The 72,089-nt window shown below is 40.7% G+C and overlaps 2 protein-coding genes across 6 annotated transcripts in view; both read right to left on the bottom strand.

Moving 5' to 3' along the window:
• Positions 1-1,203, bottom strand: part of WEE1 (WEE1 G2 checkpoint kinase) — a gene marked incomplete at its 5' end in the record, with an annotated part of 14,264 nt that extends 13,061 nt beyond the window's left edge. For both annotated transcript variants that reach the window (XM_082660874.1, XM_082660875.1), the window contains one exon: positions 628-1,203. In XM_082660874.1, coding sequence (XP_082517000.1) covers positions 628-1,203 — 576 coding nt within the window. The remainder of the gene's footprint in view (positions 1-627) is intronic.
• Positions 1,204-13,619: 12,416 nt separating this feature from the next.
• Positions 13,620-68,436, bottom strand: ZNF143 (zinc finger protein 143). Of its 4 annotated transcripts, none has more exons than XM_082660662.1 (16): positions 68,341-68,436; positions 52,900-53,014; positions 52,485-52,577; positions 51,555-51,638; positions 50,958-51,041; positions 49,094-49,290; positions 48,211-48,285; positions 42,898-43,017; positions 41,267-41,342; positions 39,564-39,689; positions 37,961-38,140; positions 31,227-31,454; positions 28,575-28,723; positions 26,242-26,403; positions 15,431-15,577; positions 13,620-14,585 (listed from the first exon to the last, which is right to left on the bottom strand). In XM_082660662.1, exons 1-16 carry the CDS (start codon positions 68,380-68,382, stop codon positions 14,502-14,504), a joined length of 1,962 nt encoding a protein of 653 aa, XP_082516788.1. In that variant the 5' UTR covers positions 68,383-68,436; the 3' UTR covers positions 13,620-14,501. The 4 variants fall into 4 exon arrangements, with proteins under 4 accessions (XP_082516788.1, XP_082516790.1, XP_082516789.1 ...); XM_082660664.1 differs by having other exon boundaries at positions 52,900-53,018; positions 68,341-68,421; XM_082660663.1 differs by having other exon boundaries at positions 50,958-51,038; positions 68,341-68,413.
• Between the last annotated feature and the right edge of the window lie 3,653 nt (positions 68,437-72,089).

Below are 72,089 nucleotides of genomic sequence, written 5' to 3'. Positions count from 1 at the left end.
GCTACCCCTTAGTTATTTACGAATCTTTTTAAGACTGTAAATGCTTGAAGGCCAGCCTTTTCTCCCAAGTCGAAGCGCAGTCTCCCTCCGTATCTCAAACTTTCCCCCATAAGGCCACCTGATACGAAACGATAAGCGCATGAATTTTTTTTTTTAATCGAACTCCTGCGTGCGCCGCCCAAATTACAGGACAGAACACTGCGTTTAAAAGCCACCTGATGGCTGCGGCGCTCGGGAGTGTCAGGTGGTCGGGCCAGGACCACTCGAGCATCATTCCAAACCACGTTATCGGTGCCACACTCCCCGCTGCCACGCTCGGGGAGGCCCCGACTCGGCGGGCGTTAAATCGTCAGCCACCTGGACTGCGCCGATCAGCCCCCTTGAAAGATGAAGTTCCAGACGAGGCCCATTGTTCAGTTACATAATCTTAACGGACAACTTCTGGGCAGGGCCCAAAAGAGGGACTGCCAACTTTTTTGTTGCGGCGCAGAAGAGCGAGCGCGGGTGCGGCCCGGCGGTTATGTAACCGAACCCGGGCAGCGCCGCGCTCGGCTCCCGGCGCCACTGCCTTTTTAAAAGGCTAGGCCGGCGCGGGCTCGGGGCGCCCCAGCAGCTGCGTCCTCTCACCTTGGGGGTGTGCGGCGTGTCGAAGAGCCGCAGCTTGCGGAAGGTCTTGTGGGGCGGGGTGCCCGGGTGGTCGGGCAGCGGCGAGCAGGGGCCCTCGCCAGCCCCGCGCGCTCCGCAGCCCCGCGGGGACGCATCCCCCGGGCCGCCGCAGCGCACAGGCGAGAACGAGCTGCCCAGAAAGTAAGCGGCTGCAGGCGACTTGACCGGCGACGAGGAGCCGAAGCCCTCTTCCTCCCACGAGTCGCCCTCGGCCCCGCCGCCCGCCGCGTCCGCGCCTGGGCAGGCGCCCCGCAGCAGCATGTCCTCCTCCAGCTCTCCGGGGCTGCCGGGGGCCGGGCCGGGTGAGCGGCGGCGCTCGGGCCCGGGCTCTGTGGGGCTCCGCGCGGGCGGTAGCGGCGAGTCAGGCTCCTGAAAGGCCGAGTCCTCCCCGGTGCTGTGGCCACTGCCTTCCTCCTCCTCTTCCTCCTCCTCCTCCTCACAGTCGCTGCTGGGCGAGAAGATCAGCTTCTGGCGCAAGGTGCACGAGGCCCCGGCGCGGAGGGGCGGCGGCGGCTGCTGCCGGCTCAGGAAGCTCATCGCGCCCACGGGGCCGGGGCGGAGGACCGGAGAACCTGGGCCCGCGGAGTCCAGGGCACGGCCGGCCCAGGGGGCGGGTCCGCCACGTGCGACTGGGCGCGCCTGGTGGCCGCGGCGGCGGGCCTGCGCGGCGGCTCCGGGACTCTCGGGGCGGCGGCCGGCGGGGGCGGCGGCGGCGGCGGCGCGGACTCTTCTGCAGAGGCGGGGGGGCCCGGGCGCCGAGGCTGGGGTCTCCGCAGGTCCAGCAGCAAGTTCGGGCTCCGCGGCTTCCCGCGACCGTTAACCACGTGAGTGCCCAGTCCACCAATCCCCGCCCAGCCCGGGGTTTGAAAAAAAAGGAGGGCGCGACTCAGCCCGCGGGGGAGGGATCAACTACGCGATTTTGGCGCGAACCTGCTGGCTCCGCCCCCACGCCCCCGCCCCGCCCCCCCGCTCCGCGCGGATCCAGGCCTGGGCGGGCGCAGTGCTCCGGTCCTATGAGCGAGCTGGATGGCTGGGAGCTGGGTCCGCCGCCGCCCGGACAGGGCCGGGCCGGGGAACAGAGGCAGCCCTCTGGGAGGAGCGAAGGGTGCGGACTGGACTAGGCCGAGCCGAGCGCCGGCCTGGACACGACTTCCTCGCCGCCCCTCCGGCTCCCCGGAGTCAGGAGCGGGACTTGCGACGGCGTAGCCCTCGGGATCCCTGCGGGTCGCGGGGAGAGGGGGACCGCCGTGGCCCTTGGGCGCTGCCCAGGGAGACCGACATCCTGTCCCGCATCCCTTTGGTGCCGGGCCCTGGGGCTCAGTGGGCGTGGCTGTGGGGAGTCTGGTTGCAGGGTCGAGGTCTGAATCGGGAATGGTGCCTCCGGCCTCTGGACCCTTGCGACCGTGTGCAAATGGGTTAGGCCGATACCGAAGTCAGCCGGAAGACGGACGCTCGAGTTCTCGAGGCGAGGTCACTGGATGCGGGGCGACCTCTGAGCCTCAGTTTTCCCCCAGAGAGTGTTAGGGGCCGGTGTGTCCGCCGCGAGGGGAGCGCTCGCAGGCCATAGTCCCCTCTGCCGTCCCCGCTCTCCACCGCCCGCCCCCCACTTGCCCACAGTAAATAAAGCAGCACCACACTGGGCCCTAAGCACAAAACCAAGTGCCCACCACGCGGCCACGGTGTTTATATTTGTTTGCCAGCACGTGGGCAAGTGTTGGCAAAACAGATTGGCTCAGCTCGCTGCAGGTTTCAAAGCAACTTGAGAAAAAATTTCTCTAGTACTACGTCAAATTGTGATTTAATCCGTCTCTTACTGTCGCACATAGAAGCTTCTGACAATTTTTCAGTTGTGAGTAACCCCGTAATGAATATTGTTCCTTCTCGTGTTGTTTTTCCTCTGTGTTTTGTTTTTTATTCTTTAGGATACATTCACAGAAGTGAGAATTACTGGCTCAAAGTATATATAAACTGTCAAACTGCCTTCCAGAAAAAAAAATTTACGTTCTCACAAGCGGTGGATTAGAGTACACCGTTGGTGGATTCTGGACATCATTGGGTACTTAATGTTTGTAGATGTAGTTTTGTTTTGATTCATATCACTGGACAGTTTTCATGGGCTTAATGGCCATTTGCATTTATCTCTCTTGTCTGTTTTTCTTATTGTGGCACTTTATGGATATTAACACCCGACCATATATGTTCTAACACTTTTCAAAGGTTAAACTCAAGGTGGTTTTTAACAATGGAAACACATGGGAAATTCCCTGAGATCACATAACTGAAGAAGCAGTGAAGGGTAAACAGTTGTCTTCTCCAAATATCTGCTAACTGATGTATAAATGTGTCTTTTTTGTGTGTTAGTCCAAACTTAATTTTAAGCTCTCAGAAGACTGGAACTTAACCCTTTTGTATATATCAGAGAGAGGTGTTCTCTGATAATCCGTGGCCAAAGCCAAGGAGTGGTTTTTAGCACCCTCCCTCCAACACTTCTCTCCTAGTGAGAAATATAAATTCTTTGATACGGATAGTTAACATTTTCTCAATTTCATGTGAAGTGTAAATAAAAATAACTTTAGAAAACTTCTACTCTTTATTGATCTGTAACATGAGTTGTATGTAAAAATAGTGTGCTTCCTAGGTAAACAGAAACTTTAAAGCTGAGTAAACACCTCTCCAGAGCGAGGTTTTTGCCCCTAAGCCTCTCCCATATAGGAATCCTATATCCTCTATCGTTTCGCACGCAAGCTCATGCTGCCGCCCCCCCCCACTCTTTCACAACACGCTGCTTTATTTCCTTTACAGGCTTATATCTATTTCAAAGTGTGTTGATTGTTTATTCCTATTCCCTTCTAGAAAATGAGGTCCTTGAGTATAGGGACATTTTCCATTTGTTTATTGCAGTATTCTGATGTGAGTTAGGTGCTCAATATCTTCTGAGTGAATAATAGAGCCCTTACTTAAATATTTGTTGATTGGTTTATTTTTCTCTCTATGTTATTAATTCAAATGGTATAGAAGTCTCCGACTTACCCCTGCAACCCCCAGCCCAAGTCCCCTTCCTGGAGGTAAACAATCTTCTAACATTTTTTGGGTTTTGTCACCTCTTAACTTTTCCACCTCTCTGCTTCCCTGAACTAGGAGGTTCTTGAAATTGGCTGGGGCAAAGGGGCCTGGTTCCGGATGGGAAGGGAAGAGTTCTTGGTTCACACCCAGGTCCTCACACAGAATATGAAAGGTAAATTCCCAACAAATGTATAAAATTACTGGGGGAAAGAAGGAATTTTTTTTTTAAGTATTGTTAAAAGCAGTAATCAGAGCAAGAACCATTTGACTTTCACCACTTCCATGTAAAATAGATATTCCCGGCTCCAGACTTTCCACTGCACCCGGCATGGACTATGTAACACTCTTTGTTTACATGTCTGGCTTCTCTCCCACCCAGCGCTGAGATCGAGTTTTATTAGTCTTTAGAGCTCCAGCAACCAGCAATGTGCCTTGGCCCCAAAGAAGGTTCTTAATAAATGTTTCTGGAATAATTAAAATGTAGTGTTCTTTAAAACAAAAGTGCCAAAATGAGTAAGAAACCCAGGCCCTGCCTCCTCCAACTGAGAACAGGCACAGTGTTATGGTTTAACTGCAGCAATGTCCTAACTGAAATTCTAAATGATTGTTCCGATTTTTAAAATTTCATGCTCCTCAGAGTACAACACTCACTGTACGGGTCACGCCCACCTGCCCCAGGGCATATCTAATTCAAATTTCCTGTTCTTTCCCTACCCTGTGTTGTTTCTAACTGTAATGTTGCTAGGCAACTTTTGCAGAATCCACAGGCTTGTGGTAATGTTGTAATAACTGAGTGAAAATTTTGCCTCTGGGTATTGGGAGAACAAACTTAACCTGTTTATCTCCTTTAGACTGATGATTTAACAAGTAAAAGGCTTTTTCATGCCACTGTTGTCAGCCTATTCACCTTCCTTAGCAGCAAAATAAGCAAGATTCCTGCCCTGAAAATTTATAATTGAGTCCTAAATCACCTTCTCAAATACTTTTTTTTAAATAAATTTATTTATTTTATTTATTTTTGGCTGCGTTGGGTATTTGTTGCTGCATGTGGGCTTTCTCTAGTTGTAGGGAACGGGGGCTACTCTTCATTGCGGTGGGTGTGCTTCTCATTGCGGTGGCTTCTCTTGTTGCGGAGCACAGGCTCTAGGTGCGCAGGCTTCAGGAGCTGTGGCACGAGGGCTCAGTAGTTGTGGCACATGGGGTTAGTTGCTCCACAGCATGTGGGATCTTCCCAGACCAGGGATCAAACCCGTGTCCCCCGGCAGGCGATTCTTAACCACTGTGCCACCAGGGAAGTCCTCAAATACTTATAATATATGCAGCACATAAATATATGTGCATATTCTCATTAACATAAGCCATGAACTTTTGAATGAAAAGTCCTTCAGAACTAGGACCTAATTTTTCACAGTGATGTAAAGTCTCTAGGAATGTTTGTTAAGACTAGCCAGATTTTACCCAAAGCTGAATCATTTCCAGATTATGTTTTTGATTCTGGAGAAATAATAACTTTTTCTAAAGAAGAGCCTACTCTGATAGATATCTAATTTTTTTAAAAATCCATGTTGGTCAAATCTGTTTTTCACTTAAAAACCAAATAATATACTAAAAAAGTTAAACTGTCTTTCTTCATCTTGCTTAATATCTTTACCTATCTCCTTCTGCTGGTTCTCTCAGCAAACCTCATCTCACTTCAACCCAGCTCTGTTACGAACTGCTGGTTGGCCCCAGGAATCCAGTTCTCAGGCTAGAATGTGGTAACTCCTACCACTGCTCCTGTTTGACTTCTCACGTATAGATTAGATTTCTCTCCTTTGTCACTTGCCTTAATACCCTCTGATGGATGACACTGTTTGACCATTTCACCACATGTTCATCAGCTTACTCTGATACAGAATAATCAAATCCAGTTCCTCCTTAGTTGTTCAATGGATTAAATGTGAGATTAGCATTGTCCCTTACGAATAGTGTTCAATAAATGTTATGTGTGCTTTTACTTATAACAGTGTTATTCGAGAATATTCATACTTGTTAATGGCTTTATACTCAGTAAATGCAACATGTGATTCCTGGTGTCACCAAAATAAGTTTGCTTAACGTGGATCAACAGTTAAAGGCTGTGTACAACCAGCAAGGATAATCAAATCAGAACAGAGATAGTATTGATAAGAACTTGAGAAGTATAGCTAGGGAAGAGTGACCAGTTGAAAGCTTGTATTTTAATGAAATGAGCATAATTTATTTTCATGCCTAATGACTCTTTAAGGATTACTAACATACTATTTTCATTTATCCTTCTGACATTTATATAAGATCAAGGGAAGATTCCATTACATGCAATTATATAGATTATGTACAAAAACTTTGAGGATCTAAGATTCTCATTCAGTTTTGTTTTTTTTTTTTTTTTTTTTTTTTTGCTGTACGCAGGCCTCTCACTGTTGTGGCCTCTCCCGTTACAGAGCACAGGCTCCGGACGCGCAGGCTCAGCCGCTCCGCGGCATGTGGGATCTTCCCGGACCAGGGCACGAACCCACGTCCCCTGCATCGGCAGGCAGACTCTCAACCACTGTGCCACCGGGGAAGCCCTCTCATTCAGTTTTTTCTTGAGGGCTTCAACACTGAGAGACCGTGCCGGGGTGCTTGACAGTTGCGTCTGTACATACACAAAACCTTGGCTATAACCAGTTTTGTTAGTGAAAGAAGCCTTCAGGCCTGCCCCCAGTTATCTCAGCCTTTACACAGGCCCCCCTAATCTTCAACGACTTGATAGTCCACTGCAATCAGTAAGGCCTGTGGCAAGAATACTACTTTAAGACTTTTCCCAAGAGAAAATACTGACCACTGGCCATATTATTTCTAGATAAGAGAGGAGTTCTCAACCCACATTTAAAATTACAGCTCTGTGAGGCAGTTAGCCAAAACATCATGCTTCCTATTTGCTATTTTAGAACTTCTTTTTACTGGAATGGAACGAAGTAGCCCCATTTTCTCCAATATTTCTTGCAAAGGGCTGCTTTTCTCTCTATTCTTCATGAGTTTCAATAACTGAAAAGGTCACTTCACAGAAATGTTATAAACAGGAGGAATCAGTAAGTGAGTGCCCAACAGAATGCCGGTGCTAAATACACAATTGGGTAATTGATTAATTGCCTCTCCTGGGTTAGTGACATACACAGGAAATGACCCGGATGACCACGAGTTGTCTGCTGGCCACACTGTGATTATCTAAACCAGCTTTGTTCAGATTACTGCCGCACAAAAGATGTGATGACTCCTCTCCAGTGAGACAAGGGGCCCAGTCTCAGTAGGAGAGGGAAAGGAGATAAGGCAGACATCCCATGCTGGTCTTTTGTGAAGCAACAGGAGTGTGTTTGGGTATTGCTATGTTTTGATGACTCAGTGGTGAGTCAGTTTTAAAGTTCTGTAAAAGGCCTTGTTCAGCTCAGACAGGATTGAGAGATGAGCTCATCCAGTAGCTAGTTGGGTAGAGAGTACGCAGCAGTGTGGGATACGATCAGCTGATTGGTGGTATAAATATGTACGTGGAAAAAAACATAACAGTGAGGATGGACTAGTTCCTGAATGCAAAAATCAACTCTACCTGGCATCTTCTATTGAGTGCGTGCCATGTTCAAGCACCATCCATATCCTACCCACTGCCCCTACTTTTTATACAGGTCAGCATATGGGAAATGTCCTAAGTGCCACAAAAAGCTGGAGTGCTTTAAAGGGAGCTGGGAAGGCTATAGTGCCAGCTGTATGGTAGGCACCGAGCCAGATGCTTTACATATTTATCTTACTTAATCTTTATAGGAACCCTCCAAGAGGTATTTTTATTCACATTTTACGGATGAAGAAAATGAAACCCAGATACGTTAAATGCCTGTATCACACAGTCATAGAGCCAGCATTACTGAGACTGTATTACTACTGACTTAAAGAATAGCTCTTTCTACCCTGTCAGGAATGGGGTAAGGTGAGGGTGAGAACTCACTGGGAGACTTGATGAAGACAGTGTCACAGGAACCAGCCATGGGCCAGGCTAGTCGTGCAGTGTGCTGCTAGAGTCTGGACTGCAGGGCACACTTCCTGTACGGCGTGATTGAGGGGAGTGGGAATCAGAGACAGTCAGACTTGGCACCTCTACCTTTTTGTTATACCATAAAATCCACATGTATTTTAAATTCTAAAATCAAGAGGAAAGATTATAGGGGCTTCCCTGGTGGCGCAGTGGTTGAGAGTCCGCCTGCCGATGCAGGGGACGCGGGTTCGTGCCCCGGTCCGGGAGGATCCCACATGCCGCGGAGCGGCTGGGCCCGTGAGCCATGGCCGCTGAGCCTGCGCGTCCGGAGCCTGTGCTGCGCGACGGGAGAGGCCACAACAGTGAGAGGCCCGCGTACCGCAAAAAAAAAAAAAAAAAAAAAAAAAAAAGAGGAAAGATTATAAAGACTGATACTATGCTGTGTTGCAGAGGGTTTGGAGAAATGCATTCTTGTCTGCTATGGGGGTGGGTGTAAATTGGTACCACTTTTAAGAGATTGTTTTGTTATTATTTTTTAAAAATTAATTATTTTTGGCTGGGTTGGGTCTTCGTTGCTGTGCGTGGGCTTTCTCTAGTTGTGGCAAGGGGGGGCTACTCTTGGTTGCGTTGTGTGGGCTTCTCATTGCGGTGGCTTCTCTTGTTGCGGAGCACAGGCTCTAGGCACGCGGGCTTCAGTAGTTGTGGCACACGGGCTCAGCAGTTGTGGCTCGCGGGCTCTAGAGCGCAGGCTCAGTAGTTGTGGCACACAGGTTTAGTCCCTCCGTGGCATGTGGGATCTTCCTGGACTAGGGCTCGAACCCGTGTCCCCTGCATTGCTAGGTGGATTTTTAACCACTGCACCACCAGGGAAGTCCCTAAAAGATTGTTTTGAATATTTCTGTTACAATTTAAATATTTATAATTTTTGACTCAGCAATGCTAGTAAACATTTCTACAGGTTTGCAAACATATATAAAAGAATGTTTATCGTTGTATTAATTCATTCAGTAAATACTTAATGAGATTCCCCTGTGGGCTTGGCACCCTTCTGGGCACTAGGAACACAGCAGTGAAACAAACCAAAGTCCTTACTTTCATAAAACTTTGAGGCCTCTGGTGGAGACAGACAATATATAATTAAACAAAGGTACAAAAAATATCAAGTAGTGATAAGTGCTATAAAAGAAAAAGGGAGGTGTCAGGGATTAAGAAGTGGTAGAGGGTTGGAGGGAGGTGCTATTTTAAATAGGATGATCTAGGAAGGCCTTTCTGAGGAGGTGGCATTTGAGCAGGAATCTGAATGAAGTGAGGGAATCAGCCAAATGGAGATTTGGAGGAATTGTGTTGTAGGCATTGTTTAAAATACCAAAAATTGGAAGCCACCCGAATGTCCATTAAATAATAAGTAACCACAGTTTGCATAATAATGAGATAGAGCTATATGTACAAAATGAAAAGATATCTAAGATACGAAAAAAAGGTTGCAAAACTGTATAATGATTCAATTTTTAAAAATTAACCTAGAGTAAATATATTTACCACAGCGAAGACATTTGGAGAAATATACAAAATTATCAAAAAATCTCACTTCCAAAATGCCTAGGTACCAACTAAAGAGAGAGCCAAGAGAAAGGCCGAATCATTGCTCTAAAACAGGATGGGGAAGGTGGAATATGGCACAAGTCCTAGAGACCCATACCCTGCCTTTTCTGACACACTAGAGCTCTCCTCTCTTTCTGGTCACTGATGCCCTATCCCTCCTTCCCTTTCCTCGCTTCCCCACCTCCCTATCTCCCTCCCCTGGCTTTGCTCTTGGGAAAGGAGCCTGTGCTTCTGTTTTCTTAGCCTGGTTACTTCATCTGGACTGGTCTTCCTGCAGGTCTGTTCTCTGGCTGCAGTCTGTGGTGAGGTGCTGATAAGGAAGGGGCTTCCAGGAGCCCTCTGATTTATTACAGTCTCACTTTTAAACACAGAATAAGAGGCTTTGTCCCTGGTTACCAGCGTCAGAATCTTAACTGAGCCAGGAGCTCAGTTTGGGACGTAGGATTGCTCACACACGCTCCTGACAATTCTGACTGGATCACCTGCCTTGCCTTCAAGGCTCTTGAAGCAGCCCAGCTTTCTGTTTGATGCCTACCCCAACTCCCACCCACCACTACCAAGCTCTGCTGATTTCCAGGGCCCTGTGTGTCTGTGTGCTTGTAAACCAGTGGTTAGAAACAACAAGAGCACAGAAAAATGGCGAGGATGAAATAAAGACACAAAACATGTTCTGTGCTCCTGGATTACTTCTAACAATTTTTCAGTTGATTATTTTGGATTTCTACGTAGGCAATCATATAATTGATAATTCTGTCCTTCTTCCTGGTATTTATGACTCTTACTTTGTTCTGTTGTCTAATTGCATTAGCTAGCACTTCCAGAACAACATTAAATAAGAGGAGAGGTGTTCAATGGCTGGTTAGCTCAGTTGGTTAGAACATGGTGCTAATTATAGGAGAGGTAGAGGCATTCCTGTCTTGCTCCTGACTTCAATGGGGATATTAAGAATAATATTGGAGGGCTTCCCTGGTGGCGCAGTGGTTGAGAATCTGCCTGCCAATGCAGGGGACACAGGTTCGAGCCCTGATCTGGGAAGATCCCTACATGCCGCGGAGCAACTGGGCCCGTGAGCCACAACTACTGAGCCTGCGCATCTGGAGCCTGTGCTCCGCAGCAGGAGAGGCTGTGACAGTGAGAGGCCCGTGCACCGCGATGAAGAGTGGCTCCCGCTCGCCGCAACTAGAGAAAGCCCTTGCACAGAAACGAAGACCCAACGCAGCCAAATAAATAAATAAATAAATTTTATTAAAAAAACATAATAATAATATTGGAAAAAAAAGAATAATATTGGTTAATAAGATGCGATTATGTGTATGTGTGCATGTGGACATGATTTATATCTGTTATATTAGGGAAGTATTCTTTTCCTTTTGTCAGAATATTTATGAGGAATGAATATTCAATTCTATCACATTTTAGCATTTCTCTTCATTATTCTGCTTTTTCCTCTTTTTAATTATTTATGTGGTGAATTAGATGATAGATTTTCCTTCTATTATGCCACTCTATTCTTCCTGAAATAAACTGTAGTCATTTTCAGAACATACTGCAAAATTATGTTCATGTATTTCATTTAGTCATTTTGCATCTATATTTATAAATGGAACTGGTCCATAGTTTTTCTGTTGTACAATCTTTATAGGACTTTGGTTTCACGAAACACTGGAATGTTTGCTTCTTTCTCTGTGCTTTAGAGCAGCTTTAATAGTATGAGAATGATTGATTATGTGAAAGTCTGAAAGATGTTGCTCTTAATGTGTCTAGGTTCAGATTTTTTTTTTGAGGTATTGCTTTTGATAGCTTTTGTCCATGGTTATTTATCTGTTTAGATTTTCTTCTGTCTTTGAGTCCCTGTTGGTAATTTATATTTCCTTGAGTATTATCCATTTCATTCAGATTTTAAATTGTAATAGCATAGGACTGAGCAAAGTTTTCACTTGTATTTCTCATCATTTCCTCTGTACCCATAGTTATAAGCCCTTTCTCATTGTATATTTGTTTTGTCTTTTTTTTTTATCATGTTAGCTAGTGGTTTATCAGTTTTACTGTTTGCTTTCCTCCCACCCCAAAGAACTAGATCTTAGATTTATTAATCAGTTGTTTTCTGATATTGAAATAATTCATTTTGCTTTTATCTCTATTAATTCCTTCCTTTTGCTTTCTTTAAATTTTGCTTTGCTGTGACTTTTTTTTCCCCTTCTAATTTCCTGCATTGTCTGCTTTGTTAATGAACTTTTATTTTTTCTTATTCAGCAGTAAAAGTGTTTAAGGTCATGAATTCTCTTGTGAATACAACTTTGGCTGCATTCCATAAGTAATGTTTCATTGACTTTTTTTTTTTTTTTTTTTTTTGCGTTACGCGGGCCTCTCACTGTTGTGGCCTCTCCCGCTGCGGAGCACAGGCTCCGGACGCTCAGGCTCAGAGGCCATGGCTCATGGGCCCAGCCGCTCCACGGCACGTGGGATCCTCCCGGACTGGGGCACGAACCCGTGTCCCCTGCATTGGCAGGCGGACTCCCAACCACTGCGCCACCAGGGAAGCCCAATTGACTTATTTTTAAAATAATCTATAATTCAACTTTTTTAAACTTCATGTTGAGGTATATACATACAGAAGAGCAAACATATCAAAATATGTACACTTTGGTGAATATTCACAAATTCAACACTCAGATTAAGATATAGAACATTACAGCTACATAGTTTACAGGGTCCAATGAGAAATGAAAATGCAATGTTCCAGTTTTATTAAGAACTTTAAGATGGTGACAGCAGAGCATTAAACCACCAGTGGGGCCTTTCTAAGTGCAGGGCCCTATGGACATGCCCATGATGCTAGTGCTTCAACTTCCCTCTGGGCTTTCTTCTCACCCCCAGCTCCCCTCCCTACCAATAGTATCCACTGTCCTGACTTCAGATAATGAGAGTAGTTTGGCCCGCACTCTTAGGTCCAGCTTCCTTTGCTGAACATTATATTTATGAGGATCATTCATACTTTTACATGCAGTTGAAGATCATACATTCTCATTGCTGTGTACTTAAAACTAGTCTATAATTTAGTTTTGGTCTGTCACCGATTGAAGAGTTGTTTAGGAAAACTTCAAATTTTTCCTAGTGATTGAGTGCATTAGACTAAGTTCTAACTTCCTAGTCTCAGAGGTGGAGCTAGAAACGGGCTCTTCTTCCTCCGAATGAGCAAGTCCTTAGTCAGAAAACATATAGTATGAATAAGGAACAGTCAGCTTCGGAATAAAAAGCTCCTCCTCGGGCTTCCCTGGTGGTGCAGTGGTTGAGAGTCCGCCTGCCGATGCAGGGGACACGGGTTCGTGCCCCGGTCCGGGAGGATCCCACATGCTGCGAAGCGGCTGGGCCCGTGAGCCATGGCCGCTGAGCCTGCGAGGCCACAACAGTGAGAGGCCCGCGTACCGCAAAAAAAAAAAAAGAAAGAATGGAGACTGAGACGGTGGGTGACTGAGACCTTTTCTAATGTTATCTATCTATGAAGAGCTTTGAAGGGAAAGCAGCCAATCCCCCCGCCCAACCCTGAAGGGTTTCCCATTTCAAATGACTAAATCATGACCCTTTTTAGCAAGACTTCAAAGAACCTGATCAAAGATAACATTTATATTAAATAAAACGGCACATTTTTTCCTTTTTACTGTAAGGCTTGAAATGAAAAACAGCCACGTTTCAGCTCCCTGGCAAACAAAGCATGGTGAACAACAGCAAAGAAGTGATTGTTGCAGGACAACCCTCACACACCCTCCCCCCCTTTTTTTGGACCTTGGTAGACCCCACACTGATTTTCCAACATTAGAGATGGTTTTTCAGGTGCTCAGGTCATTGGGCAATCGAGATCACCAAAGCTCATCTTGAAAATCTCTGCCACAGGTTATCATCTGAGAAGGCCGTTGTGGTGTGGTGAAAAAACACCCTGGACTTGGGAGTCAGAAAGTCTGGATTCTTAAGTCTTTGCCCTGCCTCACCACAGCTGTAAGGCCTGGGTAGACACTTAACCTCTTTGGACCTTCAGCTTCCTATGTACAAACAGGAGTAGTAAATCCCACATAGCTCACAAAATTGTTATGAGTAGATAAAAATGTATGGAAAAGTACTTATTTTGTGCTTGATACACAATATACTCTCAATATATGTGTTGTATTTTATTATGTTCGTGATATTTTCTACAACACTTCCCCCCACCTCCATACCAATTTAATGAAACAAATATAAAGGTAACATTTAAAAAATTGCTGTATTCAAAATTAATAATAAACTTTAGGGTAAATAAGCTTTAAAATAAAAGTACATAAGCAAAAATAAATAATTTACACCAACCCACTAACCTAATTTTCAGAGTAAAGCCATTTCCAATTACAGCACTATTATCCCGGGCTCCAGCCTGTGGTCAAACTTTGATAGTTTATTATTTTTAAAAAACAGTAACAAGAAACTGAACGCTAAGGAAAATCTTTTAACAAAACCAAAGTACTGGATTTAACTTTTTAATTTTAAATAACCAAACTTTGTAATTTTATATATAATCCAATGTAATGCTAATACAATTAGCACTTCAGCTTGAAGAGCTGTTAGTTAACAGGGATGGAAAACTATAATGAATAGTCTTCAAACCGTAAGATACAAATAAAAATGGACAAGTATACAGTAGAACAAAAACTGCAGACACTCTACTAGCTGAGGGAAATATGTGAAGGCTTTACATCCTTTATTATCCATGATGGCTTTTGGAATTATGATTGTTTGATGTATAGAACCTTTGACATTTTAGATACAGCCTTTCATTTTTCACAGTAAGTTAAAAATCCATCATAAGTCTCCATAAGACTTCACTGGTCTTGCATGTAGACTCTAGGATTTTGCAATCTGATAAAAGAGTAACATAAAAATTTACTGTATTACCCTAACTTCATACTTCCTTGTACACAATGAATCAGTTTGGGAAATCTTTTCCAAGGGTTATATACACAAAAGTGTCAAGAATAAATTGTTCTCCACTCTTGCATAAAAATGTGTACAGTGTTTCAGGAATGAAAAATTTCTAATTTTCCTGGGCCCGGGCTTCATGGATCTCTGCTGCCTGAAGATGATAGGCTCCTCTTCCTTTATTGCTCCATTGTTCTGAGGATTAATCATCCAACCCTGGCGTTTCTCCTTGTTGGATCCTGGATGCTATTCTGATGGCTTCTTCCAGAGATGGCTGTTCTCCAAGCTGAAACAGGAACATACACAAAACCACAGTCAAGATGCCAAAGAAATATAACATACCAGAAGTAAAATTTCTCTCTGTAACTCTGACACCTGGGCTTGTTAAGGTACTACTGCTGATCCACAAAACATAAAAACAAATTCCTGCTGGGGATGCAGTTTCTTTATTTAGGATTTTGATAAACCTTCACGCATGCAAGGAACAAAAGATGCTCATCTTTTCCAGTGGAGATAGAGAGCTTCCTGAGCCTTTAGCTTTTATGCCCATAAACTAAATTAAAACCAATAGCTGACATTTTCCTGAGTATGTTCTAACCCTTTTCCAAGTAAATACATTTAAAAAAAATCTTCCCAAGGAAAGGTAATCTACACCTAGCATTCTAGATTCTCTGCCTGAATGCAGTGACTTCCCAGAGAATATGTTCTTCACAGTCTTCTGACATTTCCCACCATAAAATACAGCTGTGCAGTGATTCTCAGAGGACTAACTTGGGGTCTATGTTTACAGGAGGTTCATTTTCAAGGAATAACTCTTAAGTGCTTTATAGAATCCTGCCTAATTAGACTTTTATTCTGAGAGTAAAGATAGCTGGCCAGGTACACACAGGTATATATATATACCAGGAGCTTTATTTTTCTTGTTATAAATTCCCCTAGAATATACAAGGATGGTAGAAAACAAAGTTTTAGTCTGAGTCTACTTCAAATGCAGCAATTTCCTTAATGTGGCTAAGTAATACAGATGATTCTGTGCCCTGCCTCTGTGAAGGTTACGCATAAAGCAGAGAGTACAAGGCTGAGAGCTGAGCAGCACTGCTGTCAATGGAGGACAGTTGCCATTGTACCCACCTGAACTGCAATCTGGGTGCCGTTGGATGTTGCCACTAAGGTCAAAGGTCTGGTTTCTGTGGTTACTAAGTGATGGCTATGCTGTTGGTGCCCCATTTCTGATGATGCAGTATGGAATGCTGCCAAGTCCTGAGCCACAATTGCAACCTTAAAAAATACACAGAAAAATTAAAACTATGATTTAAATAGGTTAAAATCCATTTAACACAGGGACTGTCTTCAAATTCAAAAGGAAAACCTCCCTTCTGACCATACACTTGTAGAAGCCTAAAGCTGGAAAAGACCTTACATATTGTCTATTCTGGACTCTTTTTTTTTTTTGGCTGTGCCACGCAGCTTGTGGGATTTTAGTTCCCTGACCGGGGATTGAACTCGGGCCCTTGGCAGTGAGAAGCAGCAGTCCTAACCACTGGACCACAAGGGAATTCCCATGGACTCCTCTTTTTTATTTGAACAAGTTGAGGCTCAGATAGACGGGACGTATCTAAGGTTATAAAGTGAGCCAATGGCAAAACAGGGTAGAGGACACTGAAAAAGTGGATTCGCTATGTCAGGCTCCATTAACCAGGAGAGACATGACTGTGCATAGATTCTATTATCCCTAAGAGGCTGCCTGGGAGATTACACATGTGGACTAATTCACACCTCATATGTCTATTTATTCCCGAGTTTGGATCATTGGTAGATATACTATTTTCTCCTGTTTATCTGTTGCATTTAAAATTAGATTTCCATAAAAAAATTAAAAATTAAAAAAATAAAAAGCAATTAAAAATTTTAAAAATAAAAAATAAGACAAAAGAATTAAAAATAAAGTTAGATTTCCATTGGGAATTCCCTGGCGGTCCAGTGGTTAGGACTCGGTGCTTTCACTGCCAAGGGCCCAGTTTCGATCCCTGGTCAGGGAACTAAGATCCCAGCAAGCTGCATGGTGCTGCCAAAAAAAACAACAAAAAAAAGATTTCCATTAACTAGGAAAACAAAGTACCAGTACCATTACTGACAAAATAGCAACTATCTTTTTTTGGGGGGCGGGGCTCACCATGGCCTGAGGGATCTTAGTTCTGACCAGGGATCGAACCCATGACCCCTGCAGTGGAAGCACAGAGTCCTAACCACTGGACCGCCAGGGAATTTGAAGCAACACATCTTGTTATACTCACTTCCTCTTTTAGATTCCATGGAATCTTTCCATCTTGTTCCTGAAGCATCTAGTCAAAGTGGTTAAAAGTGCTTTTGTGGCTCTTAAACCACAAATATAGATTTTGCTATGTGGATAACAAAGAAAATGGCATCAATTACTTCTGTTATATATTTAAGAATTTCGTCCAGCCAAACTCAGAGAAAGAATAAGTTAAAAACTGAAACTACTATTTTACTTGGCCATTAATCCATTAAAAATGCTAGATTTTAGAGCTAATAGATATTCAGCTTGGATCAATTCCAGTAATGTTCCATAGTCCAGCAACAAATTTCAGTATGGCAGTGGGGGAATAGCTTATATTGGACTAACCCTTCCTGCAGATAACAATCATAAAGTGTGGAAAAAAATATAAAAAAGCAACCATTTGAAGGCCGTGGTGAATGATGAAAAGCAGGCAGGAAATGGAGGGGATTCTTAAAAGAAGAGAACCACACTGGGTCACATCTATGTTTAAATAGCTTTTCCACTGAGGGCACTCACCAGTCTGAGCAGCACAGGGCAACTTAAGCTATCAGAGATAATGGAGTCTATGGCTGCCAGAATGGCTATGTATTGAGAGGGATATCCTAGAAAGGAGAAAACCAGAGGGAAAGGGGCTCCCAAACCTGTGTATAAACTCCCCTCAATTCTTTAAGACCTCAGAACTGCAAACATGTTGGGGGGGTTCCAATAAATCTGGTAGAAAGCAGCAGCTAGAAGGCTGAAAAGCTGAGAAGAGATTTCAGCGATACCACGGGACAGACAGGATTTAGAACTTCAATCCCACCAAGTTAGAAGGGTTTGGAAAATACCTCAGGCTTTCCATTGAAACCCTAAGAGCCACACTTTAGGAGTAAAGATTGTATCCCAGGACTGAAGATTCACCCTGAGACTAAATGGCAAAACTAAAACAGAACTACTTTAATAAAGTATAAAACCCAGCCTCTACAAGTAACTTAACTACCTGACAAAGCAAAATGAACATTCTTCAGAGAAAGATAACAAAATTAAGAATCTCTATAATGTATCATCCATAATGTTCAGAATACAATAAAAAAATTACAACACATAAGAAGAGGAAAATGTAACCCAGAGTCAAGAGAAAATGAAGTCAGTAGAAACAGACCACGAGATGACCAAAACGTTAGAATTAGTAAACAGGGACTTTAACACAGTTATTATAAATATGTTAAAAGGTTTATGGAATGCATACAAGAGGAAATCTCAGTAAATAAATGAAAACTATAAAAAAAAAGTAAATTCTACAATCAAAAATGAGAATATCTAAAATTATCTGAATGGGCCTAATAGAAGATGATGATGTCAAAAGAAAAGGTCAGTGAACTCTAAGATCAATAGGAATTATCCATCTGAAGAACCAAGAAAAAAAGATTAAAGAAAAAAAGAATGGCTCCCCAGCAACTTGTGGGACAATACCAAGTTAATATACATATAATTAGAGACCGAGAAGGAAAAGAGAAACAGAATGAGGCAGAATAAAATCTTTTGATGAAATTATGGCCAGACTTTTCCTAAATCTGGTAAAAAACAAATACCCTACAAAATATTATATAATGTTTTATAATATTATATATATTGTCTTATAATTATATAAAAGAAACCTAGTAGATAAATACAAAGAAAATCACACCATAATCACATTGCTAAAAAAATCTAGAAAATAGCCAGAGAAAAACTGATATATTATATACAGGGGAACAATGATATGAAGATGGCAGATTTCTCATCAGAAACAATGAAGGACAGAGACAATTTAAAGTGCTGAAAGAAAAAAATTAACTGCCAACCAAAAATTCCATATCTAGCAAAAATATCCTTCAAAACAAAAATGTTTCAAAAAGAAGGGTGAAATAATATATTTTCAAATAAACAAAAACAGAATTTGTCACTGTAGATCTGCACTACAAATAATGCTGAAGCATATCCTTCAGGCCAAAGGGATGATTCCATATGGAAACTCAAATGTACAGAAAGGAATAAAAGGCACTGGAAATGATAAATTAGTGGGTAAGTATAAAATATTATGTTTCCTGTCGTCCTATAACTTACTTAAAAGATTAACTGTTTAATGCTAAAATATAATGTTGCATTGCCGGGGTTATAACATGTAAATGTAAAATATATTACAGCAGCACAAAAAGTAGGGGCATGAATGAAAATATACTGTTGCAAGGTTCTTAGATTTTATGTAAAGTAGTACAATGTTAAGTCTAAGTAGACTTCAATACCTTAAGGATGCACATTTTAATCCCTGGAGCAACCACAAAAAAGTAACACAGAAGGGTATAATTAGGAAGTTATTTGAGGAATTAAAATGAAATATGTATGCACCTAATAACAGAGATTTAAAATACTGGAAGTAAAAAAACCCCTAACAACTAAAAGGGAAATACAAATCCACAATCATAGTTGGAGGTATTAATTCCTTTTTCTTAGTAACTAGAACAAATACAGAAATGATTAATAAGGTTATAGAATATTTGAACAACACTATCAACCACCTTAACCTAATGTGTAGTATGCTACACCCAACAAGTGCAGAACACACATTCTTTTCAAATACATATGGAATATAATGGGAAATCAATGAAAGACACAGGGAAAACAAGTCTCAAATTTCAAAATAATGAAATCTTACAGAATATGTTCTCTGACCGTAACAGATTTAAATTAAAAATCAAGAACAACAGGTATCTTGGACTTCTCTGGTGGCACAGTGGTTAGGAATCCACCTGCCAAAGCAAGGGACATGGGTTTGAGCCCTGATCTGGGAAGATCCCACGTGCCGCAGTGCAACTAAGCCCGCTAGCCACAACTACTAAGCCTGCGTGCCACAACTACTGAAGCCTGCGTGCCTAGAGCCTGTGCTCCGCAACAAGAAAAGCCACCACAATGAGAAGCCTGCGCTCTCCACAACTAAAGAGCCCGTGTACAGCAATGAAGACCCAATGCAGCCAAAAATAAAATAAATTTATTTAAAAAAAAAAGAAAACACATTTCCTTATTAAAAAAAAAAGAACAGGTATCTAGAGAAGTACCAGATATTAAGAAATTAAGCAACCTACATGCAAATTAAAACCACAATGATATATCATTTCACATCCACTAGAATGGCTAAAATTTTTTAAAGTAACAACACAAAATGTTGATGCTGTGAAACAAACAGAAGTCTTATACATTGCTAGTGGGAGTGTATGATGGTCAAACCACTTTGGAGGACTGTTTGGCACTTTCACATGAAGTTAAATATACCTCTACTCCATGGCCCAGCAATTCCACTAACAGGTATTTAGCTAAGAGAATGAGACCATATGTGTACAAATATACTTGTACTAGAATTTTCACCGCCACCTTATTCACAATAATCAACGATTGGAAGCATCCCAAATGTTCATCAAGGGGAGAATCTATCAACAAATTGTGATATATTCCTACCACAGAATACTGCTCAGCAATAAAAAACAATGAACTGATGTTATAAACAAGAACATGGATAAATCTCCAAAATATTATGTTAAAAGAAAAAACCCCAAAACAGAAGAGTTCATACTCTGGCTCCACTATGCAAAGTTTAAGAACAAACAAAATAATACAATCAGAATAACTAGGTGGAGACTGACTGGAAGGGGTCTCAAGAGAACTTTCTGGGGTGATAGAAATGTTCTAGATCCTGTTTGGGATGGGATGGGTGTGTATGTTTAATAACTCACTGAACTGTAAATTTAAGATCTGTGCAGGGAATTCCCTGGCAGTCCAGTGGTTAGGACTCTGTGCTTCCACTGTCAGGCGCCCGGATTTAATCCTTGGTTGGGGAACTAAGATCGCACAAACAGCGTGCTGTGGCCAAAAAAACCCAACAAACAAACAAACAAACAAAAAACCTGTGCATTTCACTGTATATAAATTTTACCTCAATGAAGAAAAAACAGATTTCAGGCTAATATGAAAAACATGTTCAACCTCACCAAACAAATGAAAGTAAAAATATAATTTATCCTTGGCTTGTGAATTATGCAAATATATAAAAAAAATCCTAATGCTAATCCTAATGAGAATACAGTGAAAACAAGAACACTTTTAGATCCATGGCATGATTGCTAAAACTTTCCAGAAAATAATTTGGCAATATGTAGCAAGAAACTTAAAATAGTTCATACCATTAATAATTAATAGTTCATACCATTAATCTAATAATTCCATGTCTAGAATTTGTTTCCTATGAAAATAATCAAGGGGCTTGCAGAACAATTTATGAATGTGGAATGAGTTAATGTTATGTATATCCATTTTATGGATTATTTTGTAAATATTAAAAATCCTTTTAAAAGAATGTTTAGGGACTTCCCTGATGTCACAGTGGTTAAGACTCCAAGCTCCCAATGCAGGGGGCCCGGGTTCAACCCTTGGTCAGGGAACTAGATCCCACATGCATGCCACAACTAAGAAGCCTGTGAGCCGCAACTAAGGAAAAGGTGAGCTTGCAACTAAGGAGCCCACCTGCCGCAACTAAGACCCAGCACAACCAAATAAATAAATAAATAAATAAAATATTAAAAAAAGAACACTTAATTGATATGAGAAAGTACTCAGGATGTAGTGTTAAGTGGATGACAAGCATACAAAATTGTATTATAATCCTAACTTTGTTCACATATGCATACACACAGAAAAAAAGATGAAGTAAATAGTCTTAAATGTTGAGACTGGTTATTTTAACACCAAGGTAAATAGCTGACTTTTAGTTTGAGTCTCTAGTTTCAAATTCTCTTGGGTAGATACCTTTAAGTGGAATTACTGGATCATATGTAATTCTATGTTCAACTTTTTAAGGAACTGCCACACTGTTTTCCACAGCAGCTGCACCATTTCACATTCCCATGAGCAATGCATAAGAGTTCCAATTTCTCCACATCATCCCCAAAACTTGTTATTTTCTGTTTTCTGGATAACGGTCATCCTAATGTAGGTGAAGTGGGATCTCATTGTGGTTTTTATTTGTATTTCCCTAATGATAATGATGTTGAATATCTTTTCATGTGCTAATTGACCATCTGTAAATCTTCTTGGAGAAATGTCTATTCAAGTTCTTCACTCATTTTTTAAAAAAATTTATTTATTTTTGGCCGTGTTGGGTCTTTGTTGCTGCGCGTGGGCTTTTTCTAGTTGCAGCGAGCAGGGGCTACTCTTCGTTGCAGTGTGTGGGCTTCTCATTGTGGTGGCTTCTCTTGTTGAGCACAGGCTGTAGGCGTGCGGGCTTCAGTAGTTGTGGCACACGGGCTCAGTAGTTGTGGCTCGCGGGCTCTAGAGCACAGGCTCAGTAGTTGTGGTGCATGGGCTTAGTTGCTCCACGGCATGTGGGATCTTCCTGGCCCAGGGCTCGAACCTGTGTTCCCTGCATTGGCAGGTGGATTCTTAACCACTGTGCCACCAGGGAAGTCCCCTTCACTCATTTTTAAATTCGTTTGCTTGCTTTTTTCTTGTTGAGTTATAGGAATTCTTTATATAGTCTAGATATTTTCCCCCTCATAATATTATTATTTTATTTTATTATTTTAAAATATATTCTAGGGACTTCCATGGCAGTCCAGTGGTTAAGACTTCGCCTTCCAATGCAGAGGGTGAGGGTTCGATCCCTGGTCGGGGAGCTAAGAGCCCACAGTCCTCTCAGCCAAAAAACCAAAACAGAAGCAATATTGTAACAAGTTCAATAAAGACTTTAAAAATGGTCTACATCAAAAAAAAAAATGGTCTACATCAAAAAAATCCTAAAAAATATATATATATATATATATATATATATATATTCTAGATATTAATCCCTTACTAGATGTATGATTTGCAAATATTTTCCCTCATTCTGTAGATTGTCTTTTCACTTTCTTGGTAGTGGCTTTTGATGCACAAGTGTTTTTAATTTTTTTTTTTTAGCCGTTCCCCGTGGCTTGTGGGATTTCAGTTCCCCGACCATGGATTGAACCAGGGCAACGGCAGTGAAAGCCTGGAATCCTAACCACTAGGCCACCAGGGAACTTCCAAGTGTTTTTAATTTTGAAGAAGTTCAATTAATTTTTTTCTTTCATCACTTATCATTTTGGTGTCATATGTAAGAAATAATCTCCTAATCCAATTTATCTATTTTTTCTTTCATTGCCTGTGCATTTGGTATCATACATAAGAAATAAGATCATGAAGATTTTCACCTATGTTTTATTCTAAGAGTTTCATAGTTTTAGCTCTTAAGTTTAGGTCTTTAATCCATCTTGAGCTAATTTTTATATATGGTATAAGATAAGGGTCCAACTTTATTTTTTCTCATGTGGATATACAGGTTTCCCAGCACCATTTGTTGAAAAGACAAATGAAAAGCCCTTTCCCACTGAAAGATCAAATTCTGACTGTCAAAATTTAGTTGACTATATATGTGAGGGTTTATTTCCAGATTCTCTATTTTATTCCATTGGGAATATGTATTACTTTTGTAATCTGAAATTAACTAACTAAAATAGATGGAAAGCACTGACTCTTTAGTCTATACCTGCTAACTAGGCTTCCAAAGGCACCTGGAAAAATGAGTCTCAGAAATGCAATTACCTTAACGACCAAAAAAAAAAAAAAAAAAAAAGACTTAGGGAAGGACTGACTACTTTCTTCCCATGCATGTAAAGAAATGGTTACAACCAATTTAAGTGTTACAGATAATTCATAGGTGGGGTCCAAACACCCCAGTGGATAGCCAACTTTTGCCCGATGGCCTACATGTAGTTAACAGCAGAAGGAACAGTAGCAGCAGCAGGTCCTCAAGTGAAACCCCATCCCTGTTGTGATATCCCTAGTTGCTGGAAGCTGCCTGGCTTCATTCTAGCCCTCAAAGCCTTCTCTCTTGAGAACTTTTCTAGCTCACAGGCTACAGATAAGCTACATAAGAATGTGTGCTTTAGGGTCACTATCTTTCCAGACCTGCAACTGTACAAGGTGTATTTACCCAAGCTGGGCTATAAACCCATCCAGGAATCCCAGAGCCACGGAAATGACTGCAAACTGATTAGGTGGGACCATTCCATAAGACAGCCTGAAAGCTAGTGGCTGCGTTTTTTGTTTGTTTTGGCATAAGGTAAAATTAGAAACAATAAAAATGCATGGATCTTAGGTGTTCTGTTGAGTTTTGACAGTTAGATACAACTGTGAAACCACCACTTAAAACAAGATGTAGAATAGTTCCTTCATATTTCATTCCATCAATTTCCTCCCCAGCCAAGCAGCACTTTCTGATTTCTGTCACCATGGATCGTCTTGTCTGTTCTTGGATTTCGTGTAAGTGGAATCATATGGTATATATTCTAGAAGGAATTGCTGAGTCATAGAGTAGAGGTATGTTCGACTTCATAAGAAACTGCCAAACAGTTCTTCAAAATGGTTGTAACATTCTATACTCTCACTAGTGTGTTGAATGTCCTAGTTGCTTCATTTCTTTGCCAACATTTGGTTTTGTTTGTCTTTTTTATTTTAGCCATTTCCCTGTGTCTGAAATGGTGTCTCTTTGTGATTTTAACTTGCATTTCTTTGATGATTAAAGATGTTGAGCACTTTTTTGTGTTATTGCCTTTCATGTACCTTTTTTTTGTGAGGGGTCTGTTCAAATAAGCAATCAGATGATTTGATCTTTTTTTTTTTTTTTTTTTTTTTTTGCGGTGTGCGGGCCTCTCACTGTTGTGGCCTCTCCTGTTGCGGAGCACAGGCTCCGGACGTGCAGGCTCAGCGGCCATGGCTCACGGGCCCAGCCGCTCCGCGGCATGTGGGATCTTCCCAGACTGGGGCACGAACCCATGTCCCCTGCATCGGCAGGTGGACTCTCAACCACTGCGCCACCAGGGAAGCCCCTGATTTGCTCATTTTTAACGGGTTGTTCACCTTTTTATTATTGATTTATAGAAGTTTGTCATATATTTTCAATACAAGTCCACTGTCAGATATAGTGTGAATATTTTTTTCCCAGTTTGGGGCTTATCTAATCTTTTACTACATTGTCTTTGGTGAGCAGAACTAATTTTGAAGAAGTCCAATTTATCAGAAAAGAAAAAAATTTATTATTAGTGCATTTTGTATCCTGTCTAAGAAATTTTTACCTTAAGGTTGCAAAAACATTCACTTTTCTTCTAGAAGCTTTATGATTCTGAGTTTTCTATTTCAAGGTGTAGAAAACCTTCAATTTTGTTCCTTTTTTCAGGACTGTTTTGGCTATTTTAGGTCCTTTGTATTTTCATGTAAATTTTAGAATCGGATTATCTGTATCTTCAAAAATTCCTGCTGGAATTTTTATTGTGATGGTATTGAATCTATAACCGAATTTAGGAAGAATGACAGCTACTAACTTACAGACTTTTTCACTGAACAGGGTAAGGCAGCTGCAGTGAAACCCCGCACTGCCTTCAGCATAAGCACAAGAAGGGTTTTTAAATGTTATTAACCAATATCATTTATTTTAAAAGAAATGAAAAATTAAACTACAAAGAGATACATTAGATTGGCAAAAATCCAAAGGTTTTACCACTATATTGACTGTCAGAAGGGGAGGAGGCACTCTCAAAGGCTGCAGCTAGGAATGTAGATGGGTATAACCCTAGAAAGGAAGTCTGGGAATATCTATCACAATTACCAATGCATATGTTTTTTCACCCAGCAATTCCACTCTAGGGATTTATCTAGTAGCAGATGTACTCACACACATGCAAAATCACATGTGCACAAGGTTATGTGTTGTTTGAAACAGCAAAAGACTTTAAATATATTATGGCATGTCCAATACAGTGGAATATGATATAGCTTAAAAAAAGAATGAGGAGGGAATTCCCTGGTAGTCCAGTGGTTAGGACTCAGTGCTTTCTCTGCCGGGGCCCGGGTTCAATCCCTGGTTGGAGAACTACGATAACTAAGATCCCTCAAGCCATGCTGCATGGCAGGAAAAAAAAAAAAAAAGAGGAAACTCTCTATAAAATGAAATAGAAAGATTTCCTAGATGTATTATTAAGGTTAAAAAAAAAAAGGTGAAGACGAGTATAGAATTTACTATCATACAAAGGGAAGGAGGGGAAGATGACTTTATTTGTATTTGTTTGTATATGCTTAATGAGTTGTTGGGAAAATTACGCAAGAAACTGATAAAAGTGGATTATCTCTATGGGGGCAGGGGTGGAAAGAAGACTTTTCACTGCCTATCTGTATATACTTTTTGACTTTTGAATTATGTGAATATATTACATATTCAAAAAATTAAATTTTGCAAATGAATTTTTTTTCTAAGTATCTGATGATGATAATGATGATAGGAAGAGCAACCATTAATGAACACTTAATATATACTTGGGCTGACTACTTTATATGCATTATCTTGCTTAATCCTTCTATTAACCTCATGGGGTAGATGCAATAATCACTCCTATTTTACAGATGAGGAAAAACTGAGACTCAGAGGGTTATGTAGCTAAGAAGTTGTAAAACTGGGATTCAATCTGAGGTTTGTGTGCTTAACCACTATATCACACTGTACATCTATGTAACGGTTTTGATATTGACATATGTATTGACTGATATAAAAGAAAAAAGCAATTACCTGCTGCCCTTCTGTACCCTCAGCGGTAACCATAGCAACAGAGTGTGTTCCTGCTGAGGAGATGACTGCATCATGAGCAGGTACTGTGATGGGCGTTCCGTCCTGTGTTACCATTGTGATGGTATTGCCAATGGCCTGCATGTCAGCTTGAGATATGTTCACCTGCAATACAATGCATTTTACAATCAGGCAATGTTTCTTGTTTTATCTGGCAGTCTTTATTAAGGGCTAGGCCTAATCCTTGTATAAGTCTACTCTGGGAGCAGATAAGCATTTTACAATGGAAAGAGGTCATCAGAAAAACTGCATATTGCTTTTTTTTTTAAATATCTTTATTGGAAAAACTGAATATTCCTTAAATGCATTTACTCCTCTCCATCTCTACTGCCAATTTAGACCCCTATTTTTCTCCCATCTAATTTTCTACAATACAATGTCTTTCCAAATATCTAGTCTAACCCGTCCCTAATCATCCTCTACCTTGTCACCTTTCTAAAAAACAAACAAATTTCATTATGCTCCCTGCTCAAATCCCCAGTGACTCCCCATCACTACAGTTCAGACTTCTTACATGGCACTCATGACCTTTCATCATCTGGCCTTAAACAGCTTCTCCAGACTCATCTTTCACTACTTCCAAACCAGCACACAAATCTGGCACTCCAGCCACAACAGATCATTTGCATCCCCGGGACTGTCATATTCTGTTATATTTTTGTGACTTTGCCCTTTCCTTCACTCTCTGCCTGGCTAACTCATAAAAATTCTTCAAGATCTAGCTGAATGGCCATTCTCTACAAGGGCCTCCAAGATTCCTTCAGGAAGCATCATTTACCCCTTCCTCCAGGTTGCCACAACACTTTACATACCTGTCGATTATATACCCATCATTATGAGAAATTATTTTTCATTTTAGGAACGTCCCTCTCCTACTAGACTACGATACCCCCCCTTCCAGTACCCCCCACACTAACTTTACCGAAATATCTGTCATTGGGTTCAATAAATGTTTGTTTTTTAATTGACCGAAGGAATGGAATAGAAATCCCTAAAGGAAATGGGAAGGTTATATCTAGAGAAAATACAACATTGGGATGGGGAAAATAGCTGCTTTAAAACATATGAAGAGGGATTAGACACATTCTATATGGTCAGAGAAAAGCCATGAGTGGATGACACAGTGGTAAGTTTCAGTCTGATAAACCCTCAAATTATCCAGCAATGGAACAGACCGTCTCTTCAGAGAGAAACTGCCTCATCTATATGGGGGCTGCTGTAGAGGGAATTTCTCCAGTATAGGAAGGGAAGGAAGTTAGATCAAATGACCTCCACAGAGCCTATCTGTGATGACCTAATTTTTAAAAAAGGCTTAGGGTTGATGCTGAATTAAAATTGTGTTAGTAAATATGTTAAATCTTATATGCCAATCAGTGGACAAAGAGTGTTGTGTAGAATTAGTGATGTCAAAAGTAAGGGGAAGAGGAACGAATGGGATGGTACAAGTGCTTTTTATTTTCCTATCCTGAATACGTTCTGCCTTCTAGCTAACATCAGCACATTAACAGTTATCAACACAGAGGGCAAATTAATCATGGGAGGTAAAGGTCCGAGGGAGACAGGTAAGAAGAGAGTTCTCCATGGAAGAGGTAGATATAGAAGGATAAAGAACCCCATATGTCTATTTCCACCAGTTATTAAGACAACCTTAGCTAGAGCTTAAAAATGAAATCAAGTCTGAATTATTTTAGGCTAGTGGCATCTAGAAAACAATGAAAAGTTTGACTATTGAACAACAGCCATTATATTGCTTTTCCTGGGGAAATCAAGATACCTCTTCTATTAATTCTGTGAAGCTAGTTAAGTGAACTCCCATGATTCCAGGTAGGGAGAGAGTCACACTCTGGAAATTTTACAGATGTGCCCATCACTGACTTGCCAGGATCTTTTAATGATGTCCTCGTCACCTCAGCCAAACCTCTGCTGACTTCTCAATCCTATCCCTTCTCTGAATTGGGTTTCATATGGATCTATTACTTTTCAAGCCCTCAATTTCACTGTGGTTCTGACCTTCACCACCTCACATTTGAACAATACCCATAACACCATTTGAATTCTACAGAGTCACAAACCTTCTCTCTTTACTAATCTCCCTGCAGGCAGTCGCTTTCAACAGGCTACTAGAAAGCCTCCAGGAGATCCAGCACTGCCTACAAGCTAAACTCCAAACTCTGTGCCCCAATTCAAGGCTTTCCTCAATTGGGACCCAACCTGCCTTTCAAGCCCAGGCTCAGAGAAATATTATTTAACTTGTTTGACTTTTGGTGGGTACTTACATGCTGAGTCCCGTCCTGGGATATGAGTGTAACCTGTTGACTCAACCCAGACTGGGTTACTGTGGCTACTTGTGTAGACACAACATCGTCCCCTTCTACACCTGTAACATACGTGATCTGGGACCCTTTAAGAACATCTTCACTTTGACCTGTTTAAAACAAATGAATTATTCATTTGATCAAACAACCAAGCTGTTTAGAAAACAGAGGAGATTTTAAATATTACAGAGAAAACTGACAAAAGTTAAATGGCATGTGTATTAAATTCTAAATCATGTTTTTTTTTCTTTGGCCATGTGGCATGTGGGATCTTAGTTCCCTGACTAGGGATTGAACCCGAGGCCCTTGCATTGGAAGTGCAGTCTAAACCATTGGACCACCAGGGAAGTCCCTAAATTCTAAACCATGAAAATGGCTTCCAGCACCTCCTGCCAATCTCTCCACCTCCTCTTTTGCAAAGCCAAACCAAATCAAAGCAGACCAAACCAAACTTTTCCACATAAAGTGTAACTGTTCTAATTTTGAGAGACCTTGCTTATTCTCTTATTTGGAGTAATTATGTGATACCATGCATGTGTGCTGGGGCAGGGAGTGGGGGAACTGTACAGGGAGACTAACTGGCAAATAACCCTTCCAACATGGCAAGTATGCACTAAGTCCTTGCAGTCACTTAAGAAGCTGCTAAAAATGATAAGACAACCTTCATAAACATTAACCACAAAACCAGAATGGTATGTAAACACAACGTACTAACACTAAGTTACTTACTCTTTTAACACAAGTGACTGATTATAAGTCATGAGTACACAGTGACATCATTGTGTAAAGACAACGTAATGGCATATTATCTGGGTTAAGGTTAACCATTTAGTAAGTAACAGAACAGGAGCCCCCCTCCACTTCTTTATTTCACAAAGAACCAGCAAGTAAACAGCAATTTCAAGTCAATTATTGCCATACTTGGCAACCAGGAAGATTATTGATCCCTCTCTTCTATTGCTTTCCACCTCTCATGATGCCAGAAAAAGGGTAAATATTTTTTTTTCCTTCAAAGGAGGACTTTATATGCTAATTTATGAGTACTTCTCAAAGTTATGGTTGATGCCTACACTCATACAGCTATAGTCATCACGGTGTAATCTCTATGACACTCATTACTTCATTTCTTTTTGTTCTGTTCCATGGCTATTTATTATATTTATTATTATACCATTATTCCAATGGGTTCAAAACCTAGGGGACCATATGGGAGAAAAGGAACATAAACCCATCCTTATTCTTGGAAAAACAATCTTACTTTAATTTTTTTAACAAAATGTATATTATTATAGATTATCTTCTAGAACACAAGAAATTTTGACAATCTGAAATATCAACATTTAAGGAAGAGATTGAGGAAGCTTAAAAGAGGAACAGTCTTAAACCTAAGTTTGACATCATGAAAGTCTGCTTTCTAATTGTAACATTTAGCAGCTGTTGTGATATCTAACAATGCACACTTACACTGCTTTGGCTAGAAAACAGCGTAGCATTCAAGAGTGAAGGAATTTGGGGGAGTTCCCTGGTGGTCCAGTGGTTAGGCACTTTTACTACCAGGGACCTGGGTTCAATCCCTGGTCAGGAAACTAAGATCCCACAAGCCATGTGGCGTGGCCAAAAATAAAAAAAACTAAAAAATAGAAGAGTGAAGGAATTGTTATTTTCTTACTATCACATGACTGATATCTGAAAAGACAAATTAGAACTCCAGGGAATTATCTGAGTAGACAGTGAATGATCTGTTCTTTTCCTTATTCTCCAACCATTTTTTTCCTACCTAAATGTTTTTCAACACTTCAATACTAGTTGTTAAGAATGGGTAAAGATGTTTTAATTTTCAAATTTACTCCATTTAGGAGGTACTCAATGAAATAGGACAACATATGTTTCTTTTTGTTTGTTTTAGAAAAACCTACTTCATTTTACCTGTTTAACTATGCTGATTTATTTAACTGAAATCATAGAATCTAATTCTCTAAAATATTTTTCCCAAGAGTTTATCCTTATTGAAATGCATGTTTTTGTCTCCAACAACACTACTGAATAGCACATGAATCAACTAAGAGTTATCTGGGAGTGCTTCACCGCTCTTATGATTAAGACCAACATCTTAATACACCCAAATAGTCTAGGCTGCCCCTGACTTGCTGTGCAGTCTCATTTCATACCACCTTCCCAAGCAGAAGTGCCATGCTGGCCAGGCTTCTTTCAGTCTCTCCGATTTACTGTGCTCTCTCCCACCACAGGACTTTTCGCTTGTGCCAATCCCTCTATTTGGATCGTTCTCTTGCCTTTGCTCCCTGTTTACCACCCCCCCAACCCCCCACATCCCTGACTCTACACCAAGTTAACCCTTATTCACCCTGTAGATCTCTCCAAAAATCACTTCCTCAGGGGAGCCTTCTCTGACCTACGAGACTAGACTAACTTCCCCTCTTATATCCCAGAGCATTAAGCGCCTTTCTTTGATAGCAATTATCACAGCTGTAAATGATATGTTTGTGTGACTATTTGAAAAACTTTATGATTTGAGAAAATGCTTTAAGTCATAAATTACGTTCATAACTGTTGATTTTCAAACACAGACATAGACATACTGGAAAAAACCCTTACCTGGGGGAGGCTCAAAGAAGGCTTCCTGCTCCTCCTCAATGGGCTCAGTGTCATTGTGAGCTGTCCGTTTGTGCATGGCCAGCGTGGAGATCTGCTTGTATGTCTTCCCACAGTGGTTACAGTTGTACGGTTTGGAGTGAGTGTGAACAACATGATGTTTGTACAAACTGGAATATTCTGTGAACCTTTTGTCACACCCAGGGACTGTACAAACATATGGCTTTTCCCCTAAGAACAGCACACACATACAAAAAAATCAACTTTTACCTATGAAGGCATAATCATTCCATACCTTCTGGTGGGGGGAGGGGGGAGGGGGTGGGGGAGAGGGCAAAGAGAGGGAACCTCTAGTGGCAAAAATAAATAGCTGTCAAATCCCTTTCTATCCTGCTAGGAGGCAGTGAACAAGAAAAGACTCCTTAACTATGGTTTCAACTTGGATCAAAAGGTGGTCTGCACCCTGAGTCTCATCCCATGCCTGAATACTACTTTCCCCTTAATTACAAGGGATGTGAAAAATAAGGATGGAGATGTTTATTGCCCAGTTAACTCTAAGATTTGGTGAAACTGTTATTGTTACCTGTAACTAGATAATCTAGATATCATTAGTGATACTTTCCTAATAATGGCAATAATAAATGCAATTATTAGTATAACTAATGTAGCTTACCCTAAGGGTTTTTAAAAATATATTTATTTATTTATTTTCTAAAAATTTTTATTTATTTATTTGGTTGCGCCAAGTCTTAGTTGTGGAAGGCGGGTTCCTTAGTTGGGGCTCCAAGGCTCCTTAGTTGCAGCAGGTGGGCTCCTTAGTTGTGTGGCATGCGAACTTTTAGCTGCAGCATGCATGTGGGACCTAGTTCCCTGACCAGGGATTGAACCCAGGCCCTCTGCATTGGGAGCGCAGTCTTATCCACTGCACTGCCAGGGAAGTCCCCAAATATATATTTATTTATTTATTTACACTGGGTCTTAGTTGTGGCACATGGGCTCCTTAGTTGCGGCAGAAGGGCTCCTTAGTTGCGGCAGGCAGGCTCCTTAGCTGTGGCATGTGAACTCTTAGTTGTGGCATGCATGTGGGATCTAGTTCCCTGACCAGGGATTGAAACCAGGCCCCCTGCACTGGGAGCGCAGGGTCTTAATCACTGTGCCACCAGGGAAATCCCACCCTAAGGGTTTTATAAGGATAATAAACAAAGATTTTCTAAAAAGTCTATGAGACATAGTTTGGACACTTCAGTAAATCTAAAAGGACACACATTTTATATTAACTTCAGTTGACTTCTTGCATCCAATCAAAAGCTATTAAATATTCACTAAAAACAACTCAATACAAAGTAATTCTTTTTCCATGAAACAGTCTGAGAACAATGTAGGCAGTACATATATTTTTAGAACTTTTCATTATAGAAAATTTCAAACATACACAAAAGTATAGAGAAACAGTGCAATAAACCCCCATGTACCAATCATCTAGCTTCAACTATCAATTTATGGCCAATATAGTTTCATTTATTCACCACACATTTCTGCCCCCTCTTCCCACCCTGGATTATTCTGAAACAGCTCCAGATAGCATTCTATCTCATCTATAAATTTCAGATTGTATAAAAGATGGATGTTTTTAAATAACAAAATTAACAATAATTATTTAATATCATAAAATATCTAGACACTGTTAATATGTAGTGGGGGGAATCTAACACTGAGAGCAAACTGGAACAAATTAACCTAACTGTAGTTTTTTTTTCTTTTATAAATTTATTTATTTATTTATTTTTGGCTGCACTGGGTCTTCATTGCGTGCTTGGGCTTTCTCTAGCTGCAGTGAGTGGGGGCTACTCTTCGTTGTGGTGTGTGGGCTTCTCATTGCGGTGGCTTCTCTTGCTGCGCAGCACGGGCTCTAGATCCCAGGCTCAGTAGTTGTGGCGCACGGGGTTAGTTGCTCCGTGGCATGTGGCATCTTCCAGGACCAGGGTTCAAACCTGTGTCCCCTGCATTGGCAGGCAGATTCTTAACCACTGCGCCACCAGCGAAGTCCCCCCAACCTTAGTTTAAATGAATACTTGTAACCACTTAGAAGGGGTATGGGAGCCAGGGCCAGGGTCGGGGGTAGCAGGGGGAGAATAAACTAATTAAAGTAACTCATACACACAGTATTTGACTAATGCTCTCAGTCTTGGACCAGGCTGGAGTGGGGAAAACTGCAAACAAATCTTCAGCTCTTCTTGGTAGGCTTGTTTATTGTAGTGCTATGGGCAAAACAACTCTGAAACTATTTTAGGTGTAATAAAGGATTAAGCAATGAATAAATGTGTCAATGTTGTTGGAAGCTAGAGCACTTACTATGGAAGAAGGGACATACAAATACGGAATGAGGGAAGAAAAGAGCTCTGTAAGATGAGCTGGAATTGGATGTACTAGTATGAACTCATATACTCTCTAAAATGTGTTTATGTGTGTATACATATGCATATCCCAGTTTGTTCTCATTTTACACCTTTCTTGGGTTAACTCCATCTTTTTCCATGGTTCTGAACCAGTAAAACCAACCACAAATATAAAATCAAAATGTAATCTGTAATATACGTCTTAGACATTAGTAATTGAAATTGCTTCTGTCCTTTGCCCAGCCTGCATTCTCAAAGCAGGGCAGGTTAAAGTTCTTATCTTGGGGAATGGTTGTGGGGGAGATATGACAAGGGCAAGGCCAGGCAGGGAAATGTCAGGCAATTCCAACTCAGAGAACCAGCCCTATTCATATTTAGGCTGGAGCAGAAACTGCCACTAGGTGGCACCAAACCACAGTCAAGATGGAAATGAATTTGTATTTTTGGTGGGAGGGGGGTTGTTTTGTGATTTTGTCTTGAAATTATACTTTTTTAAATTGAAGTATAATTGACTTACAATATTAGTTTCAGGTGTATAGCATACTGATTCAATATTTTTATACATTACAAAATGATCACCACAATAAGTCTAGTTACCATTTATCAACGTACCAAGTTATTACAATATTATTGATTATATTCCCTATGCTGTATATCCCATGACTCATTTATTTTATACCTGGAAGCTTGTACCTCTTAATCTCCCACGCCTATTTCACTCATCCCCCAACCCCCTCCCCTCTGGCAACTACCAGGTTTGTTTTCTCTATCCATGTGTCTGTTTTTGTTTTATGTTTGTCTGTTTTATTTTTAAGCTCCACATAAGTGAAATTATATGGTATTTGTCTTTCTCTGTCTGACTTATTTCACTTAGCTTAATACCCTCTAGGTATCCATGTTGTCACAAATTGCAAGATTTCATTCTTTTTTATGGCTAATATTCCATTGTATGTGTATCACATCTTTTTTTTTTAATATTTATTTATTTGGCTGCACTGGGTCTTAGTTGTGGCATGCGGGATCTTTTAGTTGCAGCATGTGGGATCTTTAGTTGCAGCATGCACGATCTTTTAGTTGTGGCATGCAGGATCTTTAATTGCGGCATGCAAACTCTTAGTTGAGGCATGTGGGATCTAGTTCCCTGACCAGGGATTGAACCCGGGCCCCCTGAATTGGGAACATGGAGTCTTAGCCACTGGACCACCAGGGAACTCCCTATGTGTATCACATCTTTATCCATTCATCTATCAATGGATACTTAGGTTGCTTCCATATCTTGGCTACTGTAAATAATGCTGCAATGAACACAGGGGTGTATATATCTTTTTGAATTAGTGTTTTTGTTTTCTTCATTAAAATACCCAGAAGTGTAATTGCTGGATTGTATGGTAGTTCTATTTTTAATTTTTTGAGGAACCTCCATACTGTTTTCCATAGTGGCTGTACCAATTTACATTCCCACCAACAGTGCAATAGGATTTTCTCTTCTCCACATCCTTCCTCATGACTAACTTGGTCACCAGGTCCTTTGCTGTTACCTCTTCAATGTCTTTCATTTTTATCCTTCTCCATCTCACTCACTTCAAATATTCGAACGGCCCTTAATCAGTCTCCTTGCTTATGGTCTCATCTCCCTTTAACTTCTTTCTATGGTATTGACAGAGTGATTTTTTTCCCAAAAAAACAAATTTTCTTTAAATCCTCTTAAGGCTTCCCCTCTGTCCATAGCAGTATTCAAAACTTATGAATGTACCAGTTTCAAAGGAAAAGGATTGTTGTAAATGCCTGAAAACATTTCCAGAGATATCCAGGGGCCTGCAGAATGCAGACTAACTTACGCAACCAAAGTTCCATTCTTCAAAAATGTCTTTTCATTTTGAATTATCACAAGTTTACTCTTAATATCAGTAATAAAAACAATACATTAAAAATCTCGCTCTCATTCACCTTTCCACTCACATCAAAAATACAACCATCTGGGCTTCCCTGGTGGTGCAGTGGTTGACAGTCCGCCTGCCGATGCAGGGGACACGGGTTCGTGCCCTGGTCTGGGAAGATCCCACATGCTGCGGAGCGGCTAGGCCCGTGAGCCATGGCCACTGAGCCTGCGTGTCCGGAGCCTGTGCTCCGCAACGGGAGAGGCCACAAGAGTGAGAGGCCCGCATACCGCAAAAAAACAAAAAAAAACAACCATCTGAAACTAACACAATATTATAAATCAACCATACTTCAAATAAAAAAAAAATACAACCACAAAGTGGAGAATCAAAATTAAAACGTTTTAAGAGGAGGGTGGGACGAACTGGGAGACTAGGATTGATATATATACACTACCATGCGTAAAACAGATAGCTAGCAGGAACATGCTATAAAGGACAGGAAGCTCAGCTCGGTGCTCTGTGGCGACCTAGATGGGTGGGATGGGGGAGGGTGGGAGGGAGGTCCAAGAGGGAGGGGATATAGGTATACATATAGCTGATTCACTTCATTGTACAGCAGAAACTAACACAACATTGTAAAACAATTATACTCCAATTAAAAAAAAAATTTTAAAGTTTTGGGTAATTCCCCAGCAGTCCAGTGGTTAGGACTCAGTGCTTTCACTGCAGGGGGCCGGGTATGATCCCTGGTTGGGGAACTAGGAATCCTGCAAACCATGAAGCGTGGCCAAAAAAAAAAAATTAAAAACTTTTGAGCTGCAAATGACACCATCAAGAAATTGAAAAAAAAACGAAAACAAAAAACCCACAATAACAGGAAAAAATGTCTGTAAATCACATACCTAACAAGGGACTTGTATGCAGAATATAATAAAGAATTCTTATAACCCAACCAAAAAAAAGGCAACCCAATTTAAAAAATGGGCTAAGAATCTGAACAGACATTTCCCCCCAAAATACATACAAATGGCCAATAAGCACATAAAAAGATGCTCAACATCATTAGCAAACTAGGAAAATACAAATCAAAAGCACAATGAGGTAGATACCACTTCACACACACTATGATGGCTAAAATCAAAAAGAGAGATAACAACAACTGTTTGCTAGGATGTGGAGAAATTGGAACCCTCATACATTGCTGGTGAGAACGTAAAATGTTGCAGCCACTTTGGAAAACAATTTGGCAGTTCCTCAAAATGTTAAACAAAGTTATCATAAGATCCAACAATTCCACTCCTAGGTGTATACCCAAGAGGAATAAAAACATATATCCAAAAAAAAGAAAAAAATGGAATTCCCTGGTGGTCCAGTGGTTAGGACTCTGCATTCTCACTGCCAAGGGCCTAGGTTCAATCCCTGGCAAGGGAACTAAGATCCCAAGAGCTGTGTGGTACAGCCAAAATAAAAACACCACACATCCAGACAAAAAATTGTACATGAATACTCCAGCAGCATTATTCATAATAGCCAAAAAGTGAAAATAACTGGTAAACTGATAAATAAAATTTGATGCATTCATATAAAGGAATACTAGTCAGTAATTAAAAAGGAAAGAACTATTGATATGACATGGCTGAACCTCAGTACTATTATGCTAAGGGAAAGAAACCAGACAATAAACACCATATACTGTACATCTATATGAAATATTCAGAATGGGAAAATCCACAATTGCTTATGGCTGGGGGGTAGGGTGGGAGAAGACTGCTAACAAGTATGGAGTTTCTTTCAGGTGAGATGAAAATGTTCTAAAATTGGATTTTGGTGATGGTTGTACAACCCTGTGAATATAATAAAAAACAATGAATCATATACTTTAAATGGATGAATTGTACAGTTCGTGAATTATATCTCAATAAAGCTGTTAAAAATATATATCCATAGACACTCTGCAATAATCATGTCTACTATGCCTCCCTAAATCAACTGTCCTGGAAAATATCTTGTCTGTCTCTGTATTTCTGGTGCCTGGCAGGGGAACAAAGAGCAGATGGTCAATAACTGTTGAATAAATAAATGTAAAAATGCTAAGGTGGGGCTTCCCTGGTGGCGCAGTGGTTGAGAGTCCGCCTGCCGATGCAGGGGACACGGGTTCGTGCCCCGGTCCGGGAAGATCCCACATGCCGCGGAGCGGCTGGGCCCGTGAGGCCTGGCCGCTGAGCCTGCGTGTCCGGAGCCTGTGCTCCGCAACAGGAGAGGCCACAACAGTGAGAGGCCCGCATACCGCAAAAAAAAAAAAAAAAAATGCTAAGGTGAAGTTTTTTCAAGTTGCATAATCCATTTCTACCATGCCTAGTGGCAGGAAGGAGGGAAGAGATTACTTGTAAATGGTTTATAGGAGAGGCAGGAATTCAATTGAGCCTTGAAAGACAGAAGACCAAGAACTAGAGACCGTTACCTGTGTGTATCCTCACATGGTTTTTATAATTGGTTGCACTGGCAAATGCCCTCCCACATCCTGGTTCTGTGCAGTAATAAGGTCTTTCTCCTGTGTGTGTCCTAATATGCACTTTTCTGATATTCGATGTTGTGAAAGACCGACCACAGCCTTCAAAGTGACATTTAAAGGGCCTTTCTCCTGAAAACACGAAGGGAAATACATTAAATGGTGCAAAAATACACAGAAAATTGAAATGTCTTATCCTTCAATTCTGCTTAGGATCATTCATGCTCAGACTCTAGCCTTTTTGTATTGAACTTCCCTTTGAGTTTTTTTCTCTTTTTTTCTGTCAACAGCATCATCTACTCCAAACTTAGATTTACATAGGAAAATCTGAATAGTATTCAAAACTCATCACTGATTACATGACTTTCCAAAATGGAATTACCCAGAAAGGCATATTAAAAAATGAGCTGAGAAAAGAAGACAAAGAAATACATATCATAAAGAAATACAAAAGAAAAATAGAGTCTGGAATAAGGATTAAGTTAGAACAACCCTAGAATCCCCTAAAAGCTTACCTCCTACTTTATTCTATAATACTTGAAGAAAAAGAATTTTTGGTCCTTTTAAAATCTAGTGTCTAACGCATAATATGAATCAAAAATCCTTGCTGAATATATTACTATTCTCAGGAGCTTGGAGACGCTTGCCTCTGATATAACAGATAAAACTAAGAGCACGAATGAAATAGAAGCAGGGACCTACAGCTTTGTTCCTGAACACTGTAAAGTAAAGCCGATTTGGGATCATATTTGAACTAAAAGTTAAACTTTAATGACTGGAAGAATCCTCCATGAAAATCTGCTAAACTATCTCAGAATATTTAGAAGTATTTGGGGACAAAGCGATAACACTATGTTTAAAACATCTGCAGTAAAATCTCAAACTAAAGGACCTTATGCTATACTACTTAGTCAACAGCTTATAATAGCATCTCTTATCAACAGTTTCTGAAACTCTTCCAGCGCTGATCCAAAGCAAATAATTACCTTTATATTACCAATCTGCAAATAATCAAGTACAAGGAGGGGAGGGGAGGGGAGGGAAGATAAGAACAAAGTACCCTTTAGGAAAAGCAGAGAAGGAATTTAAGGACAGGGGAGATGATCACAAGGAAGTAACAAGCCTTTCTTTCTGTGGGGCTGTGAGGGGTTCAGACACTTTTTTTAGAAGCAGCTTAATGCAGAAGAAGCAGTACTAAACTGAGAAGGAACTGGGTGCCTTAGGTTCTGGTCTCTGTTGCGCTACTAAGTAGATGTATAATCCTAGGTAAGTAAGACTGTTGCTCAGATAATTCCTGAAAACTGAGAGGGTTGGTGGTCTAGGGCCATCGTTAATCTCTTGGAACATGAACCCCTTTGAGAATCTAACAGCGTTACAGGCCCTCATCCTGGAAAGAAGCATACATGCACGAATGGCAAATTGCATGGAGTTTTGGGAGTTTAAGAGAAGCCCTTGACGTTGACTCCCTGAAACGCTTCCAGAAACTACTTCCCCAAGTTCCTTCCTGCAGATTAAGAACTCCTTGCCTAGATAAGACATTTCTTCACACCAGTACCTGTATGAGTTCTGATATGTTTTTGTAGATCTCCTGAAGTTTTGAAAGATTTAGTACAATTATCTTCTGAACACCGATATGGCTTTTCTCCTGTATGAGTTCTGACATGACTTTTTAATCCATAACCTTTAAGAAAAATTTAAAAGAAATGTAATTACACAAGACCGCTCTAAGCATGCCCATTGAGATTAAGTTATTGAAAAATATAGTAAACACCAAGGATATAATACTAGGCAAACACAACAGAATAACTATTAAAAAGGTACAAGAGTATGACAACTCAGGACTGTCCTGCTGAAAATTCAATAGTTTCATCTCTGTCTAGAAGAGATTGTGTGCTTCTTTTTTTAAAGTGCCCCAATCTTATTAGATGTTTACAACTCATACCCCAAAATCTTGAGTAGAATCAAGACATGATACCCGGAGAAAACCATAATTCAAAAAGATACATGCACTGCAATGTTCACTGCAGCACTATTTACAATAGCCAGGATATGGAAGCAACCTAAACGTCCATCAACAGAGGAATGGATAAAGAAGATATGTACATATATACAATGGAATATTACTCAGCCATAAAAAAGAACAAAATAATGCCACCTGCAGGAACATGGATGGACCTAGAGATTGCCATACTGAGTGAAGTAAGTCAGACACAGAAAGACAAATATCATATGATATTGCTTATATGTGGAATCTAAAAAAAAGGGTACAAATGAACTTATTTACAAAACAGAAGTAGAGTCACGATGTAGAAAACAAACTTACGGTTACCAGGGGATAAGTGGGGGGTGGGAGAGATAAATTAGGAGACTCAGAATGACATATACACACTACTATATATAAAATAACTAATAAGAACCTGTTGCATAGCATAGGGAACTCTACTCAATACTCTGTAATGGCCTATATGGGAAAAGAATCCAAAAACAAAAAAGGGGAGAGTGGATATATGAATATGTATAACTGATTCATTTGCTGTACACCTGAAACTATCACAACACTGTAAATCAACTATACTCCAATAAAATTTTTTTAAAAATAAATAAATGAATAAATGGATGAATACAGGAAAAAAACTTATAGAATGTTACAATTAATATTTGTACAGTAAACTGTATGTAAATTTTACCTCAAAAAAGAAATGTAAACAAATATTGATATGCATGCTGAACTGTTTATGGTGGTATACTCTAACATTTTTCATTTATATAAATGTTTGTAAATTTTCATAATAAAAAAGAAAAAATCCTGAGAAACAAAACCAAAAAGAATTGTGACATGGAATGAGGAATAGGGTGAAGTCAGGAGGCCTGGCAACGGTCCTGGCCCTCTTGGATGTGTACCTGGGAGGGACCTGTCCCACTGCTAAGCCCCTGTTTCCCATGGTTCCCCCTAAGGTCTGTCCTAATGTTAAACTCTGTGTCAGCTTTAATGCTCGACTTTTGTTTTTCCTGCTAAAAGAAAGCAGAGTGTGGAGTGAAATAACAAACACAGTAGGCAGAAACAGGTCTGAGGAGCAAAATGAGAACACAGAGAGAGAACAGAGCAAGCAGGACAAAACGCAGTAAGGGAGAGATTGGAAAACTAGTCACTGTGTGCCCACTAATTCAGACCAAGGCAAGGGGTCAGTTCCTGCCTCTGACCCGTCTCTGCTTGACCCCCAAGTGGAACCAAGAAACAAAGAAAATTCATGTTTTTACCTGTTGCAAATGCTTTCCCACAGCCTGCATGCTCACACTGATAAGGCCGGTCTCCTGTGTGTGATCGCTCATGCACCTGTTATTAAAACACGGGCATGAGTTTATTTCCTTGAGGCACTCCACAGGTGGATGGTCTACACAGAGACCTTTTTTATTTCCCCACTGCTGAATTATGTTGTTGCTTGTATTTTATTTTTGAAAAACAAAAGATAACTTCTTTTCTCAAAAACTACAGGTCAATAATTCTCAATATAGACCAAATGTTGTACGTTAAGAAGTACTCATTTTAAATAAGGAACAGGGGACTTCCCTGGTGGCACAGTGGTTAAGAATCCGCCTGCCAATGCAGGGGACACGGCTTCCATCCCTGGTCCGGGAAGATCCCACACGACACAAGGCAACTAAGCCCGTGCGCCACAACTACTGAGCCTGCACTCTAGAGCCCGTGAGCCACAACTACTGAAGCCTGCGTGCCACAACTGCTGAGCCCGCGTGCTGCAACTACCGAAGCCCACGTGCCTAGAGCCCATGCTCCATAACAAGAGAAGCCACCATAATGAGAAGCCCACTCGCCGCAACTAGAGAAAGCCCGTGTGCAGCAACGGAGACCCAACGCAGCCAAAAATAAATATATATATATATATATAAATTAAAAAATAAGAGGTTCAAGTTTTTCTAGAGTGGTCAAAGGTGTTTGAATGGAACATGTACCTGGTGAGACACAGGAGTACAAGGAGACGCTACACAACATAAGGCTAAGAGTGTGGAGGCTGCTGGCAGAGGGGCCTCAATCTGAGGCAAGGCTTCACTGCTGACTAGTGGTGTGGCCATGGCACTTGCCTTCTCTCAGCCTCAAAGTCCTCTCTGTAAAGTGGGGACATAATAGTACCTACGATAGAGGGCTGCTGTGACAAATGAATACTCATGACAATGGCCAACATTTACTGAACCTTTACCACATGCCAGGCCATTCTCTTCAGTACTTTACATGTACAGAATTAACTAACTTAATTCTCACAACCACTCATTGAGGGAGGTACTTTTATCATCCAATATTATAGATAAGGAAAATGAGGTACTTAAGAGGTCAAGTAACATGTAAACACTGATAAGTAGTGGAGATGGGCTCTAGGGATGTTATTCCAAATATGCTAAATGCACACTTCCTGACACACTGTGAGTTATTCAATAAATGTGAGCTATTATTTTTATGGGTCATGGTATGTTGTGTTTAGCTGCAATCAAAATACTTGGCCTATGTATTTGACAGACAGGACAAATTAACACCAACTTTCACTATATTTCAGCAAATCACTGTTAACGGAATGATTACACATATATCTCCCATGTAATTACATAAATTTCACATTTGAGAAAAGTGTATTCAAATATGTAGAGTACCCCTATCATGTGTCACGTAGTATGCTGGACCTGAGGGAGCCAGAGATGAAAAAAGCATAGTCCAAGCCCTCAAAGAGTTCAGTTTCTAAAATCTGCATAGGCTTTTGTGTGAGTATATTTGTATCTTGATAGGTGGGGGAGAACAATGGTGTCTGAATACTGCAAACACATTATATTGGCATTTAATGCCCTATTCTCATAACTAGACACAGCCTTCCCTTCATATATACCTTAAGATGATGAGCTGTTGTATATAATTTTCCACATCCGTCATAGCCACAACGAAAGGCCTTCTCTCCACTCTGTTGAGACTTAGCAGTTACTCTTGTTGCATGTCCTTGTAAGACAATCTAGATGAAACAAAAAGTATGATTTAAATTATTTATACAGAAATAAAGTAGATGAAATTACAATTTTCAGGATAAAAAAGATAAAACTGTAATGTGGTTTTCCAGACTCAGGTCATCATTTTATGAAGATTCTATCATGCTGAGCCAGTTAGTTAATTCTGTTCCATGGCTGAAGTCAGCAGCTCTGGAAGAAGTCAAAAGGAGATCCACAAGGGGGCATAGTCAGCGCTCACAGGTCGATTCCCACTCTAGAAAAGTCAAGCCAGGGAGCATCCATCGATGCATTATATGCAGGTGTTCCTTGACATACTCCAGGGAATTGTGTGTGTGTGTGTGTGTGTGTGTGTGTGTGTGTGTGTGTGTGTGTGTGTGTGTGTGTGTATGTGTGTGTATGTATATATATGTATATATATTTATAATGTATATATGTATTTTAGGACATATGTTCTAAACAATGTAAAAATCATTTTCAATTTCAAAAGCAAAGGAAAAGAGGGGGTTAGGTCATTTGAGTCGCCTGTGGGAGACATTACAATCCATATGATCCTAGTCTATACTTACATAGTGTTAAGTAGAAGATCACTTCTCTGGAACTCAACACAAGACTTTAAACAACTGCACTGATGTTAGAGGTTTTTTAAAGATTATGATCTATTTTAGAAATTGAGGTACCATGAAAATTGAAGAATAACTTTCTACTCTGTGGGCATGTGGTGATGGTGCTGCCACATCCTATCTGTGCAGATTGTCATACTTGGCTCAAAAATGACTCTGGGACTTCCCTGGTGGCGCAGTGGTTAAAAATCCGCCTGCCAATGCAGGGGACACGGGTTCGAGCCCTGGTCCAGGAAGATCCCACATGCCGTGGAGCAACTAAGCCTGTGCACCACAACTACTGAGCCTGAGCTCTAGAGCCGTGAGCCACAACTACTGACCCATGCACCCAGAGCCCATGCTCCACAATAAGAGAAGCCACCACAATGAGAAGCACGTGCACTGCGACCAAGGGTAGCACCTGCTCACCACAAGTAGAGAAAGCCTGCGCAGCAACGAAGACCCAATGCAGCCAAAAATAAATAAATAAAAATAAATTGTTTTAAAAAACTGCCAAGCCAAAGGACTTTGATCTCCAATGTAAATAAAATTAGTTTTTAATGAAGTCAAAACTAATGGAAACCATGAAAAAGGACCTTGGATTCTAACAGAACATGTAAAGCATCAACAATGCTGCATGATGCTAACACATTTACAAATTACATTCTCATGTGTTACCTAAAATATTAATCAAATGAAACTCTCATTTGGTTTTCATAACCCCACGAGATGGGTAAGGCAAAGATTATTGTTCTCATTTAGCTAATAAGTCTCAGATCCACAGAAATTAAGTAATTTGCCCACAGTCACACAGATACTACATAGCAGAATGGAAGCTCGACTGAGATGTTTTTATTACAAATTACATGTTACTTTAATAGCACGCTGTTCTGCTTAACTAAGGGTGGTGTAGCTGAAGGGCAATGACAACAGTCATAGCCTCCCTGAAACACACATATCCCATCATCCTTATGGTTCTTACAACTGAACACATGGGCAAACTTAAACAGAGTACTTCAGATGAGTGTTTTCAAATTCGGTACTACTGGGGCTTCCCTGGTGGCGCAGTGGTTGAGAGTCCACCTGCCGATGCAGGCGACACAGGTTTGTGCCCTGGTCCGGGAAGATCCCACATGCTGCGGAGCAGCTGGGCCCGTGAGCCATGGCCGCTGAGCCTGCGTGTCTGGAGCCTGTGCTCCGCAACGGGAGAGGCCACAACAGTGAGAGGCCCGCGTACCACCAAAAAAACAAAACAAAACAAAACAAATTCGGTACTGCTGACATTTTGAAAGAATAATTCTTTGTTGTAGTGGGGCTGTTCTATGCCTTGCAGGACATCTACCCAGAATACGTCCCCAATTGTGACAACCAAACTTGTCTTCAGACACTGCCAAATGTCCCCCAGGGGACAAAACTGCCTTCCCACAAGCGCATTAAGTTTTAGATACTCTAGGTCTTTCTTGTTCTATGAAATCTGGTTTCAAGTAAGAGATCAGCTCAGCAGCACAACTAGTATGCTTATGTTATAGATGAAAGAAAAAGCTCTAAACTGTAAGCATCACAATGAAAAAAAATCTAAAGCTTTGAAACAAGACTGTAAAAAAAAATCTATCGCATTAGGTATAGACCTCTTTACTTTAAAGTTCAGCCAGACACAGAGTTACAACTTCTTAAGCAACTCTGGCAGAAGTAGGATGAGTACTAAGAGACAAACCAAGATGTTACAGGTCCTGCTTATTTGCAGCGGTTCTTCTGGGATATTTTGACCTTTTAATACCACGTATTGGGTCCTCAACCTCAACTATGGTACTCAATTGTTTTGGAGGATAGAAGATTCAGAAACTTCTGGTCTAGCACTTAATGAAGAGAAATATGAGTCACAAATACAAGCCACATATATAATTTTTTTTTTTTGGCCGTGGTGGGTCTTCGTTGCTGCGCACGGGCTTTCTCTAGCTGCGGCGAGCAGCGGCTACTCTTCGTTGCGGTGTGCAGCCTTCTCATCGAGGTGGTTTCTCTTGTTGTGGCTCGCGAGCTCTAGGCACGCAGGCTTTAGTAGTTGTGGTGCACGGGCTTAGCTGCTCCGCGGCATGTGGGATCTTCCCAGGGATGGAACCTGTGTCCCCTGCACTGGCAGGCAGATTGTTAACCACTGCACCACCAGGGAAGTCCCCACATATATAATTTAAAATGTTCTAGTAACTACATTTTAAAAGGAAAAAGAAACAGGTGAAATTAATTTTAGTAATTATTTTATTTTACCTAGTATGTCCAAAATATTATCATTTCAACATGTAATCAACAGGAGACATTATTAATGAGATATTTTACATTCTTTTTTTTTTTTTTTTTGCTGTATGCGGGCCTCTCACTGTTGTGGCCTCTCCCATTGCGGAGCACAGGCTCCGGACGCGCAGGCTCAGCGGCCATGCCTCACGGGCGCAGCCGCTCCGCGGCATGTGGGATCTTCCCGTACCAGGGCACGAACCCGCGTCCCCTGCATCGGCAGGTGGACTCTCAACCACTGCGCCACCAGGGAAGCCCTACATTCTTATTTTCATTGTAAGTCTTTTAACTCTGGTATGTATTTTACACTCACGGCACATGCCAATTCTGGCTAGTCACATTTCAAGTGCTCAGTAGCGACAACATTTTGGACAGCATAGATCTAGTCTGTAAGGAGAGGTACAAAGGGAAAAGGCGAAAAAGCTACAGTCAGAACAAAAATCCTATTCAACTTTCTTCATTTTCTTTGTCTATTGGCACAAACACCAAATGGTTATATATCTGCAGATAAAGAGTAAGCGTGCTTTTTACGACATTCTGTTTCAGCAGTTCTGAATTCCTAGTATGTTTCTGGGTTCAGAAATTAATTATTGATCGTAATAGAATTTTATGCTAATAGTATAATGTTATACGGACCAATGGTAAATTCACTCATTTTTTGTAAGACCTATTCTAGTTTATTACAAGTGTAGTTACAACTGTCTTTCTTTAAAAATATTCTATTATTTAAAAACTTAATTGTTAGTCACTAATAAGAGACAGAACCCTATTGGGCCACTCCAAGGCACTGACCTACATCTCTTGTATATATTTACACTGTGTTTGCATTTTAGTAGAGTTTGACTTTGATAGATTTGACATACTGCAGTATAAAAAATATTAAAGTCTCATTTTATGAATTCAAAGACTTGAAAATTTTGCCAAGAATCATGTAGTTTCAAAGCTGGTGGGCTTAATGATTTACAAACTGTGTTTATATTACTGCTACTTCGTGGCATCACTTCAGTGATAAATAGAAATACTGGCTATCCAGCAACGTTTAAAAGCATCAAATTTTTACCAGTGATTTCTTTTATTATTATTTTATTTATTTATTTATTTATCTTTTGCAGTACGCGGGCCTCTCACTTTGTGGCCTCTCCCGTTGTGGAGCACAGGCTCCGGACATGCAGGCTCAGTGGCCATGGCTTATGGGCCTAGGCGCTCCGCGGCATGTGGGATCTTCCCGGACCAGGGCACGAACCCGTGTCCCCTGCATCGGCAGGCGGACTCTCAACCACTGTGCCACCAGGGAAGCCCTCTTTTATTATTTATTATTATTATAAATATAAAATCTTCTTGATAACCCCCAACAGTACTACTCAATGGCATTAAGTAGTGATGCTAATGCTCAAGTTAAAAAGTGTTGCCTGAAGCAATAACTTTAGGAGTTAAATATGATAAAACACTTGGAAGACTGCAAAAAACTATGAGGGAGCAGTCAGCCAAATACTAGAGATAATTGCTGAGAAAAAAAGGAGCAGCATTAAAGCAGTAATAAACTACAGTGATTATATAAGCTCCAAGAACATCCACCCACACAAACACCAACCCCTCAAACAAACACAAAAACACATAATTCATAACAGAGTCTTGAAATTTGACTTGTAGATCTCCCAGAATGCATCTGTGACTACTCTGTACTTAACTACAAACCTTGGCGAGGCTCTGCAGCTCTAGGCTGTTATTTGGGTAAGGGATAGCCAAGGACTGGACCCAAGGTGAGCATCTGAACCAAGGGCAGCCAACCAGTGGCCATCTGCAGCCCAGGAAGGAGTCTGGCAGAAGCAGTAAAAACAGCTTTGCCCAGAAGGAACAATGACAATTAGCTAGACTGGACCTTCTCTCCAGAAGTTGAAAAGGAAAGTATGGAGGGAATCAGTTGTAAACAGAAGAAACAAAAACATATAAAAAACAAAGTAGCAAGGGTTAGTCAGTCACAGTAAGGGTGAAGGCCCAGAAAAAGGATCCACAAGCTGCCGAGGGTGGGGCAGACAGAAGACCGCCTGGTCTCCAAAACTGCTTTGGACTCCAGAACACAAGCTTCATCTGGATTTCTGTGATATTTCTATTTCTTTAGTGCCACTTTCATCCATATAATGAATTCTGAGACCTGAGGAGGTAATCTGAGAAAGCTGCTGCCTAATGCATACACTGTTTTTCTGAATTGGTAAGATATTCCTAGGGAGGTAGTGAGTTCTTGCTTTCGTCCCTAGAAGGGCTCAGAAATGCTAAGAGAAAGAGATTCTAATATAAAAAAGTAGCCTTACATACCTGCATTTTTTTCTCTTGCTCATTTTCTCCAATCATTCCTGAACCTGTTACGCTTTCACTTCCATCAATGGACACCTACAGGAATAAAATAAAGCTTAAAAATTTTTTCACATATTGATAACTGTTTAGGCTGGGAGATAAGTACATGGGTACATTATCATTTATTTCTGTGTGTGTTTGAAAATTTCCATTATAAAAATGGGGGAAAAACCTTTTAAATTATATAAATGATATAATTTCAATGCAGGGAAAAAAACACAGCCCTTTTGATATAAAACTTAATTGAGGGGAAAAAAAAAAAAAACTTAATTGAGGGGCTTCTCCGGTGGCGCAGTGGTTGAGAGTCCGCCTGCCGATGCAGGGGACACGGGTTCGTGTCCCGGTCCGCGAAGATCCCACATGCTGCGGAGCGGCTGGGCCCGTGAGCCATGGCCGCTGAGCCTGCGCGTCCAGAGCCCGTGCTCCGCAGCAGGAGAGGCCACAACAGTGAGAGGCCCGTGTACCGCAAAAAAAAAAAAAAAAAAAAAAACTTAATTGAGATTTCCCTTCACCTTTCCAAACTCTAGTTTCTACTTTATAATTCATAAGCAGTTCCATCTATACCTCATTGCTTCTTTTATGTCACTCATACTTGAGTATATCTTTGTGTGAATTACCTGCCACCCATTTCTCTTCTATAAGCTTTTACTCCATTCCTTTTTTTGTCTTCAAATGTTCCTTTCTACCCTTCACTTCTTTTAAGATAAATGCTGATCTTCTCCTTGATGCTGTCTGATTTTGACTCTGAATTCCTAGTTTCTTATTGTTTTTTTGCTTTCTTTTCTTTTAGTGAAAGATAAAGAAGCTGTATCTGGGATGTTCTTCACATTGTAAAATGCTGTACCTTTGCTGCATACTGTTCCAAAGCACTGATGGTGTCGGGATCGATCGTGGCATCCCCAGTGTGTAGACCTGCCACTGTCCCATCAGCCTGAATTGCCAAGATGGTGTCAGACTGTGGGACTTGCACTGCATGGTGGATGTAAGCTGTGGTGCCATCTTCCAGCTGAACTGCCTGTAATGCACTCTGGTCATAACTATCTGAGGGAGTAGAAGAGAATGGCATTAAATTAAAGGTAGTCTGATAAACAGTTACATATTTAAAGGAAGAAGGGAATGAACTTTTATCGAATATTTACTATGAGCAGGGCCCATGTGCTTTACGTATGCTATTTCATTCAATCCTCACAATGATTCTGTGAGGCAGGTATATTTACACCTTATTGTACGAATGGGAAACTGAGGCTTGAGGAAGTAAAGTCACTTTCCTTAGGACCCAGGAAATAAAAAAAACTAACAATTAACAGTCAAAAATCAGTATGCAGGGCTTCCCTGGTGGCGCAGTGGTTAAGAATCTGCCTGCAAATGCAGGGGACATGGGTTTGAGCCCTGGTCCGAGAAGATCCTACATGCCACAGAGCAACTAAGGCTGTGCGCCACAATTACTAAGCCTGCGCTCTAGAGCCCATGAGCCACAACTACTGAGGCCCGTGTGCCACAACTACTGAAGCCTGCGCACCTAGAGCCCGTGCTCCGCAACAAGAGAAGACACCGCAATGAGAAGCCCGTGCACTGCAACGAAGAGTACTCCCGCTCTCCAAAACTAGAGAAAGCCCACATGCAGCAACGAAGACCCAATGCAGCAATCAATCAATCAATAAATTTATTTAAATAAAAAAGGAGTACTAAAAAAAAAAAATCAGTATGCAGAGAAACCAGGATCTGAACTCATGTCAGTATGACTCCATGGTTTTTTCCCCCTTCTAAATAACCATACTAAGAAACATACAGCATTATGAAATAATAAATCTAGCCAATTACAGTGAACCTGTGATCAACTCCCACTGCTAAGGAAAAAAAATTTTCAGAGTTTACTTTTCTCAACTTTAAATAAATTTATTTACAAATTCAAATATTCTATATTTTAAAAAATTTCTTCCTTTGGTTTCACAACTAAATATAGTCTTTTAAAACATTTACAGTCATTCTATAATAAAGTATTTTATAAAGTAATAACAATAGCTAATATTTATTGAGCATTTACTATGTGATAAATATTGTTCCAAGTGCTCTACATGTTTGTACATTTTGTCTTCACAACTACCCTATGATGTGGATACTTATCATAATCCTCATTTCAGATGATGAAATTGAAGCACAAAAAGGTTAAATAATTTGCTCGGGGGCACACAGCTAAAAGACAGCAGACCCAGATTTGAACCCAGATAGTCTGGCTACAGAGCTGTGCTCATTGCTCCTATGCATTCCACCTCAAACCCCTGGTCCTCCCTACACAAAGCTAATAAACATGAACATTTTGCCATATTTGCTTCAGATAGTTTCAAAATTTTTATTTAGTTTTAAAGACCAACACAAGGGGCAAAGGACCTTGCTAAAGACATTATATTTAAAAGGAAGAAAAAAATCAACAATTTAACTTTCAAGTGTTTAATTTCATATTTTAAAGGCAGCCTCTAGTTGAAGTCTTTCAGAGACCAGGGGTTTGCTATTTCAACCTGTTACTGGACAACTCAAATTATTAGAAAGTTTTCCCTTAGACTGTGCCAAAATCTACCATCTTATATTTGAGAGAACAAGCATAATCCTTCTTTTACATGACAACAGCATTTCTGCAACTAAAGGCAGGTCTTATTTTTCCCACACCCTACCTCCCCCTTATTTTATTCAAATGTTCAAAGCTAATTTACCTTTGGAGGTATGGTGAATAAATGCTGTAGTTCCATCTTCTAACTGCACTGCTTGCCCATCCTCTAAACGCAAACTGTCCCCTGCTCAAGAACAATGTTTACATTTAGATCCCATATTTTCCAAGCATATTCTGATAACTCAACAACAACAGAGTCAATAAACCATTAAACACATCATACAAACCTACATTTCCTTTATGGATCCTTCAACATTTAAATAATTTCAGCAAAGCTGCTCTGAATAAGTGTTTAAAGGTAAAAAGATATTAGAATACCTGTTTTAGGAATATTTACCAGGAGATAGGAGAATTGAAAGAAGGAAAAAAAAGAAAATGAGAAGGCGTGTAGGATTTATCTCAAATAATAGAAATATTCACTTAGAACTGTTGCCCATTTATCTCCAGAGTAAAGTCTAGTAATTTCTTTTCCATTAACTTCGAGAGAAAATCTCAATTAAGTTAAAATGGTCTTTAGATCCTCTCCCCTTTCAGAAGGAGACCTAGAGATCAGGACTAAGTTTAAGTAGTAAGAGGCAGTTGGAGGCAGCAAATACTGAAGTATGAGAATCAGAAGGGTAAGTAAATATCAAATACTTACTACTTTTAGGTATGGGTACATGTTGAACATAGGCAGCAGAACCATCCTCCAACTGAATGACCTGACCATCTATGAGTTTCCCATCTAGAACAAACAATTTAAGCCAATAAATTAGCACAAGCAAAAATTTTAAACTTTATACAATTTCAAAATGATATCAACTATAAAAACATACACTACTTAAGATCATGTTCATCTTGATTCTTCCCTCAATGTTCTGAGGCAATTCAATAACACATCCAGTGATCCTACAGAAAGCAGAAAATCCTCCCTCAGCCATCCTTTCTCCCCTCCGATTTTCAATTAGACAAGTTCAAGAGGAAGAGTGGCTCATCTGAGCAAGCTACATGAGTCAAACCTCTATATACCTTTCAGAGCCACTTAGGAATCATGACCCTGACCCCAGCGAAGCTGAAACTGGGAAGATAGAAAGATGTATCAGTATACATGAGGTCAGCTGTCATTCTCATCCCTGGGGGCTACAAGTCCCTTGACTATGTATACATATGCTCAGTAGCTTTCCAAAAAAACAAGGAATTTGAGAACTAGGCTATTTCTTGGAGCAAAGTAAACACTGATTTAGAAACAATGTTATAAAAGCAAAACCAAATGTCTACTTTTACGCATATTTTGTAAAAACATTAAATAATAATTTAAAGGGAAAAAGTGAGAAAGGTCTTACTAAAAATAGGTCAGGGACACTACCCCCTCCCCTCTTCCTCACTAATTCTGATACCCCAGAGTATCTTCCAAATATCTCAAAAGGTGTCCTCAAATTATCAAAACAAAATTTAAGTTAAACTGAAATTACTACCATATGTAGTACAGTGTCTGTAGGAGGGATTGGAAAGTGGTATAACTGCTAGGTGTTCCAACTCTGAGGTTATGAATTGCTGGTAATAACCAATGGGCTGTATATGAGGCACATACCTTTAGAATTGTGTTGTATATAAGCAGTAGAACCATCTGCAAGTGTTACTGCTTGCAGGCTTACACCTTCCATATTTTCTAAATTGTCACCATCTATTATAAAAAAAAAAGTTATTTTCTTTAGGTAACTATCATATGTGTGTGCTGTTTAATTTTTTAAAAAATAAAAATTAGTCAAAAGGCAGATTGCTTAACTTAGACTCAAATGGCATTTCTTATAGCATTTACAAAAAATATTTCTACACCCTACTATACCAGCATCCATACCAGGGTAAAAATGCTCATAAAAAGGCTTAGCTTTGTGTTGCCTTTAGCTAAAGGAGGAGGAACAAAGTAAACAGTATTGTAAGTTTTCATTTTCCCTTAAGATAAATATTTCCAAACCCACATGATCCCTTCAAATAAGATTGCTCACCTGCCACAGTTACTGCCTCTGTCAGGCACAAGGTAACATGCTGAGCCTCCATTCCTCCTCCAGGAAACTCTGTCATTCCCTGAGAATCTCGATTTATCTGGGCTAACAACATTTTCTACCTTGAAAAAAACGTAGGCATTGAGAACAAAGAACGATGTATATGAAATAAAATCTACAAACAATATTTATGAACCATAAAAAATTGCTACGGAAGTGAACAGTGTTTGAAATAAGCTGAAATTTCACTTAATATGCAGGGTAAAGGTATTTGCCCAAAGTCCAGAGCATGCTTTTAATAATTCATCAGTAAACTATTGAGCACACCCAAGTCTTGCCCATCAGTTCTGTACCATGTCTAAAATTCCCATAATTAGTGTTCTTTGGGTTTAACATGGTTGAAGATTCCCACTGAGAATCCATGAACGGATTGAGTTAATCCTGTTGACTCAATCTTCAGAAATCTATGCTGAACCTGGCCACTTCTGACAAGCTTCGCCATTACCTCCCTGATCCAAGCCACTACCATCTCTCACCCTGAGATGTTACTGCAATAGCATCCTAACTGGTCTCCTTGCTTCTACTGTGACTTCCCTCATCTCCTCTCAACACAACAGTCAGATTGTCCTTTTGAATGAAAAAGTTAGATCACATCTCTCTTCTGCTCAAAACCCTTTGATGATTTCTCATCAGAGTAAAGCCAAAAGTCCTTACACTAGCCTATGAGGCCAATGATCTTGCCCCCATTTCTACTACTCTCCGTCTCATTCGTTCCATTTCAGCCACACTGGTGCCCTTGCTTTCCCTCAAACATACTGGATGTTCTGCTGCCTCAGGACCTTTACATTTGATGTTCCTTCTGCTTGAAACATTCTTCCTGGTATCTTCATTATTACTCCCTCATCTTCTTCCAGTCTTTGTTCAATGGCACCTCAACGAGAGCTTCCTTATTCACCTCATTGCAAACTGTACCTCCAACCCCACAATGATGATATACTCCAGCCCTCTTCCCTCCTTTATATTTCGGCATAGTACTAATAAGTTGACATATTACATGTATTTACTTATTTGGTTTTTTTCTTATCTATTTCTCCCTCAAATAGAATGGACAGGTGTTTTTATGTTTGCTCATTGCTGACTAAAGTGCCTAAAAAGTACTTGGCACACAACAGACACACAATTGGTGCAGAATAAATGGATGAATGGCTCTTTTACCAATCATCACCACAACCCCCTTCCTCCCTTTTCCTATCTCCGGGTCCCATTACCTCTGTAGGCCTTGAGTTGTCTCAAACATGAGTTGGGATAATTTAGCTGCCTTGAGCCAGGGAACTGGATACCAGAGCATCTCTTGAGGACCTTTCCAGGTCTAAAGATCTGATTTCAGTGTCAATATTTAAAAGAGCAATATGCAGATAGTAGTAATAATTTGCAATTATATTTATGTTAGGACTACTTGAAGATTTTTGTTTTATAAACACTATAAACTACACCCTCTTTGGATTAAAGCCAGGGACTATGGTTTAGACGCTGAAAGGTATCAGTGCTGTGATAAAAGTCAATCACGGGCTGACTTTTCAGGGATTCCTGAAATATTTCTAATCTATAACTGTTCATAAAGCAGACTGAAACTTCAATACTTCCTTGCTACATCTAAGGGCTAACAGAGAAGCCTCAAAGTAAAACTGGTACTCTGCTGTTAAGCCCCCTGATGAGTACAGGATTGGGACAGGCTAATTTTCAGAACAAGTACTGCCACTATATAACAGAAATAAGACAAGGAAATGGAAGGGAAAACACCTATAAAAATGTAGAAAGCACTCTATGATTTTTACAGCATTCGTCTAGAAGACGAATTTTGAAAAAGGCAGATTACAAGTTAATTTGGGTCATGATGTTAAGAAATGCCTATGGTTTGACCATAATTCAAGCATTTGTCCTTTTCATTGAATTATCTATAAATCTCCAAATAACTACATCAACAGGTAACTGATATATCTGCAATAAATAAAAGTTATTTCTTGTCTGAAAGCTGGTCAAGTGTTAACTTTCTTTAGGAAGGCTTCAGGACCTATAGTATCTATCCTAAGGGAAAAAAATCTACACTAACTGAAACATCTTGAAGAGACAGCTGATTCCTGGACACAAACTGCTGGCAAATACATGGGGTGGTGAAGGAATCAGAAGAGATCATATGGGCACTACAATTACCAGAAATAATAAGTGATGGCAGGTACACAGCCCATCTTATTCTCAAAAAGGCTCTGTGATACAATTAATGCCCTTTGTTAGAAAATGATCAACTAGGGAAAATATGATAATGAATAGATGAAATAAATAAGCTAGAGATCAAACACTCTATAGTTGCTCATACCATATCCACCATCATGTCTTGATTATTTCTGGCACCAACATTTTCAGGTTGTGTGAAAATAAGTATGTAAGATACACATGACACCTTTAGAAAGGGCCACCTTGCAAAAGGTAGTCAGTTTCCTGTGCTTTAATAATGAATCATGGGCCAAAATCAGACACAGAGGAGGCTGTCATGGGGACACAACAGGAATCTCAAATGAAGACATCTGTGTAATAAATAAAGTTCCTGCCTTTCTGGAAGATGATGATGGATATTAGCATAAGAGAAAAAAACACACGAAATTTAGCAAATGTTATATCCAGAATATATAAAGAAATTCTACAACACAACATCAAAAAACTAATAATCCAATTAAAAATTGGACAAAGGACTTGAATAGAAATTTCTCCAAGGAAGATAAACAAATGCCAAACAAACATATGAAAATATGCTCAATATAACTAACTGTCAAGGAAATGCAAATCAAAACCATAATGAGATATCACCTCACACCTGTTAGAATGCCCACTATTGGGACTTCCCTGGCTAAGTGGTTAAGACTCTGCACTTCTACTGCAGGGGGCCCAGGTTTGATCCCTGGTCCGGAAACTAAGATCCTGCAAGCTGCGTGGCACGGCCAAATAAATAAATAAAAATAAAACAAAAACAGTATGGAGATTCCTCAAAAAATTACAAATAGAATTACCATATGATCTAGCAATTCCACTTCTGGGTACATATCCAAAAGGATTAAAAACAGAATCTCAAAGAGAGATTTGCACACCTCTTCACTGCAGCATTATTCACAATAGCCAAGAGGTGGAAGCAACCTAAATGTCCATCAACGGATGAATGGATAAAGAAAATGCAATTTATATATACACAATGGAATATTAGTCTTAAAAAAGAAGGAAATACTGTCATATGTTACAACATGGATGAACTCTGAGGACATTATTCTAAGTGAAATAAGCCAGTCAAAAAAAGACAAATACTGCATGATTCCACTTATATGAGCTATCTAAAGTAGTCAAACTCTTAGAATTAGAAAGTAGAATGGTAGTTACAAGTACTAGGGGAGTTGTTTGATGAGTATAGTTTCAGTTTTGCAAGATGAAAAAGTTCTAGAGATCTATCACACAACAATGTCCATATAGTTAACACTACTGTACCCTACACTTGAAAATGGTTACGACTGTAAATTTTATGTTGTGGGTTTTTAACCATAATTCTTAGAAAAAGGTCTGAACACATATGGAAAAATGTTAGGATCTGTTAAAAACCAAGTGGATACATAAGCTTTTATTCAATTACTTATACAGGTACTCCTCCTTATATTTGATAGATTTCATAATTTTAAAAGTGAAAAATATCCAAAATTATTGGCAGGAAGAAAAAAATGTCTGAAAATTGATGGTTAAAATTAGTAACTAAATACTAGCTGACTTCATCCCTTAAAAGAAAGAATCAGTGTTTCCTCAGTGGTATGAATCTACATCAGACGAATATTTTAAAATGTGAAGCCCTTAGATATTTCAAGTTTGGTCTAATTTGTTAGATACAATTATTACCACAAATTATTATGAAAATATAAATCTAATGGTCCAGGTATAAAGAACTCCAACTACAAGTAACCTTTATTGTGGTAAGAAATGATACAAAAAGAAACCTAGATTAACAAATCTTAGAGGTCTTTTTGCATGAAGCCACAGAAGCCAGGCCTTCAGAAATTGTCAAGCTCAGATCCTAACCTCAGGCTGGTTTCACCTCAACACTTAACAGAGAAGCTATGCCATTCTATTACCTGGTCTCAATTCCAAATTTTACTCATAAATTTACTACTATACAAAGTGCTTCTCCATTTAAGCATGGTCATTTGTGCTGCATTTTATGACATCTCCTAACCTGGAATGAGGAAGTTCCTTAGTACAGCAACATAAAAATAGCAGGCTAGGGGCTTCCCTGGTGGCGCAGTGGTTGAGAGTCCGCCTGCCGATGCAGGGGACATGGATTCGTGCCCAGGTCCGGGAAGATCCCACATGCCGCGGAGCGCCTAGGCCCGTGAGCCATGGCCGCTGAGACTGCGCGTCCGGAGCCTGTGCTCCGCAACGGGAGAGGCCACATCAGTGAGAGGCCCGCGTACCGCAAAAAAAAAAAAAAAAAAAAATAGCAGGCTATCCTGTACCTTTGCAGTATGCTGATCCAGTAACACTGCTTTGATTAACATTTGTGGAAAACTATCTTTAAATCCCTTCAATTTTATTTAAATACACCCAGGGAATAAGCATGTTCCACTGATGAAATGTAATTCAGTTAAGTACAGAGTAGTTAGAATGTGCTGGTGAATGATGTAGAGTTTTCATAGGCTCTACAGAATGCTAAAGGGTAAAACTGAGGGATAGAGTTTATACTACCTATTTTAAAGAAGTAGAATATTCTATCAGATGGGTGAAATGTTGGAAATTGAAGGCTTTGAAACTTTTTGCCAAGTTCCAGGACCATTCAGAAATAGAATATTTGAAACTGACTGGCAGGTACTTGAGATGAGGCCTAGGAGACCTGAAACTAAAATACCTGTGAGAAAAAGAGGTGAGAAGAGACAAGAATTGAGAAATGGACACCTAGGTCTAGTCATCAGGAACGTCAATTTTGGTGATGGTTTGTTCTTAACTGAACCACTGATGTGAAAAAGTACCAAAACAAATCTCTCTCAAACCTCAACAGTGTAGCATTAAAAACAGAGCTTGAGGGCTTCCCTGGTGGCGCGGCGGTTGAGAGTCCGCCTGCCGATGCAGGGGACACGGGTTCATGCCCCAGTCCGGGAAGATCCCACATGCCGCGGAGCGGCTGGGCCCGTGAGCCACGCTGAGCCTGCACATCCGCAGCCTGTGCTCCGCGCAGGAGAGGCCACAACGGTGAGAGGCTCACATACTGTAAAAAAAAAAAAAAAAAAAAAAACAGGGCTTGATAAGGGCACACCTGCATAGCTCAGTTTGCTAAGCATGCCCTGGCTTGCTTTCACTGAGACTAGGGAGTCTGAGGAAGCATCAGGAGGAAGAGAAAGGTTCTGATATATTCAAACTCAACTTCTGACATTGTTCTGTTAAAAAAAGCATAAAGTCGTTTCAAAACTATGATGCCACAAAAAAAAAAAAACTATGATGCTAGATTGTACTTTATTTCCCTCAAGATAAACACTGTGTATGTTAATATTTTATTACCCAAATTGCTCATCTTGTCATAGGTAAGGGAAGCAAAGCATTGTGAGACAATTATGAAAATAAGAGAGGGCACTCCTGAAACACAACACTATCACAAAATAGATCCTTTGTCCAAAAAAGTATATTGAATAGGACACTAAACATGGATAGTTAAAACATATACCTCTAGTCAGAAAAAACTGTTTGTACAGGTCATATTTACGAAGCATTTTTCAGATCTAATAACTTATTTGATGGAATAGTCCTGAAGGGCCATAAAATTTCTTGGGCTCTTCCAACCTCTTCTGAACCCCCAAAGCAGTCCAGCAAACTTACATGTCTTTATTTCTTCATGATGACTATTTAAAATATTTTCCATTTACCTCAAACCTTCTACCCCCACTCCCTCTCCTGCTATCCTCCCACCCTGTCTCCTTCACCACTTCATTTTCAGCAAATTAATCAGCTCCCAACTTCACGGAAAATATAGAAGTCAGCAGAGGAATTCTCTGCCAACAAACCTCACTTCACTGCATTTCCACACATTTCTTCCTTCTCTCCTACAATATTACCTTCCTACAAGGTAAGACTAATCCTTCCAACCTGTACTCTGCATTTCATCTGTCTTTCCTCCTTAGGGATCTCAGGGATCTCTCCTGTAAAAAATTTCCCTCTCTCTCCCAGTTCCTTCCCATCAATAACTTAAAAAAACACAAAAACAGGGACTTCCCTGGTGGTCCAGTGGGTAAGACTCCATGCTCCCGATGCAAGGGGTCAGGGAACTAGATCCTTCATGTTGCAACTAAGAGCCCGTGTGCTGCAACTAAAAGATCCTGCATGCCGCAATGAAGATCCCTCACATGGCAACTAAGACCCGGTGCAGCCAAATAAAAATAATAAATATTTTAAAAAACAAAAACAAAATCGATAAAACAAAATCTTGCCTCTGACTCAGCTACTAGTCTCTCTCTCCTCCTTATCACAGCTAGATTTCTCTAACAGTTGTTACTAAGACTATTTCCTGATTTCCCACTGCTATCCATCTGGTTTCTGTCCCTAAGTATTGAAACTGCTTTGGCTGGTCACTAATCTCCACTTTAACATGAAGTTCGATGGCCATTCCTATGAATGAGAGATGAAAATATTCATCCACAAAAAGACTTACACAAGAATGTCCATAGCAACTTTATCCATAATAGTTCCAAATTGGAATGAACTCAAATGTCCATCATAAAACAGATTAAAAAGCTGTGATAGGGGCTTCCCTGGTGGTGCAGTGGTTGAGAATCCGCCTGCCAATGCAGGGGACGTGGGATCGAGCCCTGGTCTGGGAAGATCCCACATGCCGCAGAGCGCCACAACTACTGAAACCTGTTCATCCTAGAGCCTTCGCACTACAAATATTGAAGCACACACACTCTAGGGCCCGCGTGCTGCAACTACTGAGCCCACCTGCTGCAACTAGTGAAGCCCGCGCACCAAGAGCCGGTGCTCCGCAACAAGAGAAGCCACTGCAATGAGAAGCCCGCTCACCGCAATGAAGAGTAGCCCCTGCTCGCCACAACTACAGAAAGACCTCGCACAGCAACGAAGACCCAATGCAGCTAAAGAAAAAAAAAAATGTGATGGATACTTTTCTGTCTTATATTGGGTTTGATATCATTGACCTTTATCTCCTTCTTAGAACATTCTCTTACCTTGGCTTCTGTGACTTCCACACGCTCCTGGTTTTTTCCAACTTCCTAGCTAATCCTTTTCCATTTCTCCTATGGGTTCCTAAATACTGAGAACCCACAAGTTTCCATCCTAGTTTGTTTTTTCATTTTATGCACTTTTCCTCTTGGAATATCATATCCATTCCATTGGCTTCAAAGATCTCTGGAATTTATAAGCTCTTTAAAATTTCTCTAGTCCTTTCTCTTAAGGGCTCCTGATCTATATATCTAGCTGCTTACTGGCCTTGGTGACCTTCATGGTCCACAGTCACCTCCATCTCAAAACAGTTTGCCACAAAATTCTACTTTAGTATTTTCTCCCTCAGTGATAAACGCAGTCACCTACCCAGTAGTCAAATCCCCCTTATTCTCCAACCGATCACTAAGAACTATCACTCTACCTCCTAAATATCTGTCAAATCCACTTGCTTCTCTTATTAGGTTGTCTTAATTCAGGGTACCATCACTGCTTGGGTTACTACATCGGCCTCCTAAAATCCACTCCTACCCTCCTCCAATCTAATCAGTCCAAGTGCTTTCAAATCCAATCAGAGCATTTCTCTGTCTCAAAACCTTCAAAACTTTCCCATTTCCCCATATAGTCCAAATATCATGATCTGGATTCTACTAACTTCTCCAATAAGACGAACAATCATCCTGCGTTGCCCAAGACTGAGAAGCTTCCTGGCTCATGGGACTCTCAGTTCTTTTTTTTTTTTTGGTGGTGGGGGACACTTTCTTTTAAAACTGGGATAGTCTTGGGCAAATCAAGACAAGTTGGTCACTCTATCTTCCAGTCTTGTTCTAGCACAACCTCACATTCTACACTCCAGCAATACTGTTTAAAATTCTAGTAGTTAATGATACTGGTATCATTTAATAATAATATTAATTAAAATGTTAATAATACTAATAAATAAAAATGATTATAATGATAACTAACTCTTCCAAAATACTATACGCCAGGCATTACTACTAATTCATTTAATCCTTCTAGCAATCCTATGAATTAAGTACCATTTTATCACAATTTTGCAGACCAAGAAAGTGAAGCCCACAAAGGTTAAATGATGTCCTTAACTTCACAACATAAGTGGCAAAGTCAACCTTCTAATCATCTGGCTCAACAACTTATACATGAGCTGCTGGATTATTTGCCACTCCCAGAACAGCCCAAGGTGTCTCCTGCATCTCGGCTCTGAACACTGCTATTCATACCCTCTAGAATACTCTTCCTCCTCTCTTTACTTGGCTAAATTCTTCAGATTCCACCAGAAAGTTTTATCTGAACTCCCCAAATTGGGTCAGAATGCTTTAGATGTATTTCCCAAGATACTCTGTCCATACTCTTATAATAACACTTAGCACAGTATACTTTAATTACCTGTTTTTCTCCAGACTGGAAGCAGTATATTTACAGTAACCAGCTACTAAAACATATCTAAGGAGGATTCCCCTATAGATAGATTGGAAAGTATGGGTTATACTTAGGAAGGAATGCTTATGAGCGGTAGTATAACACTATACTTAAGAATAAGGACTCTGGAGCAAAACAGCCTGCTTCAAAATCTCATTTTACCACATATTATCTATGTGACCTTGGGCAAGTTACTTAACCATGCTGTGCCACAGTTTCCCTATCTGTAAAAGGAGGGTACTTCACAGAGGGTATTGTGAGGTATCTGTGTTAAATACAAAGCACTTGTAACAGCACATGGTATTATATATATGTTTGCTATTAATGCTTATCAGTAGTTTAAAGCTAAATGAGAAGAGACTGTACAGCTCTATCTCTTGTCTTATTCACTATTTTCTCCTACTACTGTAAAAGGGTATTGCCAGAGGAGAAAGAAGACAAAAAAGAAAGTTTCAGAGATGTGTTATTCAAGAGGAACTTTCCTCTTGTTCATGCTTTTCCTTTTTGAAAATATCTTTACTGAGACGTAATTCACATATCATAAAATGTACCCATTTAAGGTGTACAATTCAATGACTTTAGTATATTCAGAGTTGTACAAACATCACCACAACCTGAATTCACAATATTTTTATCACCCTTCAAAAGAAAACCCTACCTCCCCCTTTCCAAAGCCCTAGGCAACCACTAATCTACTTTCTATTTCTATAGATTTGCTTATTCTGGACACTTCATGTAAATGGAATCATAGTATGTGGTCTTTTGTGACTGCCTTCTTTCACTTATACATAATGTTTTCAAGGTTTCTCCATAAAAGAATAAAAACTAAAAAAAAAATTTCAATCCATAAAAATAATGAATCACTATGTTGTACACCTTAAAAGAATAATAATGTAAATCAACTATACTTCAATTTGAAAAAGGTAAAAAAAAAAAAATCTCCTTTTCCTTCTGAAAGTCTTTTTCCCCTAAAAAGGAAGACAAAAAATAATTTCTAAAGGTGATTTTAGGGACTTCCCTGGTGGCACAGTGGTTAAGAATCTGCCTGCCAATGCAGGGGACACGGGTTCGAGCACTGGTCTGGGAAGATCCCACATGCCGCGGAGCAACTAAGCCCACATGCCACAACTAAGCCCACGTGTCACAACTACTGAGCCCTCGTGCCACAACTACTGAAGGGCGCATGCCTAGAGCCCATGCTCTGAAACAAGAGAAGCTACCACAATGAGAAACCCACGTACTACAACGAAGAGTAGCCCCGGCTCACCACAACTAGAGAAAGCCGGCACGCAACAACAAAGACCCAACACAGCCAAAAATAAACAAATAAATTTATGTTTAAAATAAGATAAAATAAAGGTGATTTTAAGTAATTGACTTTTTAAAAAATTTTTATTTATTTATTTTTGGCCATGCTGCCACATGTGGGATCTTAGCTCCCTGACCAGGGATCGAACCCGTGCCCCCTGCAGTAGAAGCTCAGAGTCCTAGCCACTTCACCACCAGGGAATTCCCTGAATAACTGACTTTTAATAACAGACATTTATCTCCTAGTATATTTTCCTTAAATATTATCTTCTCAACAATAAGCATGTCCACTTACAAAAAGCTCCCCAGTTGAATCTAACATGCACTCCTCATTTAAAAACACAGATCTATAATCCATCAACTAAAAACATTTACATACATTCCTAGGTCTCAAATCAAACTGCCCCATCCAAAAGTCTGCCAGTGATTCTTTTTCCTCTCAGCACTTCTGTTTGAAAGGACAAATGCCAGAGGAAAGGGAAGACACTAACCAATAGGTAGGTGGGGAGGTCTCCTAGGAATGTACCACGTTGTCATTCTTTTTTTTCTTTTAATTTTTATTTATTTATTTATTTTTAGCTTTGTTGGGTCTTCTTTGCTGCACACAGGCTTTCTCTAGTTGGGGCGAGCGGGGGCTACTCTTCACCGCAGTGCGCGTACTTCTCATTGCGGTGGCTTCTCTTGTTGCGGAGCATGGGCTCTAGGTGTGCAAGCCTCAGTAGTTGTGACACATGGGCTCAGCAGTTGTGGCTCACAGGCTCTAGAGCATAAGCTCAGCAGTTTTGGCACATGGGCCTAGTTGCTCCGCGGCATGTGGGATTTTCCCAGACCAGGGCTCGAACCCATGTCCCCTGCATTGGCAGGCGGATTCCTAACCACTGTGCCACCAGGGAAGTCCCTGTCATTCATTTTATATCAAAATACATCTTGTTTTCTGTCTGAATTAAACACAACACATTCCATATACACCATTAAGGTTTGCCAATTCATCTTTCCACTCTAATCAATTTGCCATATGGACTTGGCTATTTCCACCAAACCCAGACAACAGATTAAAAGGATCAAAAGTCATCCTTGACTAAACCCTCATTCTTTTTTTTGCAGTACGCGGGCCTCTCACTGTTGTGGCCTCTCCCGTTGCGGAGCACAGGCTCCAGACACGCAGGCCTGCGGCCATTGCTCACAGGCCTACCCTCTCCGTGGCATGTGGGATCTTCCCGGACCAGGGCACGAACCCGTGTCCCCTGCATCAGCAGGCGGACGCTCAACCACTGCGCCACCAGAGAAGCCCACCCTCATTCTTAAATTCACAACAGGGCAATTGTCAACTCCATGATTTTTTTTTTAAATGGAACCATATATATGGGAACTTGGTATGACAGAGAGCATTTCATCTTTTTAATTTTTTTTGGCTACACTGCCCAGCTTGTGGGATCTTAGTTCCCGGACCAGGGAGTGAACCCAGACCCTCAGCAATGAGAGTGTGGAGTCTTACCCACTGGACCACCAGGGCATTCCCTTCAACTCCATGATTTTTATCCTTCAAAACCTTTCTTTTCCAACTCCTCACATATTAATAACTACTGCAATAACTTCTTTACTGCTTTCTTTACTCCAGTCTCTCATCCTTCCATTCCAATAACACTGCCAACTATCTTATTTTGTCTTGTACAACAGTAGAATTTTCATTGCATACAATATTGTAAGAAAAATTTGTTAATAAGATTAATTCCCACTAGCTTAATAAATCAAATCTTTTCGTTTCCTGGTTTTCTTCTTTAACTCTTGCTATCCACACACATAATTTTTTACAGCATTACCTCCCAGAAATGGGACTAGGAGATGAGGGTGGACTGGGGACGGGCCTTTTAATTTCTACCGTATACATTCCATAAGTTAAAAAGAAATTTACCATGTATTATTTTCATGGTTTTAAAACTAGTTACTTAAAAAAAAAGTTACTATAAACAGAAGCATTAATAAAGTAAGGAGCACCTAACTCTGCCTCAGGTATGCAAAGATGATTACATGTGAATATGGGCATAAGAAAGATAAGTAAACATTTCCTAGGGGTAGGAAGAGTAGAGAAGGCAGTCCAGACACAGGGAACAGCCTTTGTCACTGTCCAGTCTAAATCCATCTTTGAAACAAAATCACTTTGATTTTGACAGTACGGTAAAGTTTAAAACACTGTCTCAGGGACTTCCCTGGTGGCGCAGGGTTGGGAGTCCGCCTGCCAATGCAGGGGACACGGGTTCAAGCCCTGGTCTGGGAAGATCCCACATGCTGCGGAGCAACTAAGGCCGTGCACTGCAACTACTGAGCCTTCACTCTAGAGCTCAAGAACCACAACTACTGAAGCCCACGCGCCTAGAGCCTATGCTCTGCAACAAGAGAAGCCACCAAACTGAGAAGCCTACGCACCACAATGAAGAGTAGCCCCCACTTGCTGCAACTAGAGAAAGCCCGCGCGAAGCAACAAAGACCCAATGCAGCCAAAAATAAATAAATTAAAAACCAAAAAACACTGTCTCACAAAAGCCATCCCTTAAAATGCAAATTAAGCAAAGAGCAACGACTCAAGCAACCCAACTCTTTAAAAAATCACTACGTCCTGGGCTTCCCTGATGGCGCAGTGGTTGAGAGTCCGCCTGCCAGTGCAAGGGACACGGGTTCGTGCCCCGGTCCGGGAAGATACCACATGCCGCAGAGCGGCTAGGCCCGTGAGCCATGGCCGCTGAGCCTGCGCGTCTGGAGCCTGTGCTCCGCAACGGGAGAGGCCACAACAGTGAGAGGCCCGCATACCGTAAAAAAAAAAAAAAAAAAAAAATCACTATGTCCTGAAATAAAGCCAGGAGCAAAAAGACTCAGAACTGGGTAAAACCTCAGATTAAAAACCAAAAACTAGATAAAAACTTCAAAATTAAGTAATGATGAGAACATCAGGACTCAGAAAGTTCTCCTCCCATGATCATAAACTGTACCTACATTATAAATATTTAATAACAGCTAAAGTAATAGTAGAGGCACAATTCCCCAAAACAGCTAGGTCATCTTTCCATGAAGAATATGATGAATCCTTACTTCACAGCAATATCTCAACCTGCAGCAAAGGGCAATGGACATTTTGCAAATCATATATCTGATAAAGGACCTTTATATAAGAAACTCTTAGAACTCAATAACAGATAAACAATCCAATTTTAAAATGGGGAAAAGACCCAAATAGACATTTCCAAAAAGAAAATATACAAATGGCCAATAAGCACATGAAAAAATGCTCAGCACAATTAGCCATTGGAAAATGCAAATCAAAATCACAAGAGAGGGCTTCCCTGGTGGTGCAGTGGTTGAGAGTCCGCCTGCTAATGCACGGGACGCGGGTTCGTGCCCCGGTCTGGGAGGATCCCACATGCCGCGGAGCGGCTAGGCCTGTGAGCCATGGCCACTGAGCCTGCGCGTCCGGAGCCTGTGCTCAGCAGCAATGGGAGAGGCCACAGCAGTGAGAGGCCCGCGTAACGCAAAAAAAAAAAAAAATCACAAGAGATACCACTTCACACCCACTAGGATGGCTACCATCAAAAAGACTGATGACAACAAGTGCTGGCAAGGATATGGAGAATGGGAGCTCTCATACACTGCTGGTAGGAATGTAAAATGGTACACCCACTTTGGAAAAGTTTGCCAGTTCCTCAAAAGATTGAACACAGAGTTACCGTATGACCAAATGACCAAGAAATTCTACTCCTAGGTATATATATACACACAAGAGAAATAAAAACAAATGTCCACACAAAAACTTGTTCCGTAACTGTTCATGGCAGCATTATGCATCATAGACAAAAAAGTGGAAGCAATCTAAATGTCCATCAACAGATGAATGGATAAATAAAAGGTGTTACGTCCATACAGCGAAATATTTGGCAATAAAAAGAAATGAACTACTCATATATGCTATAACATGCATGAACCTTGCAAATATCATGCTAAATGAAAGAAGCCAGTCACAGAAGTCCACATACTGTGTGATTCCATTTTTATGAAATGTTGGTAATAGACAAATCTGTAGATTAGTGGTTGGGGAAGAAGGAGTGTTATGGGGAAATGGGGAGTAACTTAAGTGGGTACAGAGTTTCTTGGGGGGTGATGAACATGTTTTAAAATTTTGGTGATGGTGGCACAACTCTGTGAATACATTAAACCTACCTAATTATTATAATACTTTAAATGGGTGAATTGTAAAGGTATATAAATTATATCAATAAAGCCATTATTTTTAAAAAATAAAAGACAGCTATGGAAAAAATAGGCACTCAAGTATTTGTACACTAAATAATTTCCAAAGTAATCAAAATACACCTGGATAAATTAGTTACCTGTCTTACCTGAGCTTTTGTATGATCTCACTACCTATTCTCTTACTAAACACTTAACAATGAACTGAAACTAAGCACTTAGCAAGAGAATATATTAAATACTGCACAGATTTTTGTCAACTACAGCAAAACACAAGTATCTTCTAGTAAGGTTCGGGACAAAGCCGACCACAACTTCGAACCTACAATTTTTCACATCCCCACTAGGTTATACCAGCTGATTAGACACTTCCAAAGGCTTAAACTGATCTTAAACAAATAATCAGTTTAGCAATTGTATTCTTATCTACTCTTTACTTAACTTCCTTAATGCGTAAACTTAAATGTTAAAAAAAGCAAAAGGAGAGAGAAGAAAAATTGATTTACGTTCCACAATAAAATGTTACAAAGCAACCAAAGCATTCGTATACTCTTTGGCCAAAACCGAGAAAAAAGGAGAATGATAAAAATGACAATTTCTAATATTCGCTGTTAGGCCTCAATGACCATAAACATTTTTTTTTTTTTTTTTTTTAGTGAGGGAAACAAGAAATCTGTGCACGATCAGAGTGGGAGGAAATTCTGGGTGCGATCTACAGGCGGGATGCCGACCGGGCCCTCAGCCAGTTCTGCCGCCGGCGCCCCAGCTAGGGCCTGGTGCCGACCGGGGTCCAGCGTCTCAGCCGGAGGAGCTTCGCCTCGGCGGCGCCAGGGGACTCGCTCCGCGCGGAGGTCAAGCCGAGAAACGCCGCCGGGCTCCCAAGGGCTCCACCCTCCCCTCCTTCACTCCCTCCCCTCGGCAGTCCCCTGAGGGGAACAGGCGGGGCGCAGTGCGCAGAGACAAGGGCGGGGGGTGGGGGTGCGTCCTCTGAGAAAAGCTCCGCCGCCCGAGTGGCGGCCGCGGGTTATTAATAAACTCCGCTTCTGCCCAGGCGTCTCTACCGCGGCCGGCCGTAGGATCTGCAAGGCCTGCGGCGGTGGCTGAGGAGCCAGAGTCCGAGCCCGGGCCCTACCGGGCCCGCGCCGCCACGCTGAGGGCGGCGGCCGGGCGGAGAATAATGCACACTGGGTAAAAACACATTTATATACGAACCTCCGAGAAAATTTTCCAACAATTCCTTCGTCCGACCACCATGCACCAGGACAGGAAACAGCCGCCCGGCCCCTCAGCCCCGCAACCAGCATAGTGGGTCTGAAGCCCGCCCCCAGCCTCCATTGGGCTTTCATTACGTCACTCACTGGACGCTTCCTGCTTGCCATTGGCTCAAATTTAGGCGACGCGAAAGGAGACCGCCTTATCCACGCCCCTTTTCCTGACGTCAGCCTCGCCTGGCCTTACAGCCAGCGCCTGAGTGGCTTACCCAAAGTGCGGAACAAAGTTTTCTGCTTCTGACTGGTTGGCAGAACCGCTCGTCCCAGCGCGACACCGCCTCGCTGACAAGTGAATTATGCAGAGTCTGTGGCCCCAGCAGGAGGCGCCATTTTGTAGCGAGGGAGGGAGGCTGGTCCTTGTGACTAGCCGGGAGGGAGAAGGGTTCACAGGCGCCATTTTCCCCACAGGGGCTAGGAGGTGGCCTTGGCGCTCCCGGTGGGCTTGCTGGAGCGCGTTCTGGAGACCGGGTGGGCTTTGCCTAGCAATTGCCGAGTGTCGTCCCGTTGGGAGGGAAGTGGTAGGGTGGGGTAGGACAGGATGGGACGCCTCACCGCTCCCTGGGGGCTCTCGGTGCCAGCTGAGGCCTTTGGTCTTGGGCGGAGGCTCTGCTCTTCCGAGAGCTGCTGTATGCCTGTCACTGGCTGCCAAGTCTCCCTTTGCTTTTCCAGTCGCTGGGGCATCATCATTGGTAGGAGGATGAGCCTCCTGCCTCAGCTGAAGCTCCGGCGTAGCTCGACAGCGGGGTGGTGGTCTTGGACTCTGCTGGGAGACACTGCGGTTGCTTTTGCGCTTTCATGTTCCTTAGGTTCAAATTTTGAAGTCGTCTGTAATGGTGTCGCTAACTTTTTTACTTTCCCTTTTGTGTGTGTCGCAAATTCAAGGAAAGTCAAAAGGCTGAGGAAATAATTGACTCGGTCTCCCCAGTATTAAGAATGGATACAAATTAGTTGTGAAGTTTAGGTAGTGTTTCTTGTAGTTCTCAACCCAGAATTTTTCTGAGCCATTGGAAATACTAGTCATTTCAGGAGTATTCAGTATGTATTCATATGCTTTGGCAACCAGGCTGAATAAAGATGAGGTAAAGTGTGTAGACTCAAGATTTGTTAAATCTGGTGTTCCAAATGTAGATTTGAGTTACTAAGAGATTGAGAAGGATGGTCCCGTTGTAACTGGAGATTTGTGTCCTGCTTACAAAAGCTGGACAGAGCTGGATGATGTTTGATCTAGTGTCTTTGCATTTCAGGTGATTATGGAATGGCCTAAGTGAGGATAATTAAAGTGTTTTGATTTACATTCGAGTCCAGTTTGAGATTTTTAATGAGACCTTCTTTTAGGTAGCGAGTGAGGGGCAGGCTGCAGACCCTAACCAAGGTATAGCTGCGTAATTGGTGCCCAAATGCCATTGGAAGGAAAATAGGACGTTGAGTGTCGTTTGAATACATAGTCTTTAGAAGTTTAAAGTAGTTTTTATATTTTATGCCCTTATAAGAATAAAAGATGTGGCACATAAAATTGGATTAGGTTGCTTGAAACTGGAGGAATTGGCTCATTCAAGTCTTGTACCCAATGGATAGATTTCCCTTTTTCACAGAGAGTTCAGATGACAAACGAGGTGTTTTAATTTATACTTTCTGTACCTTCTAGATGTTATATCTGTATTTTATAGTCAGAAATATTATTAAAAGAATCAAAATACTTTTATGCAATGTAGTCATTTATTACTAAGTCCTGAATCTCTAGTCTGTTAAAACACAGTAATACAGAATCTCAAAAGGAAGTTAAAAATCACCCTGTAATCGTAGTTTGCAGTTACAGGACATCTTTTTATCCCCAGGACCTACTGAGTGGTTGTAAACATTGAATGGTGGTGGTGGATAGGATACTATAATTCTAATCTGATTCAGGGAGAAACCTTAATAATGATTTTGTCATAGGTAGTGGAACTTTGTGTTACAGTATTTACCACTGACTATATATAGAACAAAGTTCAAATGTACATACTATTCAGGGCCATCCAGAATCTTCACATTTTCCCTAAATCACTTCCTATCCCTCATATCTTATTACATGTTAACAAATTAATGGCATGAAAACATTTCACTGCCAATCAGTACTAGTCCATGCTCTTACACAAAGCTGGACCTTTTCCCCAGTTTTCTAAATAGGCTAACTTATTTCTAGCCCCCTTCAAAAACTGTTGCCATCAAGGTTTTAAAAACATGTCTTTCAGTAACTAAAAACTTCCTGGAGAATTGGTTGATTTTGGTAGATTTGTACAATGATATAACCATTAAAGTATTATATGTATAGGGCTTCCCTGGTGGTGCAGTGGTTGGGAGTCCGCCTGCCGGCGCAGGGGACACAGGTTCGTGCCCCGGTCCGGGAGGATCCCACATGCCGCGGAGCGGCTGGGCCCGTGAGCCATGGCCGCTGAGCTTGCGCGTCCGGAGCCTGTGCTCCGCAACGGGAGAGGCCGCAACAGTGAGAGGCCCGCGTACCGCAAAAAAAAAAAAAAACGAAACAAACAACAAAAAAGTATTATATGTATAGAAAAAAGATACGAAGAGAATTTCCTGGCAGTCCAGTGGTTAGGACTCCGTGCTTTCGTTGCCAAGGGCTCGGGTTCAATCACTGGTTGGGGAACTAACATCCCACAAGCCGCACGATGCGCCCGAGAAAAAAAAACAACAAAAAAACGTAGAAATAATGCATTCAACTCTTAAAAGTAATTATGTCTAGGAGAAGGTGATTTTGAGTTATCAAATTATTTTCATATAGGTTTATAATAAATTTTTATTATGAATTTGTAGCTTTTGTTTAAACACTGAAGAATTTTTCTTTTTTTAAAAAACTTATTTCTCTTCTGTTTTTTCTTTTCTGAAAACACTAAAGAATTTAAAACCAACTCTCTCCATTGGAAGTTGTGGCTGTTAGATGTGTCACTTGTCTTACAAACTGTAGCCCCATGTGTAAAGTAGAAACACTTATTTCACAGTGTGACTGGGAGGATATGTGAGAATGTAGATAAATGTAGCACAGTGCTTATCAGAGATACTTTTCAAGTGCTTAATAAATGTTAGCCCATCTCTCTCCAGTCCTCACTTTAATGGTCAACAGCAGTGGTTCTTAAGCACTTTGACAACTCCTTTGAGATTCAGATGAAAGCTATGAAAAATATACTAAAGACTGCAGTTTCATAGGACTCCTGGACCCAGAATTAAGAGTCCTTGGTCTGTAGAATAAACTCATTCAGTTAATCAGCTTCCACACCGAAAGCATTAATCAGAGCTTAATTAGAACATACTTTTGGAAGTGTATGAGGAAGTTACTTAAAATGTTCCTTTCCAATCTCAGATATATAGTTCTCAGTATATATGCTGACATAGACATAGGTATAATACAACTGGTAATGTTTTGTTAGTGGCTAATTGCATGATTCTCCTCATTTCAAGCTATCTATAGTGACTCCAGTGTGTGCAATTTTTCATTTTACCAACTCTACCCCTGGACCACATGTTAACCCCATTCATTCATTACATCTTTGAAAATATCACCCAGTAAGTGAGCTCCAAGGTTACTAGTTGTGGTTAATGTGTGTTAGGTTTATTTTAGTGGGAAACTAAGAGGAGAGTAAACTCAATTTACAAAATGTTATCAATCTAAAGCTCCTGAAGATTCCTCCTGCTACC

Source organism: Grampus griseus (assembly GCF_964374135.1).
Source record: "Grampus griseus genome assembly, chromosome: 8".
Taxonomy (NCBI): Eukaryota; Metazoa; Chordata; class Mammalia; order Artiodactyla; family Delphinidae; genus Grampus; species Grampus griseus.
Note: the sequence above shows the minus strand (reverse complement) of the source record. Positions and strands in the feature narration are given on the sequence as shown.

Excerpts from the sequence above, each read along its gene's own strand:
- ZNF143 (XM_082660662.1), bottom strand. The coding sequence starts at position 68,382 with ATGGTGGTCGGACGAAGGAATTGTTGGAAAATTTTCTCGGAG. Across the intron at positions 53,015-68,340 it reads GTTGGAAAATTTTCTCGGAG|AAAATGTTGTTAGCCCAGAT; the intron begins GTTCGTATATAA and ends TTTTCAAGGTAG. Across the intron at positions 43,018-48,210 it reads AGCAAGAGAAAAAAATGCAG|ATTGTCTTACAAGGACATGC; the intron begins GTATGTAAGGCT and ends TGTTTCATCTAG.